The sequence below is a fragment of the Juglans regia genome, unplaced genomic scaffold (genome assembly GCF_001411555.2).
Source record: "Juglans regia cultivar Chandler unplaced genomic scaffold, Walnut 2.0 Scaffold_720, whole genome shotgun sequence".
NCBI lineage: Eukaryota > Viridiplantae > Streptophyta > Magnoliopsida > Fagales > Juglandaceae > Juglans > Juglans regia.
The window spans coordinates 1-51011 of record NW_023362091.1 but is presented as its reverse complement, the minus strand read 5'-3'; the positions used below and the strand labels follow the sequence as shown (position 1 = coordinate 51011).

At 38.4% G+C, this 51011-nt stretch overlaps 1 protein-coding gene across 1 annotated transcript; it reads left to right on the top strand.

Moving 5' to 3' along the window:
- Window positions 1–25179: 25179 nt before the first annotated feature.
- LOC118346302 lies at window positions 25180–25578 on the top strand. The gene has a single exon (XM_035687187.1). The coding sequence runs from the start codon at window positions 25180–25182 to the stop codon at window positions 25576–25578; it is 399 nt and encodes a 132-aa protein (XP_035543080.1).
- Window positions 25579–51011: the final 25433 nt, after the last annotated feature.

Below are 51011 nucleotides of genomic sequence, written 5' to 3'. Positions count from 1 at the left end.
GCAGCCCCTTTGATCATAAGGTTTAATCAACAAATTTCTTTCTTTCTCTTTGTTGTAACTATGTAACAACTTTGAATATGCTACCTTCTCTTTTCTTCATCCCCTTCTTTTTTTTTTCGTTTTTTTTTTCGAATTTTGTTTTCTTTTTTTTTTTCGAATTTTCTTTTCTTTCCTTTTCCTTTCATTTCTTTTCTTTTCTTTTCCTTTCTTTTCTTTTCTCTAATTCATCCACAAACAGCAATATTCAATTGTGAAAACCAACCAATTGAATTCAAACACACAAGCATGGACAATGAAGTAGAAGAGAATCAATGGAACGACACTCCAAGCAATTGACAAACTTAGAGATGCAGGAAACCCTAGAATTTTGAAACCCTAGTTGATGCAAATTTCAGCCAAACCCAAAACCCTAAGAATTTTGGCAGCCTACTTTTTGTTTCTATTTTTTTTTTTTTAGCAACCCTAGAACAATGAAGCCCTAGAATTAAATTTAAGGATGCTAGAATTAAAAGATAGAATCAGACCTGATTGGAAACCTTGCTCTGAATACCAAATGATATGAACCCGCGGGAAAGGAATCCCTTGAACCCACAGTCAATTTGAAAATACCCCAAGAAAGCCAAAATCAAGTCAATGGATGGAGAACCTAGACCCGATGAGAACTCGTTCCAAGAACCTAGATTATATTAAAATCTAGACCCGTTGAAGAACCCGTCTCAAGAACCCAGATTACAAAGGAGGAACGCCACAAAGGTTGTGATTTACCTTTGATAAGTTCAAAAGTTCAATTAAGAACAAGAGGAGTAAAACTCAACTCACAATGAATAAATTCATCAAATTTCATAAACTCCATAATCTGATTAGAATGAGGCTACATAGAGTATTTAAAACAAAACCTAATGAAACCCTAGATAAAATAAAACCCCATCTTCCAAAAATACCCCTGAGTGAACAGTACCGAGGCTACAGTAACCCTAACCCTAGTTCAATAAAATAATAACTTTCCCAACATACCCTTACATAGGCATAAACCCAATTATTTTAAGCAAATAAAATAGGTCCTTGAAATTAATTAAATAAGTTGAAAGCCTTCAAGTGTCCAAAGCCTATAACTCATGTTGTTGCCCTTTCCATAGCTTATGAAATGAATCAAAGCATAATCTTTATCGTTTAAGCCCTTGAACTTGTATTTGGCTCATCTGGAACTTGCAACATATCTTTAAGACTAGGCCCACCTTGGTTCCCATCATCCGGTCTCCAACCAATCTTGGCAACCTTAGCCAACTTTCCCAGGGTTTCATGAGGAACAAAAAAGTTGACTCCCTCTGACTTCCTCACATGTTTCGTGCGATCAAGCCTACCTTTTTGCACTCTTGTATTTCCCTGCACATGACTGGACCTGATGTTAAATACAAAGAGTTAGATCTCTTATTATACGCTAAGTCTAGTGCACCCTTAGTGATCTTCCAACCTCCTCTAGAGAACGCTACTATAAAACCGTTGTCATCAAGCTATCCCACAGAGATAAGGTTTTTCTTTAGATCTGGAATATGTCTGACTTGCTATAAAGTCCACACACTCCTGTTTGGAAGTGTGATGTGTACATCACCAACACCCACTACATCGAGTGCCTCTCCATCAGCTGCATACATCTTTTCAAAATCACCAACAACATAATTCTACATTATTTCTTGATGTGAGGTGCTATGGAATGAAGACTCTGAATCCAACACCCAATTATCAATCAGATTGTGCACTGCAAGAAGTAAGGCATCATGAATTTCTTTTGCCACTACGTTCACAGCATCATCCTCAACACTTTCTTGATTCCTGTAGTTTCTCTTGATGTGGCCTGGCTTGCCACAACTCTAGCAAGTGATCTGCTACCCAGATCTAGTCTTGCTCTTCCCTCTGCTCTTGGAGTTTGACCTGTCATATCCTCTACTCCAATTGTTAACAATCAGGGTTGATCTAGAACCTGAGGAGTCACCCGAGTCTCTCTTGCATACCTCTTCAGCAAGGACCATGTTACGTATGTCGTCATAGTTCAGTTTTTTCTTGCCGACTGAACTACTCACATCCATCCTCATGACCTTCCAACTATATGGCAACGATGCCAACAAAATTAATGCTCTAATCTCATCATCAAGTGTTGGGCTACAAACATATCTTTCGACATCTTCAGATTGAATAATTTCTTCATCAAGTGCACTTAATTGTTCACAGATGACTTTTCATACATACCTGAAAACGTCGGCATGAGATCCACTGTGGTTCTCTCCTTACTGACATTGTGTGTCACTGTTCTGGACAAGGTCAGCCGAACAAGCCCTAGAACCTGTCGAACTAACGGGGTCCACTTAGCATCATTCATGCTCTCCGGCTTCTTTCCCAACAGTGGAAGGTGGAGCCCCTTTCCATAGAGATAATCCTCGATCTGCATCTTCCAGTACCTAAAATCAATGTGGTCAAACTTCTTGATCCCAGATACGATCACTTTATCTCCAGCCATCATTCTCCTTTAGATCTGACCTTGGCTCTTAATACCAGTTGTTGTGAAATATTGTGCAAAACACATACCAACGATGACAAATAAAGTAAAAGAAACACAATTAAGCACATGACACACAATATATGTGATTCGACAAATTGCCTACGTCCACAGAGGTGCAGAAATCTTATTAACCAGATGAGATTACAATCACTCAATCTCAACTCATACTCTCTAGGGTTTTTGCTCTCTCACACAATATGCACTCACTAGACAATTGTTCTCTCTCAAACTATGCTTCAGGTCTTACAAAACAAGTCTAATATGATATATTTATAGCAAACGACACTAGAAACTCTAATTTGGCAAAATCTGTGTACTTCGTTCTAGCGGCATGTCGAGCGCGGCTCGAGCAAACGACCAAATTAACATTGGCTCGAGCGGGTTGTCGAGCGGGTGTCGAGTGAACACTAGAGTTTGTATCTTGCTCGAGCTCACTGTCGAGCGGGCCTCGAGCAAACTCTCGAACTTGAGCTTTGCTCGAGCCCAGTGTCAAGCGCATGTCGGGCGAACTTCACTCGAGCGTCCTGTCGAGCGAACACATTTTTCAGCTCCAAGACCAGTCTCTACATAGGCACCCTACAAGCAACTCGAGCCCTTAAAGCTGAAGCTCACTTAGCATAAACCTATACAGTGATAATGGCTTCAAAATTTTGTCAAGATCTTGGATTTAAACATATTTTGCTTTAGGCTGATGCTTTATAGGTATTGAATTCCCTTAAGAAGGATATGAGGGATTGGAACCGAACTAGACTAGTGATAGAGGAAATGATATGAACCCGCGGGAAAGGAATCCCTTGAACCCACAGTCAATTTGAAAACTTCCCAAGAAAGCCAAAATCAAGTCTATGGATGGAGAATCTAGACCCGATGAGAACTCGTTTCAAGAACCTAGATTATATTAAAATCTAGACCCATTGAAGAACCCGTCTCAAGAACCCAAATTACAAAGGAGGAACGCCACAAAGGTTGTGATTTACCTTTGATAAGTTCAAAAGTTCAATTAAGAACAAGAGGAGTAAAACTCAACTCACAATGAATAAATTCATCAAATTTCATAAACTTCATCTTCCAAAAATACCCCTGAGTGAACAGTACCGCGGCTACAGTACGGCGCTACAGTAACTCGGCTACATTAACCCTAACCCTAGTTCAATAAAATAATAATTTTCCCAACATACCCTTACATAGGCATAAACCCAATTATTCTAAGCAAATAAAATAGGTCCTTGAAATTAATTAAATAAGTTGAAAGCCTTCAAGTGTCCAAAGCCTATAAGTCATGTTGTTGCCCTTTCCATAGCTTATGAAATGAATCAAAGCATAATCTTTTTCGTTTAAGCCCTTGAACTTGTATTTGGCTCATCTGGAACTTGTAACATATCTTTAAGACTAGACCCACCTTGGTTCCCATCATTCCCCCTCTCCTCAAAAGGATTCGACCTCGAATCTCCACTTGGATCAAAGGGAAAAATGTTAGTAACATTATCATTGATTTCATATGCATTGTCATTAATTTGTTCAAGAATTTGAGAACATCCATCCAAACTACTCCTGTTGTCAACAGATAAAGACATTAAATCTAAAGGAGTAAATAGATTAAGTCTATAAACAATTTCAAAAGGAGAATATAAAGTGGTAGTATGCATGGTCCTGTTATATGCAAACTCTATAAATCCATCCATAACCATAAAAATAGAATTTCTACTCCTTTCTTTCCTAGGCAGCCCCAAAACAAAGTCCATAGATATGTCTACACATGACTCACTAGGAATAGGTAAGGGCGTATGCAACCCATGTGGCAAAAGTATAAATTTGGCCTTTCTGCATGTAATGCACCTGCCACAAATACAATTGACATCTCTCTTCATCTTAGACCAACATAAATGTTCATACAAAATGTCTAATATTTTCTTGACACCAGAATGACTACTCCAAATATATGCAAACTCAATGAAGGGCAAATGATAGTCCCACAAACGTTCATGCAACACATCAATGAATGGCAATTGATACTTCCACAAATGTTCATGCAACACGTCATTGAAAGGCAAATGATATTCCCACAAACGTTCATGCAACACAACAAAAGTCTTCCTTACACCATGGTTACCCAACAAACCACCATGTCCATCGCACACAAGCAACTTACATATAAAACTAGTAGGTACATAAAATCTATTCTTTATAAACAAGTACCAATCTAGTTTATAGAACTTACCAAACGATGCATTCTCACATGTTCCATATACAATAGCAAAGTCATCATCATTAGCATGCAATTCCTTATTATATTCAAGTTTCAACAATTTTGTATCTAAACTGAAGATAAGTACATACCTTCTTGCTAAAGCATCAACCATAAAAGTTTCCATACCTTGTGTGTATTTGAATACATTAGCAAAAGTCTCAATAGAATCCTCCCGCTTAGCACGCATTATGGTCAACAACTTACCTTCTCCCTTTAAGTGTGTCAATGACTCATGTTCTTCCAAGAAAGGTCGGTTAGGAATTGTTGCACCTGGCACAAAATCAATGTAGTGCTCTATCTCCCTAATGGGTGGCAATCCACTAAATACACCACTTGGAAACACGACCTCATATCCCTGCAACAAAGAGACAACAATACTAGGCAAACATACGTCAAGTTCGTTAGGATTAAGACTTGCCTTAGCATAAAAACTCACTTTTCTCTTTGTTTTTCTCTCACTTTCTTCACACTCTCTTTTCTTTCCACTCTCTTTTTCTTTTTCACTCTCTTTTTCCCTTTCACACTCTTTTTTCTTTTCACTCTCTTTTTTTCTATCACTCTCTTTTTCTTCATCTTTTTTTGTACTCTCGACCTCATAATTATTTTTCAACTCATTCTCTCTTTTGCTTGAGGTCTTAGTCTCACCCTCTTCTTTTTTCTCTCTCATTTTTCTCTCTTTCTCCATTTCGGTCTCACTATTTCTTTTCTTCTCAATCTCACATTCACTCTTGCTTTTCAGCTCAATCTCACTTTCACTTTCACTCTCACCTTCACTCTTGCTTTTCAGCTCATTCTCACTTTCACTCTTCCTTGTTTGCTCAATCTCCTTTTCACTTTTTCTTTTTTGATCACTCTCACTTTTACTCTTTCTTTTTTTATCACTCTCATTTTCACTCTTTCTGTTTTGAGCAACCTCACATTTCAGCTTCAATTGATCCCCATGGACCTGTTTTGGAGTTAAAGGAGCAAGTTTGATTGTTTTTCCATCTTTTTCAAAACTGTACATGTTCCTTAACCCATCATGGATCACCTTCCTATCATACTGCCATGGCTTTCCTAACAAAATATGACTAGCATGCATAGGCACTACATCACAAAGCACCATATCCTGGTATTTCCCAATTGAAAAAGAAACTAGCACTTGCTTATTTACCCTAACCTCCCCACAATCACTCAACCAGTGCAACATGTATGGTCTAGGGTGTTTCAAGGTACGTAAATTCAATTTCTCAACTAAAGTAGTGCTAGCTAAATTAATACAACTCCTCAAATCAATGATCATACTACATACCTTGTTGTTGATGTGGCATCTAGTATGAAAAATATTCTCACTCTTCTACTCTATATCATCCATCTTAATTTTTGTATTGAGTGCATGCCTAGTAACAAGAGAATCACCATACTCTTCATTCTCATACCCATTTTCAACACTAAACTCGGGACGCCTTCTATCTCTCCTGCCATGAAGATTTCTAATTACCACATCTTGATGATCCATCCTATCCCTCACTTCACCCAACACTAAGTTCAACTTCTCAAACTGTTGTTGCATGACTTGCAACACAAAGGATGTGTTATCTACCATCTCCTTTGGTGATGAGTCACTCCTATGAGACATCATAATGTGCTGCACAAAAAGAATGTTAGTGAAAAACCTCACACACTCCCTTACGTGTTTACACTCAAATAATGACACTCCACTCGTGTGTAACTCTGAATTGGCTTTTTACTCGATAATAATCTCACACTCTCTTGCCTTTTACCTCAAGAGTTTTCCCACTCAAGTTCATTAAGAACTAGTTGAACTAAATCAAGACAATACAACCTTGTATTATCCCAACTAGTAATTAGATCCAGGAAACAAGAACAAGAGAAATATGAAGGAATAAAAATGACATGAGAATCAATGAAGTTATACGAATGAAAGAGTAAGAATAAGACAAGATACCAACTTGAGTGATGTATGCAGCAGCCCCTTTGATCATAAGGTTTAAATCAACAAATTTCTTTCTTTCTCTTTGTTGTAACTATGTAGCAACTTTGAATATGCTACCTTCTCTTTTCTTCATCTTCTTCTTTGTTTTTTTTTTGGAATTTTCTTTTCTTTTCTTTTCCTTTCCTTTCTTTTCTTTTCTTTTCTTTTCTTTTCCTTTCTTTTCTTTTCTCTAATTCATCCACAAACAACAATATTCAATTGTGAAAACCAACCAATTGAATTCAAACACACAAACATGGACAATGAAATAGAAGAAGAATCAATGGAATGACACTCCAAGCAATTGACAAACTTAGAGATGCAGGAAACCCTAGAATTTTGAAACCCTAGGTGATGCAAATTTCAGCCAAACCCTAAATCCTAAGAATTTTGGCAGCCTACTTTTTGTTTCAATTTTTTTTTTTTTGGCAACCCTAGAACAATGAAGCCCTAGAATTAAATTTAAGGATGCTAAAATTAAAAGATTGAATCAGACCTGATTGGAAACCTTGCTCTGAATACCAAATGATATGAACCCGCGGGAAAGGAATCCCTTGAACCCACAGTCAATTTGAAAACTTCCCAAGAAAGCCAAAATCAAGTCTATGGATGGAGAATCTAGACCCGATGAGAACTCGTTTCAAGAACCTAGATTATATTAAAATCTAGACCCATTGAAGAACCCGTCTCAAGAACCCAAATTACAAAGGAGGAACGCCACAAAGGTTGTGATTTACCTTTGATAAGTTCAAAAGTTCAATTAAGAACAAGAGGAGTAAAACTCAACTCACAATGAATAAATTCATCAAATTTCATAAACTTCATCTTTCAAAAATACCCCTGAGTGAACAGTACCGCGGCTACAGTACGGCGCTACAGTAACTCGGCTACATTAACCCTAACCCTAGTTCAATAAAATAATAATTTTCCCAACATACCCTTACATAGGCATAAACCCAATTATTCTAAGCAAATAAAATAGGTCCTTGAAATTAATTAAATAAGTTGAAAGCCTTCAAGTGTCCAAAGCCTATAAGTCATGTTGTTGCCCTTTCCATAGCTTATGAAATGAATCAAAGCATAATCTTTTTCGTTTAAGCCCTTGAACTTGTATTTGGCTCATCTGGAACTTGCAACATATCTTTAAGACTAGGCCCACCTTGGTTCCCATCAGGAAACAAAATCAATTATGAACTCATTTTCAAGTTGGACTACGAAACATAATAAATGGAGGCAGGCCCGTTTGGATTGAGAGATTAGATGAAATGAGTTGAGATTATTTGTGAATAATAGTGAGATTTGTGAGTTGAGATGAGTTGAGGTAGTTTTTGAAAATTTTGTGTGTTTGGATTGGAAGTGAGATGAGATGGTTTTAAGTTGTTGGAGAGGAGATAGATGTGGGTCCCACAAAGGATCGTATAGTATTTGTAATGATTTTTTATTTATTTATAAATAAGTAATAATAATTTTTTAATGGGAAATGGCCAATTTGTTTTAAAATAATAGAAACCCACAAAAACAATAGAAACCATCTCAAAGTTGGATAAAAGAGTATTTGGATTAGAGAGTGTTTTACCGTATGAGATTATCTCAACTCATCTCTCAATCCAAATCGGGGCTAATTCTACTAGTCATAACTTAGCATATGATGCATTCAATTATCCTGAAGATTTTTATAGGAGCTGAAGATGTTCCTAATTGTATTCACTATTCAATGTATTATATATTTTGAATGAGTTGATGTAATCCATTTTTTGAGTGATAGAGTTTCCTTTTCTTAAAAAGAAATTAAAAAAAAGTTACGTGCTGGTCTAGAAGACACATCGTCCATGTCGTCTACATGGTAAAACTTTATTTGTAAGGTATTTGATTTTAAAATTTCTCATGCAAATCAAATTATTCCAACTTAGCCATATGGTGAGTATGTCTTTCATGCCGGCCTCAAATAGGGGTTTTGCTTTAAAAAACATATTTTAACTTCAAAAAAATGAAGGCTTTTGAGTTTAAAAAGAGTATATATACAAACGTACAAAGATTCATATTTTTATAGGACAAAATCTGTATAGACATATTTATTATATATACATATATATATATATATATCAGTTTTTAGATTTAAGAAGCAAATTTTTGGGTTTTAAAATGGCCAAGAAATCTCTTTTCATTTTTTTTTTTATGGAAACTCGGTAATTTTATATAGAATTGGAGGAGATTTTTATAGTTTTGAAGAATTTTCAAATTTTTTAGGTGATAAAAATTATTTCTTCAATTCTTATTTGGAAATAAATAGAACTGCTTATTCATTTTTGAAAGTCATGGCCATGGCTCCCTTGGCCTCCACGCAGGTTTGCTCCTGTTTGCAGCTTATAGGCTGAAGATGTAAAGGACTTGTCTCACCACCAGCTGTGACCATTCATCTGCAACTAGTAACGTCGGTGTCACTGTGTGACTGAGACACTTTCGATGCCTAAGTCAACAACAAATGGGGAATAGTAATTTAAGAATGCTCAATTAGATCTGTTAGGCAGTTACCTACTTTCTTTATATATAGGCGTAGAGAATATTGGATTACTCCTATTAGTCAATCAACTTCGCATAAGACTTAGCCACAATAAGGCTTATCCCTAATATGATGGAATTATCTGGTCACCATTCTATTTGTATCCACAGTGCAAGGTTCTATCCGCCTTAATAAACAGGAGACTATAGTCCATGATTCACAACTCTTTTGAACAGCTAATTATGTGATAACCCGGACTTAGCCAAGTCTTTGTTCATATTTTCATTATCAGGCTATGTATGGTTGTTGGGCCAAGCAAGATGATAGATGATACTTAGGAATTTTGGGCTGTATGCATTAGGCATCTAACATACAAAAAACAAAAAAAAAGGCCCAAGAGGCCTATAGGATTTTCGGCCACTAGAAAGGAATTAGGGCTTGAAACCCTATGGGGCTGAGGGTTGAGAAGGGAGGAACTACTTGGCAAGGGAAGACCTTTTAGTTTCCCTAGAAGCTCATCATTTGGAAACATAGGGAAGTGGCATCTCGAGTAGCACACACATGACAATTGGCCAGCATGCACCAAAGGTAAGAAGAAGAGAGAAGGCTCGACCACACATAGGGAACACGCCATTCTCACCAACCACATGCCACGTGTCTCACATTCATAACTCACCTCTAGGTTACGTTGAATCTGAATGTGGAAGTGGGCAAGGGAAGTGAGAGAAACTAGGGTTTCAGTAACCCCGAAGGACCCACATGCCACACATAAAAAGCCAACCACCTTTATTGACACTTGTCATGCATGGAGGGAAAGCATGAGAGTTCCAAGAAGATATGCATGGGGAAGGCACATGCACACACTCACATAAGTTTTGGAAGAATCTTTGTGAGGGGAAGTGTAAGGGGCAGACGGCTAGGGCAATACTCACACGCCACTTGCCACATGGCAAGCATGCACACATGTAGTGGTTCAAGATTGATCTAGGGTTTGGAATTTTTACCTTTTTGCCACCAATTTCAATGAACCTTGACACATGGAGGAGGGTATATGTGGAAATTAGGGTTTTGGATATAAGAGCTTCCCGCCACTTGTCCAAAGGACTTTTGGTTTCTCCACACAACTCCATCATGAGGAAGATGAAGAGGCTTTTCGGCCAAGTGGCACCCATGCACTATGAATTTTGGCTTTCCAAAGAATGAGGAGACGCCTATAAGAAGGGAGAGACCGAAAGTGAAGAGTCCTTTTGTCACTTTCTGTTGTGTCACACGGCTACACCATCCTCAACTCAAGTATCTTACTTTCCCACTACTTTCTCTCCACCCAAACACCACACATGCATGTACCTTCTTCCTTCAACCACCATTTCAAGCATATCAAGGAGTACCAATGCCATCAAAGGGGAAAGAGCACACGAGGTAAGAACCATTCACTTGTCTCTTACACACACACAGCCAAAGAGGATCAAGAATGTGGTTTCAGATTCATGGATTCTTTCACATATACACGTGCACACACACACCCTCGGGAAGGCTAGGGTTTCTCCTCAAGAGGGAGAAAAAGAGGCCCGAACCACAATTTTGCATTACTCAAGCAAATGTGAGACTTTGGAAAGGAAGAAGAGCCACGACCACCATTCTTAGTTAAGCTAGGGTTTCTTTCTTCTTGAAGCTTCTTATTTGAGAGTGAAGTCGGAATGCTAAAGAGCTCTTCTTACCTTGGGAATGGATTTCATGAACCATATACATGACACACACTCACAAATGAGATTAGGGTTTCTGTATGTTCGTGTCTAATGATTTTCAATATGCATTTTCAGCTTGCTATTTGTAATCGTTGGATTTTTGTAAGTAGAACTTCAACTTACTCTTGGATAATATGTGTATAAGACGTGTGAACTTGCATTTGCTTGATATTGGATTGGATGAAATCTCTTATCATGTTATATACTCGGTTTTACCTATATATGTGTAGACATATTGATCGTTGGTTGAATGAAACCTCTTGTAAAGCTATGCCTTGTATTTGGATCTATATGATTATGTTGCCATGTTGCTTGATGATGTTATGCCGAACATATTAGATAAGTCCATGTTACTTTTGTAAAATCATGCTTTAAAGTACTATATGTTTCGACCAAGCATAGTGAATGATGTTGTGAATCAGTTTTACCCTTTGTTAATCGTTGAATGTCATTGTCCGTATGTGTAAATCAAGTATATGCATGTTTCTAATATTTTCAAGCCATAACGCAAGATGTATATTGTTTGTATGATTGCATGAATCTCGGCATACATGATTACATGATCCATGAAAATAACAAAGCATCATAAGCCCATGTCACATGCATTGGGTTTGTGCATTGTTTTCAAGAAACGAGTCAGTAAACGTTTTGTCACAACCCCAACTGCTAGGACAGGGGAATGCCCTAGTGGAACTCCTCTGTCCAATCTGAAATGTTTAAAATAGAGTGGTAGCCCCTGAGTCGACGAAGTACAGTCAACAGACCTCAAATTGATCATTGTGGAAAAGATACTGGAGCAGAGTTGCACCTAAAGCTAGTGGGTGACATACGGTGAAGACGAAATATCCAAACTGCCGTAATAAGTATGTTAAAGAATATGACATAGTCACCACGGTCAAGTGGGCCATTGGATGATGCGGTAACTAGCGGGGAACACACGGTGCATAGGGAAGCCGTGTGGTATCCAGCCATATGGTATAAGAAATGAATAAGGTAATGAGCTCCAAGACATGATATGCGAATGACCAAGAACTCGAGCTCAAATGATACATTATATGTTTAAGAACCAAAGATGAAAAGATGGAAAATAGATTTTCTTGAAAAGGTTAAAAGGTCTCTGTTACATGTTATTTTGAAAAAGTCAATATTGCATAAGTCAAGTTTTATGTCAACATACATATCCATGCATTCATTATGGTTTGTTGTATGTTGAATAAGGCAATATGCTTATGTTATCTATTGTATGTTGTTTGTTTATTTACTGAGATTTCTCAAAATCTCACTGTGGTAGTTTCCACCACCACTCCCCACCCAAAATGGTAGAAGTTGTTACAAGACCACAAGAGAACGATCATGGGAAAACGCAAGAGGTCAGCTCCATGGATAGTTAAGGAGATCTTGAAGAGCCATGAAAGCTAATTGGAGCCATCCTTAGTAGATAGGCTGGAAGCCGCCGACCAATTTATTACTAAAGTGTTGCAGCTCTTCTAGGAGCTGAGGAGAAATTTGAATAAAGAAAAGGCTAACTAGGGATGGTCTTGGAAAATTGTATTTTTGGCAAGGGATCATGGAAATAGTGGTAGAAAAAGACATGACGTGGGTTTTTTGTGAAATCAACTTTTAATGGTCCTTTTTTTGGGAAACTCTTGAAACGATGTCTATTTTGGAAGTACTTTATTGAAGTTTAAAAACTTTGGGATGCTTACACCTCAGTACCATGTCATTACATTACCACCAGTCTTATGTAGTTAAGAAATGTTTTCCGCTGTAATTTATTGCATACTGCTAGATCATTAGGTGCACTGCATCATAATTGTCATGTACGGGGGTGTATGTAGCCTTGAGTTACATGTCCCAACGCTTTAGTCACTGTCCCATCCCAAGCGAGGGTTGAGGGTGTCGCATATCCTTTACGGAAGATGGGCCTTGGGCCCCCTACCCTGGGTTAGACCAATATTGACTCATTCAATTACCCCACTAATTCCTCTCACGTGTACGCGTGTGGAATTTCATAATAATTATAATTTTATATATATATATATATATATATATACCCCACTTTACTCAAAGAAGGTATTTGAGACTCATGGGCTACCCTGCTAGCCCATTTATCATCTCGCTTGTCGTTTCCAGTTACCAAGGGGTGGAAATTTTAAAACTAGAAAAACATGTGTATGTTACCCTGTAACCATCACCAAATTCTCTTCCCGTCACATCATTTAGTCAGGTGATGATGACTAGCAGTCCTTACCTTTCTTCGTTTCCCTGGCCCTTCTCATTCTTTCATCTTCCCTCCAATCCTTCCTTGTCTTTTACACGTTCTTGAGTTCCCACAGCTTCGACCTCCCTACTCTATGATTCTTGGCTTGCAATCTTCCTTCTTTTCCCCTTTTCATTTGTTCATTCATCGCAACAATGGCCCTGTGAAATGTATCTCAAACCCCTACTCACAACCAATCTCCCTAATATGAACCCACGGGAATGAAATCCCTTGAACCCACAATCAATTTGAAAACTCCCAAGAAAGCCAAAATCAAGCCAATAGATGGAGAACCTAGACCCGATGAGAACTCGTTTCAAGAACCTAGATTATATTAAAATCTAGACCCATTGAAGAACCCGTCCCAAGAACCCAGATTACAAAGGAGGAACGCCACAAAGGTTGTGATTGACCTTTGATAAGTTCAAAAGTTCAATTAAGAACAAGAGGAGTAAAACTCAACTCACAATGAATAAATTCATCAAATTTCATAAACTTCATTAATCTGATTAGAATGAGGTTACATAGAGTATTTAAAGCAAAACCTAATGAAACCCTAGCCAAAATAAACCCCCATCTTCCAAAAGTGCCCCTGGATGAACAGTGCCTCGGCTACAGTGCCAATGATGGGAACCAAGATGGGTCAAGTCTTAAAGATCATTTGCAACTTCCAGATGGGCCAAGAAGATCAATGAGAAAATGCAAGGATTGATGTAATCCATTTGGGACAAGTTTAGCAAGAGCCCAACATTCAAGATGGGGCTTGAAGGATGAAGATCCCATTTTAATTCATTTGATCAGCTACGGAAGAGGGCAACGACAAGACTTAAAGGCTTTGGACTCTTGAAGGGTTTCAACTTATTTAATTCATTTAAAGAACTTATTTTATTAGTTTATAATAATTGAGTTTATTATGAGAAGGACTTAGGGGAGCCTATGCAAGGGCATGTTGGGAAAGTTATTATTTTATTGAACTAGGGTTAGGGTTACTGTAGCCGAGTTACTGTAGCGCGGCACTGTAGCCGAGGCACTGTTCATCCGGGGGCACTTTTGGAAGATGGGGTTTATTTTGGCTAGGGTTTCATTAGGTTTTGCTTTAAATACTCTATGTAGCCTCATTCTAATCAGATTATGAAATTTATAAAATTTGATGAATTTATTCATTGTGAGTTGAGTTTTACTCCTCTTGTTCTTAATTGAACTTTTGAACTTATCAAAGGTAAATCACAACCTTTGTGGCGTTCCTCCTTTGTAATCTGAGTTCTTGAGACGGGTTCTTCAACGGGTCTAGATTTTAATATAATCTAGGTTCTTGAAACGAGTTCTCATCGGGTCTAGGTTCTCCATCCATTGACTTGATTTTGGCTTTCTTGGGGAGTTTTCAAATTGACTGTGGGTTCAAGGGATTCCTTTCCCGCGGGTTCATATCATTTGGTATTCAGAGCAAGGTTTCCAATCAGGTCTGATTCTATCTTTTAATTTTAGTATTCTTAAATTTAATTCTAGGGCTTCATTGTTCTAGGGTTGCCAAAAAAAAAAAAAATTTGAAATAAAAAGTAGGCTGCCAAAATTCTTAAGGTTTTGGGTTTGGCTGAAATTTGCATCACCTAGGGTTTCAAAATTCTAGGGTTTCCTGCATCTCTAAGTTTGTCAATTGCTTGGAGTGTCGTTCCATTGATTCTTTTCTATTTCATTGTCCATGTTTGTTTGTTTGAATTCAATTGGTTGGTTTTCACAATTGAATATTGCTGTTTGTGGATGAATTAGAGAAAAGAAAAGAAAGGAAAAGAAAAGAAAAGAAAAGAAAGGAAAGGAAAAGAAAAGAAAGAAAAGAAAATTCCAAAAAAAAAAAAAAAGAAGAAGTTGAAGAGAAGAGAAGGTAGCATATTCAAAGTTGCTATATAGTTACGACAATGAGAAAAAAAGAAATTTGTTGATTGAACCTTATCATCAAAGGGGCTGCTGCATACATCACTCAAGTTGGTATCTTGTCTTATTGTTACTCTTTCATTCGTATAACTTCATTGATTCTCGTGTCATTTTTATTCCTTCATGTTTCTCTTGTTCTTGTTTCCTGAATCTAATTACTAGTTGGGATAAAACAAGGTTGCCTTGTCTTGATTGAGTTCATTTAGTTCTGAAAGAACTTGAGTGAAAAAACTATTGAGGTAAAAGGCAAGAGAGTGTGAGACTATTATCGGGAAAAAGCCATTAAGAGTGAAACACGAGTAGAGTGTCATTATTCGAGTTGAAACACGTAAGGGAGTGTGTGAGGTTTTCTTTTTTACCACTAACATTCTTCTGTGCAGCACCTTGTAATGTCTCATCGGAGTAGCTCATCACCAAGGGGGCGAGTAGATAACTCATCCTTTGTGTTGCATGCCATGCAACATGAGTTTGAGCGGTTGAACTTGGTGTTAGGTGAAGTGAGGAATAGCATGGATAATCAAGAAGCAATGGTTAGAAATCTGCAAGCAGAGAAAGATAGGAGGCGACATGAGCCTAATATTAAGAATGGGTATGAGAATGGAGAGTATGGTGAGGATGAGGAAGTGCTAACATCTGAAGTTGGATTGGGTAGACATAGAAGAGTTAGGCATGGAAGAGGCCTTAGGGCAAACTCAGGGGGTCGAGATAGAGTAGATAAGAACCTTGGAAGCATCAAAATGAAAATACCATCATTCCAAGGTAGAACTGACCCTGAAGTTTATTTAGAGTGGGAGAAAAGAATAGAGTTGGTGTTTGATTGTCATAATTATTCTGAGGAGAAAAAGATGAAGTTGGCTGTAATTGAGTTCACTGATTATGCGATTATTTGGTGGGATCAATTAGTATCCAATAGGAGGAGGAATTTTGAGAGGCCTGTAGAAACATGGAGAGAGTTGAAAGCTATCATGAGGCGGAGATTTGTACCTAGCCACTACTATAGAGACCTCTACAAAAAATTACAAAATCTTATACAGGGGTCTAGGAGTGTAGAGGACTACCATAAGGAGATGGAGGTGGCTATGATTCGGGCTAATGTAGTGGAGGATCGGGAGGCCATAATGAAAAGATTTTTGAGGGGGTTGAATAGGGAGATAGCCAATGTAGTTGAGTTGCAACATTATGAGGAGGTAGAGGACATGGTGCACATGGCTATGAAGGTGGAGAGACGGCTAAAAGGAAAGGGTACATCAAGGTATACTTCGGTTTCTAGTACTTCTTGGAAACCAAAGTGGGACAAAAATGATCAAGTTGTAGCAAAGGAGAAGACCGAACCACCAAAGGGAAAAGATTTGGGTGAGGCTGAAACCTCAAGAAAAATTGAGAATGAGCTTAATAGTAAGAGTGAAGGTGACTGTGAAAGTGAGAATGTGCTTAAAAAAAAGAGTGAAGGTGAGATTGAGAAGAAAAGAAACAGTGAGACCGAAATGGAGAAAGACAGAAAAATGAGAGAGAAAAAAGAAGAGGGTGAGACTAAAACCTTAAGCAAAAGAGAGAATGAGTTGAAATGTAATTGTGAAAAAGAGAGTGAAAAAGAAAAACAGAGTGGAAAGAAAAGAGAGTGTGAAGAAAGTGAGAGAAAAACAAAGAGAAAAGTGAGTTTTTGTGCTAAGGCGAGTCTTAATCCTAACGGACTTGACGTATGTTTGCCTAGTATTGTTGTCTCTTTGTTGCAGGGATATGAGGTCATGTTTCCTAGTGGTGTCTTTTGTGGATTGCCACCTATTAGGGAGATAGAGCACTACATTAATTTTATGCCAGGTGCGACAATTCTTAATCGACCTTTCTTGGAAAAACAAGAGTCATTGACACACTTAAAGGGACAAGGTAAGTTGTTGACTAGAATGTATACTAAGCGGAAGGATTGTATTGAGACTTTTCCTCGTGTATTCAAATACACACAAGGTATGAAAAATTTTTGTGGTTGATACTTTAGCAAGAAGGTATGTCCTTGTCTTCATTTTAGACGCGAAATTGTTGAGATTTGAATATGATAAGGAATTGCATGCAAATAATGATGACTTTGCTAGTGTGTATGGAACATGTGAGAATGCATCTTTTGGTAAGTTCTATAAACTAGATTGGTACTTGTTTAGAATGAATAGATTTTGTGTGCCTACTAGTTTTATGCGTAAGTTGCTTGTGTGTGATGGACATGCTGGTTTGTTGGGTAACCATGGTGTAAGGAAGACTTTTGTTGTGTTGCATGAACGTTTATGGAAATATCATTTGCCTTTCAAAGACGTGTTACACGAACGTTTGCGGGAGTATCATTTGTATTTCATTGATTTTGCATATAATTGGAGTGGTCATTCTGGTGAAAATAAGATTTCAGAAATGTTGCATGAACATTTATGGGAGTATCATTTGCCATTCATTGACTTGTTGCATGAATATTTGCGGGAGTATTATTTGCCATTCATTGAGTTTGTATATTGGAGTGGTCATTTTGGTTCGAGGAAGACTTTAGATGTGCTTCATGAACATTTGTGGGAGTATTCTTTGCCATTCATTGAGTTTACATATGATTGGAATGTTCATGCCACTACTAAATTTTCATCAATTGAAATTGTTTATAGACTTAATCAATTTCCTCCTTTAGATTTAAAATCTTCACCAGTTGATGATATGGGTAGCTTGGATGGACTAGTCCAAATTTTTGAACAAATTAATGAAAATGCATATCTAATGGATCTTCCAGGTAAGTATCATGTTTCTACTATTTTCAATGGTACTAACCACTTTCCCTTTGATCCAGGTGGAGATTCGAGGTCGAATCATTTTGAGGAGAGGGGGAATGATGGGAACCAAGATGAGCCTAGTCTTAAAGATCATTTGCAACTTCCAGATGGGCCAAGAAGATCAAAGAGACAATGCAAGGATTGATGCAATCCACCTGAGATAAGTTTAGCAAGAGGCCAACATTCAAGATGGAGCTTGAAGGATGAGGATCCTGTTTTAATTCATTTGATCAGCTACGGAAGAAGGCAACGACAAGACTTAAAGGCTTTGGGCTCTTGAAGGGTTTCAACTTATTTAATTCATTTAAAGAACTTATTTTATTAGTTTAGAATAATTGAGTTTATTATGGGAAGCACTTAAGGGGGCCTATGCAAGGGCATGTTGGGAAAGTTATTATTTTATTGAACTAGGGTTAGGGTTACTGTAGCCGAGTACTGTAGCACGGCACTGTAGCCGCGGCACTGTTCATCCAGGGGCACTTTTGGAAGATGGGGGTTTATTTTGGCTAGGGTTTCATTAGGTTTTCCTTTAAATATTCTATGTAGCCTCATTCTAATCAGATTATGAAGTTTATGAAATTTGATGAATTTATTCATTGTGAGTTGAGTTTTACTCCTCTTGTTCTTAATTGAACTTTTGAACTTATCAAAGGTAAATCACAACCTTTGTGGCGTTCCTCCTTTGTAATCTGGGTTCTTGAGACGGGTTCTTCAACGGGTCTAGATTTTAATATAATCTAGGTTCTTGAAACGAGTTCTCATCGGGTCTAGATTCTCCATCCTTGACTTGATTTTGGCTTTCTTGGGGAGTTTTCAAATTGTCTGTGGGTTCAAGGGAATTCATTCCCGCGGGTTCATATCACGTTTGTTCAACCTTTGCTGTCCTTTCAAATGCTTCAAAGACTCATGATCTGTGTGAATCACAAACTCCTTTGGCCATAGATAGTGTTGCCAATTTTTCAAAGCCCTCACCAAGGCATACATCTCCTTATCATAAGTAGGGTAATTTAGGGCTGCCCCACTCAACTTTTCACTGAAATAAGCAATTGGACGGCCTTCTTGCATCAAAACAGCTCCAATATCTATGCCTGAAGCATCACACTCAATTTCAAAAATTTTAGCAAAGTTAGGTAAAACAAGCAAAGGTGCATTAGTTAACTTTTCTTTGATCAGACTAAATGCGTTTTCTTGTTCTTTTCCCCACTTAAACGGCACATTTTTCTTGATGACTTCAGTAAGTGGGGCGGCTAAGCTACTAAAATCACGCACAAACCGTCTATAGAAGCTAGCTAAGCCGTGGAAACTCCTCACTTGGCTGATTGTTGTAGGCGTTGACCACTCTTGGATTGCCTTCACCTTTTCCTCATCCACCTCAATTCCTCTCTTACTAACAACAAAACCAAGAAACACAAGCTTATCCGTGCAAAAGGTGCACTTTTTGAGGTTAGCAAACAACCTTTCTTTCCTTAGAATTTCCAAAACAGATTTCAAATGCATTACATGTTCTTCCAAATTTTTGCTATAGATCAAGATATCATCAAAATACACAACTACAAATCTGCCAATAAATGCTCGCAAAACATGGTTCATCAAGCATAAATGTGCTCGGAGCATTAGTTAAACCGAAAGGCATCACTAACCACTCATACAAACCATATTTAGTCTTAAAAGCAGTTTTCCATTCATCACCTTCTTTCATCCTAATCTGATGATATCCACTCTTAAGATCAATTTTTGTAAAGACACAAGAACCATGCAATTCATCCAGCATATCATCTAGTCTAGGAATGGGATGACGATACTTTACCGTTATGTTGTTGATGGCTCGGCAGTCAACACACATCCTCCATGTTCCATCCTTCTTGGGAACTAACAGCACCGGAACCGCACAAGGACTCATACTTTCACGCACAAACCCCTTCTCCAATAATTCACTTACTTGCCTCTGAAGTTCCTTGGTCTCCTCGGGATTACTCCTATAAGCAGGTCGGTTTGGAATTGATGCACCAGGTATGAAATCAATTTGATGTTCAATCCCTCGGATTGGAGGTAAACCATAAGGTACCTCTTCAGGAAGGACATCTTCAAACTCCTGCAAAAGAGAAACAATAGCTCGGCAAAGCACCGACGAGATCATTAGTACATAAAAGAGCCTCCTTGTACATGAGTACAATAAGGGGCTGGTGTGAAAATAATGCTCTCTTGATCTCACTTTTTTTTGCAATGTAATTGAATTTCTCCTCTCTTGCTCTCACTATAGCCGAAATCCTCTCTCTTTCTTTTTCACTCTGATCAATGTTTTTCTCTCCTTTTTTTTTTTAAGTCTTTTTTTTTCAGTTTCGGCCTTCCTTTCCTTTTCTTTTTTTTTTTTTCATTCGAACTTTGTAACTTTAATTGGTCCTCCCTGACCTGTTTTGGAGTTAATGGCACAAGAGTAATAGGTTGCCTATTAAGAGTGAAGGAATACTTATTTGTGAATCCATCATGCGTAACCCTCAGATCATACTGCCATGGTCTTCCCAACAGTAAATGGCATGCGTGCATAGGAACCACATCACAAAGCACCTCATCCTCATATTTGCCAATGGATAATGCCACCAACACTTGTCTTGTCACCTTGATTTCCCCACATTCATTCAACCACTGAAGCCGGTAAGGTTGAGGATGTTTCAAGGTAGTTAAAGCCAATTTCTCCACCAAATAAGTGCTGGCTACATTTGTGCAACTCCCACCATCGATAATGACACTGCAAACTTTGTTATTTACAAAGCACCGAGTATGAAACAAGTTCTCCCTTTGGTTACTTTCTTCCTCCTTAACCTGCACATTGAGAACTCGCCTTGCAACCAATAAATCTCCAACCACAGCATTTTGCTCATCGTCAGCATCCTCCATAGATGGCATATCATCATTATCTACTTCTTCCTCATTTTCTGACTCAAGCTCTCCTTGGGCATTTATCACCATCACCCTCTTGTTTACACACTGGCTGGCTATATGTCCGCGCCCCTGACATTTAAAACATTTAATATCACGTGTTTTAGAACTTGAAGTCTCGATTGTACTTGAAGTAGTGGCGGTCTTTAAGTTGGCAATCTTAGAGGATTCAAATTTTGGCTTATTTTGTTGCTACTCATCCCTTTTTGGAGTTGTCTTCCACGAGCTGGTTGTAGCCATAGGCAGTCCCCTCCTAGCCAATCCCTTTCGTTTGAATTGTTCCTCCACCTTTATGGCTTGATGCACCATATATGTCAACTCAACATAGTGCTGCATCTCGACTATATCCGCAATCTCACGATTTAAACCGTGCAAAAACCTAGCCATGGTGGCTTCCCGGATCATAGCTACCTCCATCTCTTTGTAATACTCATCCACACTTTTAGATCCTTGAATTAACCTCTGTAATTTTTGATACAATCCCCTATAATAGTGGCTGGGTACAAAACGCTTCCTCATAAGCATTTTCATTTCCTCCCAAGTGTCCACGGGTGGCTCTCTATTCCTCCTATTAATCAGTAATTGATCCCACCACACAATGGCATAATCGGTAAATTCAATTGCAGCCAACTTAACCTTCTTTATCTCTGAGTAGTTGTGACAATCAAAAACCATCTCCATTTTAGTTTCCCACACCAAATAAACTTCAGGATCATTTTTACCTTGAAAAGATGGGATTTTAATCTTTATATTTCCTAAATCGTTATCCCTCCTAGCCCTACCCATCCTAGCTTCTCTATTTCTATACCCACGCTCAATCCTGCCTCGGTTCAAATATTGCTCATCAAACTCCTCCAACTCCGCCTCTCCATCAACATTCCGCCACGGACCACGCCCACCATGCTGCTTATTGTGGATGTCATGTTGCTGGCCCATAGGAGTTTCTGCTTCTGCCCTGTCCAACCTTTCGTGAATAGGTTCTAATTCAGCCCTCAACATACGCCTCATCTCCCCTAACATCGCTTGCATTTGGAGGTTTGGAACTGGAGGTTGTCGAAATTCTTCGGTTGTGTCTTCTTCTTGATTATTAGACATGTTTTAAAATCTGCAAACAAAGTTAGAATCCTCACAAGCACCCTCATATGGTCTCGCACTCTTGCCTTTTTCCACTCTTCTGTGTCTTCTTTAGTTCTTAATCGAACTTTAAGAAACTCATTCAAAATAATCCAGCACCAATTCAGAAAATAAACAACCAAAACTCATCAAAAGTTCAAGTACTTGAATAAGGTGAGATACAAGATTGAAAGGAAGAAGTTTTCTTACTGGAATCGTGTACCTTTTTTTTTTTCCACAATATCTTTTTTCGTTTTTTTTTTTTTTTACAGGAAATAGAACGAAAATAAAAGATAGACAAACTTATCTTAGAACCAAAGCTCTGATACCAAAATGATATGAACTCCACCAACAATTGTGATGAAACCCGATAACAATGATGGCTTGGAACCCCAAGATCGTATTGACAAGATTTGTTGAGCCTTGACCAGTCACCCAACTAGATGAAGAACCAAGACTACGAAGGATTGAAAACGCCACACCAAGAAATCAGAATCAAGGTGATAAGTTTGGAGCTTGAACGCCACAAGATTAACTTGATAAGTTCAAAGAGTTCTTTGAAGAACCAAGAGGAACACAAGACCTCACAAAGACAAATAAGCTTCTGAAATTTCAAATCTGATATTAAAACTCGAAATAACCCCTTTATATACTTGGAACAACCCTCCAAGAATAGGAAAAGTCATAACTACAGCTTTAAAAGCAACACAAATATTAACATAACAAGTCCCACGAATTTTAGGCCTCTTGGACTTCTAGAGGCAGCCAGTAATGACAAAATGACTAAATTCAATGTATTTCACGTACCCAGGCAAGACCAAGTTCATTCACCTATTTAATATTCTTGAAACTTAACAAATTCACGTCCTTTAATGGTCAGACCATTCATCATATTTCTATGTGCTAATTAGCCTCTTCAATTGCCTTGATGACATGGACTAAGTCTTGAATATTATTTGAGCCCATCTTGGTCTTTTTAGAATCAGCCCAATTCTCTTGGATTAGCCCATTTAGTGCTTCCTTGAATCGTTTGGCTCTAAGTCTTGTAATTGGGCCACTAGGAAGTGACAAAGGGTCTTTTACAAATTCAGCTCCATTCCCACTTGTATGATCAGCATGTCCAGCTCCTTGGTTTGCATCACAAGGTGATTGTCAAGAATAAATATCCCTTGCCAAGGATAGACGATCTGTTAGATAAATTACAAGGAGCTGCAGTTTTCTCAAAGATTGATCTACGATTCGGATATCACCAACTCAGAATCAGGGAGCAAGATGGCTCTAAGACTGCTTTTTGAACTTGCTATGGACACTTGGAGCTCCTAGTCATGCCTTTTGGGCTGACAAATGCCCCTGCCGCATTTATGGAACTGATGAATCATATTTTCCGATAGTACTTAGATAGTTTTGTAGTGGTGTTCATAGACGACATATTGATCTACTCCCATGATGAGGAAGAGCATAAGAGGCACTTGAGGATTGTACTGGAGATATTATTGGAACATCAATTGTATGCCAAACTTAGTAAGTGTGAGTTTTGGCTCTACGAAGTGAAATTTCTAGGACATGTGGCTTCTAGTAAAGGAGTGGCAGTGGACCCTGTCAAGATTGATGCTGTAACAGAATGGCAAAGGCCAACTAATGCCCATGAAGTACATAGTTTTCTCGGTTTGGCAGGATACTACCGAAGGTTTGTAGAAGGGCTTTCTAGACTTTCTAGCCTTTTAAGGGCTCTGAGAAGAAAGAATGCTAGATATGTATGGACTGAGCAATGTGAGAAAAGTTTTCAGGAGTTGAAGAAGAGATTGTCTTTGGCCCCAATATTAGCACTACCAGAACCTCACAAGCCCTATGTAATCTGCAGCAACGCCTCTAAGATGGGTTTGGGATGAATTCTAATGCAAGAAGGAAGAGTCATCGCTTATGCTTCGCGATAGCTCAAGGATCATGAACGGAATTATCCTACCCACGATTTGGAACTGGTAGCGGTAGTTTTTGCACTAAAGATTTGGAGGCACTATTTGTACGGAGAGAAATGCAAAGTGTACACGGACCACAAAAGTCTTAGGTACCTGTTCAGTCAAAAAAATTTGAATATGAGGCAACGGAGATGGGTGGAGACCATTAGTGATTATCAGCATGAAATTAAATATCACCCCGGCAAGGCTAACATTGTAGTAGATGCACTTAGCCTCAAGGCTCAGATAGACATACCATCGGTCTTAGCAAAAGGAACCTAATGATTGGACATCCGCCGTGAGATACCATTTTTGCAGAAATAAAAGAGTTCATATATGTGACTCAAGGAGAAATTCTGGAGGGACAACGTAAAAGATGAAAAACTGGAGAAGCTTCGACAGAAGATTCTGGAATCAGAAGCACCAACACATTTCTCTATTGGAAGGAATGAGATGCTCTTTTATAAGAAGAGGAAAGTGATTCCTAACATTGTTGAACTTAAGGAAAAAATACTAAGGGAGGCTCATTTCACCCTTTACATAGCGCACCCTAGCAGTACAAAGATGTACCAAGATTTGAAAGGTTAGTTTTGATGGGATGGAATTAAGAAGGAAGTAGTAGAATTTGTGGCAAAATGCTCCATCTGCCATATGGTAAAAGCTGAATATCAGATGCTGATAGGTGAACTACAATGATTACCTATCCTAGAGTGGAAATGGGACGATGGACTTTGTAATCGATCTGCCAAGGACATCTTCAGGAAAGAATTCGATATGGGTTATATAGCTGACCGATTGACTAAGAGCGCACATTTTCTACCCATAGCTAACATGGACTTTATGGAAAACTCTCTCAAATTTATGTTAAGGAAATCGTTTGATTGCATGGAGTACCTAAAAGCATAGTATCGGACCGAGATACCTGTTTTACTTCACAATTTTGGCAGAGTTTGCAAAAGATGTTAGGCACTCGTCTGAATTTTAGTAGCACTTAGCATGTGAGTCACCTACCTTTGGTGGAATTTGCCTACAATAATATGGAAGAAAATGCACCCTACGGGCTTTATATGGAAGAAAATGCAGATCTTTGTTGTATTGGGATGAAATGGGTGAAAGGAAGATGCTAGGACCCGAATATTTACAAGAAGTTTAGAAACAAGTAACCATGATTCAAGAAACAATGAAAGTAGCCCAGAACAGACAAAAGAGCTATGCCGATAACCGACGTAAGAGTCTGGAGTTTGCAGTAGGAGATTGGGTATACTTCAAAGTATCACCCATGAAAGGAGTCGTACATTTCGGTAAAAAGGAAAAGTTAAGTCCCCGATACGTAGGACGCTATGAGATAATCGAAAGAGTCGGTCCAGTAGCTTATAGATTGGATCTGCCAATGGAGATGCCGGGAATACATAATGTATTTCATGTGTCAACCATGAAGATGTGCTTCGGAGAAAGACGACTAGTAGTTTTGGAGCCCGACGAGATTCAGCTTCAACCTAACTTGTCTTATACAGAATGGCCAGTGCAGATCGTGGATCGCAAGGAACAAGAGTTGAGGAATTGAAAGATACCTCTTGTGAAAGTACTCTGGAATAACCCAGAATTTGAAGTAGCAACTTGGGAACAGAAGGATACAATAAGAAGTGGATATCCTCATTTGTCTGTATCTTAGAACTCTTGATGTATGCATGAATTGTGTGATATAAATATATATGTTGTGAATGTTTTGTTCTATGTCAAATTTGTTTGTTCCATGTTTGTTAGTTTAAGCATGGTAACCTTGTGTATACCTACCAAACCCTTGAAACAAGGGATGGCACGAACTAGAAGGACCCCACGTATGTCTATTTCTTCAATGGCAGAGTTGAGAGAATGGAGAGAACATCACATCAGAGATCGCCTTAGAAGAAAACAAGAAGCAATAGCAGCACGATCAAGACAGATGGAGATGTTTGAGCATCATCGCACTCATGTGATGGATGCAGATGCTCAAGGAAGGCTTCAGTTTCAACCAGCATTACCCCATGAGGAACGGCAACCGTGGAGAAGCTCGAAGGAAGTAGAAAGAAGAAATCTGTGCAATTTCGATCCAGAAGAAGAAAGAAGGAATCGAGTTGCACATTGGAAGAACGTGCAAGTCAGTTTATACCTTTCGAGACCTTAGATACGTCTTCGGATCGTATTCACTTCAATGAAGAAGGTCAACCAATCAAGGACACAGAGCTTGAGATAGAGCATAGGTTGAATGAAATGCAATTCAATATGTATTTTGGTTACGGCTTGGAAGCTATATTTTACTTTTCATTGGATTCCTTGACCGTCGAGGCAGATGAAATGCCCTCATCCTCAACATCGTCTGAGAAGTCTACGGCCACTTATGGAAGAGGTAGTAGCCTGGTATTTCTTCTTATGAGTGTTTTGATTAATGGATGCAGTGCCGATTTCGAGGATGAAATCTTTTTCTAAGGATGGGACGATGTGATTGCCCAAGTTTGTCTAGGCTTGGCCCTTAGAATTTGTTCTAGGTTGCCATTGGCATTTTAGGAGCCTTAGTTACTTTGGAAGACCTTAGAATCTTTGATTTGGTAACTTGAGCACAAGAGGATAGTGGCCCTAGTATACTTTGTAATTTTGGCCCTATTTAGAAACCTAGGTCCAATGGTTTAGGCCTATGACTCAATTGTATATCACTAGTGCCAGGTGTCATGAGGATGTTACACCTTGAATCTAGTCTTGATAGTGGGTTAAGAGGGAGAGAGAAGTGTAGGAAAACACCAAGAATGGCTTGCACACCTAGCCCTTTGTTTTGCCCAGAATTCGAGTTCCAAGGTAGATTTCTTGGAAAGGGAAGCCTAGGAAAGTGAAATGGTGCTTTTCTAGAAGCTTTGCATAGGAAACAAAGGGAGGCACATAGGAATTCAAATTTAGTCAGCTTTTACCAAGTGTCAAGCATGCACTGAGTTTCTAGAAGATTATATGAAGGGACTTTTGTATCAAGGACAAGTATACCCTTAGGGTTTTGGCTAACACACTCCCAAGCATCCCATTCACTTGCCCTTGTCACTTAGTTTATTTTGGACCAATGGTACATGAAAGGTCTCCTAGGGAAGGAACATGATATGAACCCGTGGGAATGAAATCCCATGAACCCACAATCAATTTGAAAACTCCCCAAGAAAGTCAAAATCAAGTCAACGGATGGAGAACCTAGACCCGATGAGAACTTGTTTCAAGAACCTAGATTATATTAAAATCTAGACCAATTTAAGAACCCGTCTCAAGAACCCAGATTACAAAGGAGGAACGCTACAAAGGTTGTGATTTACCTTTGATAAGTTCAAGAGTTCAACTAAGAACAAGAGAAGAAAACTCAACTCACAAATAAAATTCAATATTGTCTAACCCTTCAAATGAGGCTACAAAGAGTTTTTAAACCCAAACCTAGTTAAAACCCTAGCCAAAATAAAGCCCCTTTCACCCAAAATGACCCTTGATGAACAGTATCGGGTACAGTACGCGCAGCTACAGTAACCCTACAGTAAATTGATGAAACCCTAGTTCTTAAAAAGTAACTTTCCAAATAAGCCCTTGGCCAAACTAGAAGGCCTTCCCAACAAACTTAGTTCATAAGAAATAAGATATGTGGGCCAAGCATCTTCAAACCCACTTATTCTAAACTAATAAAATAAATCATTTAACCAAATTGGAATCCTCCAATAACAATAGGCCATATCTCTAAGTCATGTCTTCTACAGCTTGAATCAAGTGTATCAAAACTAGTTCTCCTTCTTTCAGACCCATCTTGAGTGTTGGGCTCTTGCTGGCTTCATCCCAAGTGGATTGCACCAATCATTGCATTGCTTCCTTGATCTTCTTGGTCCTTGATCTTGTAATTGGCCCATTTGGAACTTGCAAAGGATCTTTAAGAGTAGGCCCACCTTGGTTCCCATCATTCCCCCTCTCTTCAAGACGAGAAATATCAAAAACATTGAAAGTAGCAAAAACATTATACTCACCTAGAAGATCCACTTTATTTGCATTGTCATTAATTTTCTCAAGAATTTGGAAAGGTCCATCTCCTCGAGGATGCAACTTAGGCCTTCTATAGGCTGGGAATCTTTCTTTGCGCATGTGAACCCAAACCCAATCTCCTGGTTCAAAGATGACACGCCTTTGCCCTTTATTGGCTTGGGAAGCAACCATTTCATTCTTTTGGGAAATTTGAAGCCGTACCCTCTCATGAAGTGACTTCACCAACTCCGCCTTGTTTTGTCCGTCCAAACTACTTCTGCCATTAACAGGTAAAGACATCAAATCCAAAGGAGTAAGTGTCCTATTAATCCCCCACCATATGCCTTACGCACCAATAACTCACGCATAGAACAATTTGGCACACAAAGTATGCTTTCTTTAAACAAATAACCATCATGCTTGTAAACTTACCAAATGTCACCTTATCACATGCCACATACACATTAGAAAAATCAGCATCATCGGTATACATGTCTTTCACATATTCAAACCCAAGTATTTTAGCACTCATAGAAGTAAGAAGTACATACCTTCAGCATAGAGCATCAGCAACAATGTATTACATCCATCTAGCATGCCTTTTATATAACTTACCTTGACCCTTAAGATGCTTCAATGATTCATAATCGGTGTGAATCACAAATTCCCTTGGCCATAGGTAGTGCTGCCAAGTCTCTAATGCACGAACAAGAGCATAAAGCTCTTTGTCATAAGTAGGGTACTTCAGGGATGCCGCACTTAACTTTTCACTGAAGAAGGCTATGGGCCGCCTATCCTGCATCAAAACGGCTCCAATCCCTATTCCTGAGGCGTCACATTTAATCTCAAAAGCTCTGTTAAAATCAGGTAATGCTAACACAGGTGCATAGCACAACCTTTCTTTAATAGTGGCAAAAGCATTCTCTTGGTTAGCCCCCCAATGAAACCCAACATTCTTTTTAATTACCTCAGTGAGTGGTGCAGCAATGGTACTAAAGTATTTAACAAAATGTCAATAAAAGCTAGTTAAGCCATGAAAGCTTCTTACCTCAGTGATGCTTTTTGGCGTTGGCCACTCCTTGATGGCCTTGACTTTCTCTTCATCCACCTCAATACCTTTTGTACTAACAACATAACCAATAAAAACAACTTTCTCCGTGCAAAAGGCACATTTCTTGAAATTAGCATACAACATTTCACATCTCAACACATCAAACACATATCTCAAATGCTTAATATGTTCATTTAAGTACTTGTTGTACTCTAAGTGATATGAACCCGCGGGAATGAAATCCCTTGAACCCACAGTCAATTTGAAAACTTCCCAAGAAAGCCAAAATCAAGTCAATGGATGGAGAACCTAGACCCGATGAGAACTTGTTTCAAGAACCTAGATTATATTAAAATCTAAACCCGTTGAAGAACCCGTCTCAAGAACCCAGATTATAAAGGAGGAACGCCACAAAGGTTGTGATTTACCTTTGATAAGTTCAAAAGTTCAATTAAGAACAAGAGGAGTAAAACTCAACTCACAATGAATAAATTCATCAAATTTCATAAACTTCATAATCTGATTAGAATGAGGCTACATAGAATATTTAAAGGAAAACCTAATGAAACCCTAGCCAAAATAAACCCCCCATCTTCCAAAAGTGCCCCTGGATGAACAGTGCCGCGGCTACAGTGCCGTGCTACAGTACTCGGCTACAGTAACCCTAACCCTAGTTCAATAAAATAATAACTTTCCCAACATGCCCTTGCATAGGCCTCCTTAAGTGCTTCCCATAATAAACTCAATTATTCTAAACTAATAAAATAAGTTCTTTAAATGAATTAAATAAGTTGAAACCCTTCAAAAGCCCAAAGCCTTTAAGTCTTGTCGTTGCCTTCTTCCGTAGCTGATCAAATGAATTAAAACAGGATCCTCATCCTTCAAGCCCCATCTTGAATGTTGGCCTCTTGCTAAACTTATCCCAGGTGGATTGCATCAATCCTTGCATTGTCTCTTTGATCTTCTTGGCCCATCTGGAAGTTGCAAATGATCTTTAAGACTAGGCTCATCTTGGTTCCCATCATTCCCCCTCTCCTCAAAAGGATTCGACCTCGAATCTCCACCTGGATCAAAGGGAAAGTGGTTAGTCCCATTGAAAATAGTAGAAACATGATACTTACCTGGAAGATCCATTAGATATGCATTTTCATTAATTTGTTCAAAAATTTGGACTAGTCCATCCAAGCTACCCATATCATCAACTGGTGAAGATTTTAAATCTAAAGGAGGAAATTGATTAAGTCTATAAACAATTTCAATTGGTGAAAATTTAGTAGTGGCATGAACATTCCAATCATATGTAAACTCAATGAATGGCAAAGAATACTCCCACAAATGTTCATGAAGCACATCTAAAGTCTTCCTCGAACCAAAATGACCACTCCAATATGCAAACTCAATGAATGCAAATAATACTCCCGCAAACGTTCATGCAACAAGTCAATGAATGGCAAATGATACTCCCATAAACGTTCATGCAACATTTCTGAAATCTTATTTTCACCAGAATGACCACTCCAATTATATGCAAAATCAATGAAATACAAATGATACTCCCGCAAACGTTCGTGTAACACATCTTTGAAAAGCAAATGATATTTCCATAAACGTTCATGCAACACAACAAAAGTCTTCCTTACACCATGGTTACCCAACAAACCAGCATGTCCGTCACACACAAGCAACTTACGCATAAAACTAGTAGGCACACAAAATCTATTCATTCTAAACAAGTACCAATCTAGTTTATAGAACTTACCAAAAGATGCATTCTCACATGTTCCATACACACTAGCAAAGTCATCATTATTAGCATGCAATTCCTTATCATATTCAAATCTCAACAATTTCGCGTCTAAAATGAAGACAAGGACATACCTTCTTGCTAAAGCATCAACCACAAAATTTTTCATACCTTGTGTGTATTTGAATACATGAGGAAAAGTCTCAATACAATCCTCCCGCTTAGGATGCATTCTAGTCAACAACTTACCTTGTCCCTGTAAGTGTGTCAATGATTCTTGTTTTTCCAAGAAAGGTCGATTAAGAATTGCCGCACCTGGCATAAAATTAATGTAGTGCTCTATCTCCCTAATAGGTGGCAATCCACTAAACACACCACTTGGAAACACGACCTCATATCCCTGCAACAAAGAGACAACAATACTAGGCAAACATATGTCAAGTTCGTTAGGATTAAGACTTGCCTTAGCATAAAAACTCACTTTTCTCTTTGTTTTTCTCTCACTTTCTTCACACTCTCTTTTCTTTCCACTCTCTTTTTCTTTTTCACTCTCTTTTTTCCTTTCACACTCTTTTTTCTTTTTACTCTCTTGTTTTCTGTCACTCTCTTTTTCTTCATTTTTTTTTGTACTCTCGACCTCACAATTATTTTTCAACTCATTCTCTCTTGTGCTTGAGGTCTTATTCTCACCCTCTTCTTTTTTCTCTCTCATTTTTCTCTCTTTCTCCATTTCGGTCTCACTATTTCTTTTCTTCTCAATCTCATCTTCACTCTTGCTTTTCAGCTCAATCTCATCTTCACTCTTGCTTTTCAGCTCAATCTCACTTTCACTTTCACTCTCACCTTCACTCTTGCTTTTCAGCTCATTCTCACTTTCACTCTTGCTTGTATGCTCAATCTCCTTTTCACTTTTTCTTTTTTGATCACTCTCAGTTTTACTCATTCTTTTTTTATCACTCTCATTTTCACTCTTTCTGTTTTGAGCAACCTCACATTTCAGCTTCAATTGATCCCCATGGACCTGTGTTGGAGTTAAAGGAGCAAGTTTGATTGTTTTTCCATCTTTTTCAAAACTGTACATGTTCCTTAACCCATGGATCACCTTCCTATCATACTGCCATGGCTTCCCCAACAAAATATGACTAGCATGCATAGGCACTACATCACAAAGCACCATATCCTGGTATTTCCCAATTGAAAAAGAAACTAGCACTTGCTTATTTACCCTAACCTCCCCACAATCACTCAACCACTGCAACATGTACGGTCTAGGGTGTTTCAAGGTACGTAAATTCAATTTCTCAACTAAAGTAGTGCTAGCCAAATTAATACAACTCCTCAAATCAATGATCATACTACATACCTTGTTGTTGATGTGGCATCTAGTATGAAAAATATTCTCACTCTGCTGCTCTATATCATCCATCTTAATTTGTGTACTGAGCGCACGCCTAGTAGCTAGAGCATCACCAATCTCTTCTTTCTCATGCCAATTTTTAACACTAGACTCACGTCGCCTCCTATTTCTTCCACCTTGCAGATTTCTAATCACAGCTTCTTGATTATCCATACTATCCCTCACTTCACCCAACACCAAGTTCAACCGCTCAAACTGTTGTTGCATGGCTTGCAACATAAAGGATGAGTTCTCTTCCACACCTTTTGATGAGTCACTTCTATGAGACATCATAATATGCTGCACAAAAAGAATGTTAGTGAAAAACCTCACACACTCCCTTACGTGTTTACACTCGAATAATGGCACTCCACTCGTGTTTCACTCTTAATGGCTTTTTCCCGATAATAGTCTCACATCCTCTTGCCTTTTACCTCAATAGTTTTCCCGCTCAAGTTCTTTAAGAACTAGTTGAACTAAATCAAGACAATACAACCTTGTATTATTCCAACCAGTAATATAGATCAAAGAAACAAGGAATGAAACAAATGACACGAGACTCAAGGAATTTATACGAGGGAAACAGTAATTATAAAACAAGATACCAACTAGAAAGATGTATTCAGCTCCTATGATGATAAAAACTCAATCAACAAATACTTTCTTTCTCTTTGTTGTAACTATGTAGCAACGATGAATACGCCACCTTCTCTTTTCCTCTTCTTCTTCTCTCTGTTTTTTTTTTTTTTTTTTTTTCGAATTTTCTTTTCTTTTCTTTTCTTTTCCTTTCCTTTCTTTTCTTTTCTTTTCACCAACTGATTTGATCACAACCAAGAATAAGCAGTAGAGAAAACCCTAACAATAATTGAAAAACCCAAGGGCAAGTGATATACGACAACCCCTAGAACAAGAGATTTCAGCCAACACAAACCCTAGAACAATGAATTTCAGCAACCCCAACAATAGTAAAGAAATCTGACAGCCACCACTTTTTTTTTTTTTTTGTAATCAATCCTAGAACAATGAAGTCCTAGAATTAAATATGCTAGAAATAAAAGATAGAATCAGACCTGATTGGAAACCTTGCTCTGAATACCAAATGATATGAACCCGCGGGAATGAAATCCCTTGAACCCACAGTCAATTTGAAAACTTCCCAAGAAAGCCAAAATCAAGTCAATGGATGGAGAACCTAGACCCGATGAGAACTTGTTTCAAGAACCTAGATTATATTAAAATCTAGACCCGTTGAAGAACCCGTCTCAAGAACCCAGATTACAAAGGAGGAACGCCACAAAGGTTGTGATTTACCTTTGATAAGTTCAAAAGTTCAATTAAGAACAAGAGGAGTAAAACTCAACTCACAATGAATAAATTCATCAAATTTCATAAACTTCATAATCTGATTAGAATGAGGCTACATAGAATATTTAAAGGAAAACCTAATGAAACCCTAGCCAAAATAAACCCCCCATCTTCCAAAAGTGCCCCTGGATGAACAGTGCCGCGGCTACAGTGCCGTGCTACAGTACTCGGCTACAGTAACCCTAACCCTAGTTCAATAAAATAATAACTTTCCCAACATGCCCTTGCATAGGCCTCCTTAAGTGCTTCCCATAATAAACTCAATTATTCTAAACTAATAAAATAAGTTCTTTAAATGAATTAAATAAGTTGAAACCCTTCAAAAGCCCAAAGCCTTTAAGTCTTGTCGTTGCCTTCTTCCGTAGCTGATCAAATGAATTAAAACAGGATCCTCATCCTTCAAGCCCCATCTTGAATGTTGGCCTCTTGCTAAACTTATCCCAGGTGGATTGCATCAATCCTTGCATTGTCTCTTTGATCTTCTTGGCCCATCTGGAAGTTGCAAATGATCTTTAAGACTAGGCTCATCTTGGTTCCCATCACTAAGATATTATCAAAGTACACAACCACAAACTTGCCTATGAATGCACATAGGACATGGTTCATTGATCTCATGAAAGTACTGGGCGCATTTGTAAGTCCAAATGGCATAACCAACCATTCATAAAGCCCATACTTATTAGTCTTAAAAGCAGTTTTCCATTCATCACCCTCTTTCATTCTAATTTGATGGTACTCACTTTTAAGATCAATTTTACTGAAAATACATGAGCCATGCAATTCATCAAGCATATCATCCAATCTAGGAATGGGATGACGATACTTTACCGTGATATTGTTGACCGCCCTGCAATCAACGCACATCCTTCTTTGGCACTAGTAGCACTGGTACTGCACATGGGCTCATGCTCTCCCTCACGTACTCCTTGCTCATCAAATCCTCGACTTGCCTCTAAAGCTCATTTGTCTCCTTTGGATTACTCCTATAGGCTGGCCGGTTTGGAATAGCAGCCCCGGGCACAAAATCAATCTGGTACTCAATGCCTCTAATGGGTGGCAACTCATTTGGCATCTCCTCCGGGAATACATCCTCAAACTCCTGCAACAAAGAAACAGCCAAGCTAGGAAGAGACTGGTTAGTTTCATCAAGAGTAAGATAAGACTCTTTATAGACAAGAAAAATCATCGGGTGATCTGCGAAGAAAGCCCTCTTAACCTCACTCTCTCTTGCATAGAAACTCACTTTTGCCTTTCCTTTTCTCTCGGTAGACTCTCTTTCTTTTTTCTCTCGTGGCTCCACTCTTTCTTCTTTACTCTCAGCCACCCCTCTACTTTCTTTTTCACTCTTTCTTTTATGCTCATTTTCATTTTCACTCTCACTCTTTCTTTTTTGGTCAATCACTTTTTCACTCTTTCTTTTTTGATCACTCACATTTTCACTCTCTCTTTTGATCACTCTCATTTTCACTCTTTCTTTTATGCTCATTTTCATTTTCACCCTCACTCTTTCTTTTTTGGTCAATCACTTTTTCACTCTTTCTTTTTTTATTACTCACATTTTCACTCTTTCTCTTTCGATCACTCTCATTTTCACTCTTTCTTTTTTGAGCAACCTCACTTTTCAATTCCAGTTGGTCCTCATAGACCTGGCTTGGAGTTAAAGTAGCAAGCTTAATTGTTTTGCCCTCCTTTTCAAAGCTGTACATGTTCTTGAACCTATCATGTGTCTCTCTTCTATCATACTGCAACGGCCTCCCCAACAAAATATGGCCCTCATGTATAGACACAACATTACAAAGCACCTCATCCTGATACTTTCCAATAAAAAAAGTAACTAATACTTGTTTATCCACCCTAACCTCTCCACAATCATTCAACCACTGCAATTTGTATGGTCAAGAGTGTTTTAAGGTTGGTAAATTCAATTTCTCAACCAAAGTAGTGCTAGCCACATTAGTACAACTCCCCCCATCAATGATCATACTACATACCTTATTGTTGACATGGTATCTAGTATGGAAAATGTTCTCTCTCTGTTGTTCTGCATCATCCACCTTAATGTGTGCAATGAGAGCACTCCTGGCAACAAGAGACTCACCTGTCACAGGGTATACCTGTGACGCCGCCAGATTCTGCATGGGATCGGACGGATATCTGAAGCGTCGGGACATGCAACACAAAGTTGCTTGCCCCGTTCATGACATATAAGATGCAATATTTCTAACATGCAAGAGCATTATGCAATATTCGCAGCGGATAATTTTTTTCTTTAGCAATACTATGCACCAACTAAAATATCCCAAATACTTAAAACATACTTGATATGAACCCGTGGGAATGAATTCCCTTGAACCCACAATCAATTTGAAAACTCCCCAAGAAAGCCAAAATCAAGTCAATGGATGGAGAACCTAGACCCAATGAGAACTCGTTTCAAGAACCTAGATTATATTAAAATCTAGACCCGTTGAAGAACCCGTCTCAAGAACCCAGATTACAAAGGAGGAACGCCACAAAGGTTGTGATTTACCTTTGATAAGTTCAAAAGTTCAATTAAGAACAAGAGGAGTAAAACTCAACTCACAATGAATAAATTCATCAAATTTCATAAACTTCATAATCTGATTAGAATGAGGCTACATAGAGTATTTAAAGCAAAACCTAATTAAAACCCTAGATAAAATAAAACCCCATCTTCCAAAAATACCCCTGAGTGAACAGTGCCGCGGCTACAGTATGGTGCTACAGTAACTCGGCTACAGTAACCCTAACCCTAGTTCAATAAAATAATAACTTTCCCAACATGCCCTTACATAGACATAAACCCAATTATTCTAAGCAAATAAAATAGGTCATTGAAATTAATGAAATAAGTTGAAACCCTTCAAGAGCCCAAAGCCTTTAAGTCACGTCGTTGCCTTCTTCCGTAGCTGATCAAATGAATTAAAACAGGATCCTCATCCTTCAAACCCCATCTTGAATGTTGGCCTCTTGCTAAACTTATCCCAGGTGGATTGCATCAATCCTTGTATTGTCTCTTTGATCTTCTTGGCCCATCTGGAAGTTGCAAATGATCTTTAAGACTAGGCTCATCTTGGTTCCCATCATTTTGTTAACTTGCTGAGATTTGTAATACAACCATTTCTCCTTATGGTAGTCCTCTACACTCCTAGACCCCTGTATAAGATTTTGTAATTTTTTGTAGAGGTCTCTATAGTAGTGGCTAGGTACAAATCTCCGCCTCATGATAGCTTTCAACTCTCTCCATGTTTCTACAGGCCTCTCAAAATTCCTCCTCCTATTGGATACTAATTGATCCCACCAAATAATCGCATAATCAGTGAACTCAATTACAGCCAACTTCATCTTTTTCTGCTCAGAGTAATTATGACAATCAAACACCAACTCTATTCTTTTCTCCCACTCTAAATAAACTTCAGGGTCAGTTCTACCTTGGAATGATGGTATTTTCATTTTGATGCTTCCAAGGTTCTTATCTACTCTATCTCGACCCCCTGAGTTTGCCCTAAGGCCTCTTCCATGCCTAACTCTTCTATGTCTACCCAATCCAACTTCAGATGTTAGCACTTCCTCATCCTCACCATACTCTCCATTCTCATACCCATTCTTAATATTAGGCTCATGTCGCCTCCTATCTTTCTCTGCTTGCAGATTTCTAACCATTGCTTCTTGATTATCCATGCTATTCCTCACTTCACCTAACACCAAGTTCAACCGCTCAAACTCATGTTGCATGGCATGCAACACAAAGGATGAGTTATCTACTCGCCCCCTTGGTGATGAGCTACTCCGATGAGACATGACAAGGTGCTGCACAGAAGAATGTTAGTGGTGAAAAAGAAAACCTCACACACTCCCTTACGTGTTTCAACTCGAATAATGACACTCTACTCGTGTTTCACTCTTAATGGCTTTTTCCCGATAATAGTCTCACACTCTCTTGCCTTTTACCTCAATAGTTTTTCCACTCAAGTTCTTTCAGAGCTAAATGAACTCAATCAAGACAAGGCAACCTTGTTTTATCCCAACTAGTAATTAGATTCAGGAAACAAGAACAAGAGAAACATGAAGGAATAAAAATGACACGAGAATCAATGAAGTTATACGAATGAAAGAGTAGAAATAAGACAAGATACCAACTTGAGTGATGTATGCAGCAGCCCCTTTGATGATAAGGTTCAATCAACAAATTTCTTTCTTTCTCATTGTTGTAACTATGTAGCAACTTTGAATATGCTACCTTCTCTTCTTTTCAACTTCTTTTTTTTTTTTTTTGGAATTTTCTTTTCTTTTCTTTTCTTTTCCTTTCGTTTCTTTTCTTTTCTTTTCTTTTCTTTTCCTTTCGTTTCTTTTCTTTTCTTTTCTTTTCCTTTCCTTTCTTTTCTTTTCTTTTCCTTTCTTTTCTTTTCTCTAATTCATCCACAAACAGCAATATTCAATTGTGAAAACCAACCAATTGAATTCAAACACACAAACATGGACAATGAAATAGAAAAGAATCAATGGAACGACACTCCAAGCAATTGACAAACTTAGAGATGTAGGAAACCCTAGAATTTTGAAACCCTAGGTGATGCAAATTTCAGCCAAACCCAAAACCTTAAGAATTTCGGCAGCCTACTTTTTATTTCAAATTTTTTTTTTTTGGCAACCCTAGAACAATGAAGCCCTAGAATTAAATTTAAGGATACTAAAATTAAAAGATAGAATCAGACCTGATTGGAAACCTTGCTCTGAATACCAAATGATATGAACCCGTGGGAATGAATTCCCTTGAACCCACAATCAATTTGAAAACTCCCCAAGAAAGCCAAAATCAAGTCAATGGATGGAGAACCTAGACCCAATGAGAACTCGTTTCAAGAACCTAGATTATATTAAAATCTAGACCCGTTGAAGAACCCGTCTCAAGAACCCAGATTACAAAGGAGGAATGCCACAAAGGTTGTGATTTACCTTTGATAAGTTCAAAATTTCAATTAAGAACAAGAGGAGTAAAACTCAACTCACAATGAATAAATTCATCAAATTTCATAAACTTCATAATCTGATTAGAATGAGGCTACATAGAGTATTTAAAGCAAAACCTAATTAAAACCCTAGATAAAATAAAACCCCATCTTCCGAAAATACCCCTGAGTGAAGAGTGCCGCGGCTACAGTTGGGTGCTACAGTAACTCGGCTACAGTAACCCTAACCCTAGTTCAATAAAATAATAACTTTCGCAACATGACATACTTGCAATGTATAGGAATACGTGACAGAATATCTTGTGTAACAAATGAATAATTCATGACAGAATAAATTCTGTGTAACAGATAAATATGTAATGACTTGGCATGACACATATGATAACATGCATACATACAATTTAGTTCTCTTACTTATCACTCATACACATTAAACCGATAGTAAGTTAAAAGCTAACTTACCTCGATCGTCGCGTTCTACTAGAATAAAGCGCGAAACACGAGGAACTGTAAAAGGGTATTCTAAAAGTTAGAAATTAATTACTAACAATTAGAAATGTGAAAAGAGACAACTTAGAGTAATATTACCATTTTACCCTCTACATGTGTGCAAATGATTATTTTACCTCTAACTTAGGGATTTGATATCCTAATTCCAAAAATTACCAAAATTTACATTCCTCATGTAAATTTTGTCCCAAACTCAAATATCAACTCAGAAAAAATTAAGACCAATCACAACTATGAAAAACTCACTATGGCCGAAACCTACATAGGCCATTTGTCTTGATTTTGGTTGCAATTCTTTCAAGTTCCAAAACTCATGAATAAACTAAAATCTTGTAACAAATCTCTTCCTATCCTAAGTTTAAAAACACCCTTAAAATATCCATTAAGAAAAAGCTAATTATCAACACCAAACTTTTTGTAAAAAGACCCAAACTTTTTAATAAAAAGTAAACCTTCAATCACAAATTTTGACCTTAATAAAAACATCTCCAAGAATTCCAAAAAATCAAATCTTACTTCTAACATATTCATAATATCATCCTAAGATCAAACACGCTTTAAATCATCAAACAAAACTCACCAAAAATCGCAAAACAACACTTGGTATTTTTGGTTTTAAACTTTAGTCCAAAACAAAAACTATTTTTCCCAACTAACTATGATCAATCTCTTGATCCAAGGCTTAAAGACATGTGATTTTCAAACTAACACATCACATGGTTTAAAACTGTGTCCTAAAGAAGGTCCAACCATCAAACTTAAAATCACATGGCTAAAATTTAATAAAACATGGATCTAACTCAAAAACATCAAAGTTTAGGCCTAACCGAATCCTCTTGCATAGAAGATCATATCTTTAAAACTAATACTAAATATCTTCGAAATAACATCCTAACATGTATATAAGAGGCTTAGGATCATCATATAAAAATATCAAAGCCTTTGGAATAAGATTAAACCATGAAATATTCAAACTTTCACAAAACAGAAATTGTTTTTCCACTTCCTCCAGTTTTCAAGTTTCTAACTCTAAGAAAATCTATTATCAAAAGCTTTATTCAAGCAACAAAACCTCAATGAACATTCATAAACACATGTTAAAAACACTCCATAAAATTTTCGGACCAAGATATGTCCATTAGCTTGGTCAAAACTTCCAAAACAAAACATACTCTCCAGTTTCACGCCCTAAATGACCTTTCCAAGGTTAAAAATACTTTTGACCAATCAAATGAGCATGAAATGAGACTAATAAGATATCCACGAAAACTAGACTCAAAGACTAAAAACTCATGTGAAGGAATCATCTTGGGAAAATACCTACAAAGGATCGAAAATGGCCACGGAAAATGTCCCAGAAATCTGCCCGCGGGAGCTCTTTTGGGTTTCTCTTTAAGAACGGGTGTAAAGAAGTGACATACAGTGGAGAATAGTGAGGGGCAGAGACTGCCTACAGCAGCTATGAAAGATGGAGGTTGATGGAGTGGATTTCTCCTTCACATCAAGGCAATATTGGGTGCAGCCAATGGCAGTGGATGGTCTGCCATGTGGGGGAGGGAACTTCTCCAAGAAGCTTTGCCAAGGTGGCCAATTTTGTGGGCCTTGGTGGGCCCCACCAAGTGGACTTCAATTTGGGGTTTAAAGGGGGTTTGGTTAGGGTTTGAGATGCTATCAAGCCCAAAATCAAATTTTCTTGGCCCAATCAAATTCCCAAGGTTTTAAAGGTTGAATAATAATATCATAACAAGGATTTGATTAATTAATAGCATGTGGAAGTGATTTAATCAAGTGATTAAACACAATGCTAGAAATCGGATTAAAAAGGGTTTAGAGGCCCACTTTAGGGTTTGGGAAAACCATTTAGGGTTTTGGTTTCAACCAAACTTTTGGGGTTTCAATTGGATTCCAACTATTTATGGTTTTGCTAGGGTTGAAACCCTTTTGGTCTGGCACAATTTGGTTGAACAGATGAAACACAGCTTTGCTTAGGTGGCATGATCTCACACCTTGATTCCTTCACAAATCTATCTAATGGTTCTTCTTTGTGCCAAGTGTCTAACACCATTTACTATGTGTGGCTAAGATCTTGCCAAGTGTCCAAATAAAACTTCTCTAACCTAATTCGGACATTCCACACTGTGATTTTGAAAACACTACAATGGGTGCGCTTATCGAAGTTACTATTTACTCCAAAAAAATACATAATAAACTTAGTACTAAAAATTTCTAAATATTCATATTAACCTATAGTGAAAATCGTTTAACGAAATTCAACCCCGAAGTACCCCTAAAAATAATTTCACAATTTTTAACAGACGTTTCGTCCGGAATTATGAAAATAAGCTATTATGCCATAAAATCCTAAATAATCCACTTAGTCTAATGGCGTAGACCATAACGCATTCTAACACTTCTAACTACCTCAAATAATTAAACTCATAAATCTAGCACTATAGTGAGTGATAACACTGATCATGATGACAGACTAAAACCTAAGCGATTAGTAAAAACTTATGGGTTTTCACGAGATTCTTAAAGTCAATAGAAATTCCACCAATGAATTTCTAGTGGGCTGTTACAATACCACTCCATCATCATCACTAGCATCAACTAACTCGGGCACCTCATCACTATCATCCTCACTCTCATTCATCACCTCCCCATTGTCATGTATAATCATCACCCTCCTATTTGGACATAGAGAAGCAATGTGCCCTGAACCCAAACACTTAAAACATTTAATATCTCTATTCCATGAAGGTTGGGATTCTACCTTGGGTTTGTTGTTAGTTCCCTCATCTTTTCCCTTAGGTGGTTCGGTCTTTCTCTTTACATCAGCTGGATCATTCCTATCCCATTTTGATTTCCAAGTAGTGCTAGAAACCGAAGTGTACCTTGCTATCCCTTTTCTCTTTAACTGCCTCTCCACCTTCATAGCCATGTGCACCATGTCCTATATCTGCACATAATGCTGCAATTCAATTACATTGGCTATGTCCCTATTCAAACCATTAAAAAATGTAGCCATGGTGGCCTCTTGGTCTTCCTCTACATTGGCAATCCTACACACTCCTCGACCCCTGTGTAAAATTTTGTAATTTCTGGTAAAGGTCTGTATAGTAATGGCTAGGAACAAATCTCTGCCTCATGGGAGTTTTCAACTCTCCCCATGTCTCTATAGGCTTCTCATAATTCCTCCTCCTATTGGTCACTAATTGATTTCACCAAAAAATAGCATAATCAGTGAACTCAATTACCGTCAACTTCACTTTCTTCTCCTCAGAGTAATGATGGCAATCAAACACCAACTCTATATTTTTCTCCCACTCTAAATAAACATCTGGATTAGTTCTACTTTGGAAAGATAGTATTTTCATTTTGATGCTACCAAGGTCTCTATCTATACCATCCCGACCCCTTAGATTCCCCTCAAGTCCTCTTTCATGCCTAACTCTTCTAGTTTTACTCGACCCAACTTCAGATGCTAAGTCTTCCTCATCCTCACCATCTCCTTCATTCTTATACTCATTTTCAACTATATGCTCACGTTGCCTCCTATCCTTCCCACCTTGTAGATTTCTAATCGCTGCTTCTTGATGATCCATCCTATCCCTCACTTCACCCAACATAAAGTTCAACCGCTCAAACTGTTGTTGCATGGCTTGCAATACAAATGATGAGTTGATATGAACCCGCGGGAATGAATTCCCTTGAACCCACAATCAATTTGAAAACTCCCCAAGAAAGCCAAAAATCAAGTCAAGGATGAAGAATCTAGACCCGATGAGAACTCATTTCAAGAACCTAGATTATATTAAAATTTAGACCCGTTGAAGAACCCGTCTCAAGAACCCAGATTATAAAGTAGGAACGCCACAAAGGTTGTGATTTACCTTTGATAAGTTCAAGAGTTCAATCAAGAACAAGAGGAGAAAACTCAACTCACAAATAAAATTCAATATTGTCTAATCTCTCAAATGAGGCTACAAAGAGTTTTTAAAGCCAAACCTAATCAAAACCCTAGCCAAAATAAAGCCCCTTTTACCCGAAATCACTCTTGATTAACACAGGTGCAGAGCACAATCTTTCTTTAATAGTGGCAAAAGCATTCTCTTGATTAGCCCCCCAAGGAAACCCAACATTCTTTTTAATTACCTCAGTGAGTGGTGCAGCAATGGTGCTGAAGTCTTTAACAAAACGCCGATAAAAGCTAGCTAACCCATGAAAGCTTTTTACCTCAGTGATGCTTTTTGGCGTTGCCACTCCTTGATGGCCTTCACTTCCTCTTCATCCACCTCAATACCCTTTGTACTAACAATGTAACCAAGAAAAACAACTTTTTCTATGCAAAATGTACATTTCTTGAAATTGGCATACAACTTTTCACATCTCAACACATCAAACACATATCTCAAATGCTCAATATGTTCATTTAAGTTCTTGCTGTACACTAAGATATCATCAAAGTACACAACCACAAACTTGCCTATGAATGCACGAAGGACATGGTTCATTAATCTCATGAAAGTACTGGGCGCATTTGTAAGTCCAAATGGCATAACCAACCATTCATAAAGCCCATACTTAGTCTTAAAAGCAGTTTTCCATTCATCACCCTCTTTCATTCTAATTTGACGGTACCCACTTTTAAGATCAATTTTACTGAAAATACATGAGCCATGCAATTCATCAAGTATATCATCCAATCTAGGAATGGGATGGCGATACTTTACCGTGACATTGTTGACCGCTCTGCAATCATTGCACATTCTCCACGTCCCATCCTTCTTTGGCACAAGTAGCACTGGTACTGCACAAGGGCTCATGCTCTCCCTCATATACCCCTTGCTCATCAAATCCTCAACTTGCCTCTGAAGCTCCTTTGTCTCCTCTGGATTACTCCTATAGGCTAGTCGGTTTGGAATAGCAGCCCGGACACAAAATCAATCTGGTGCTCAATGCCTCTAATGGGTGGCAACTAATTTGGCATATCCTCCAGGAATACATCCTCAAACTCCTGCAACAAAAAAACAGCCAAACTAGGAAGAGACTGGTTAGTTTCATCAAGAGTAAAATAAGACTCTTTATAGACAAGAAAAATCATAGGGCGATCTGCGAAGAAAGCCCTCTTAACCTCACTCTCTCTTGCATAGAAACTCACTTTTGCCTTTCATTTTCTCTCAGAAGACACACTTTCTTTTTTCTCAATCCTAGAACAATGACACCCTAGAATTAAATATGCAAGAAATAAAAGATAGAATAAGACCTGATTGGAAACCTTGCTCTGAATACCAAATGATATGAACCCGTGAGAAAGAATTCCCTTGAACCCACAATCAATTTGAAAACTCCCCAAGAAAGCCAAAATCAAGTCAAGGATGGAGAATCTAGACCCGATGAGAACTCGTTTCAAGAACCTAGATTATATTAAAATCTAGACCCGTTGAAGAACCCGTCTCAAGAACCCAGATTACAAAGGAGGAACGCCACAAAGGTTGTGATTTACCTTTGATAAGTTCAAGAGTTCAATCAAGAACAAGAGGAGAAAACTCAACTCACAAATAAAATTCAATATTGTCTAACTCTCAAATGAGGCTACAAAGAGTTTTTAAAGCCAAACCTAATCAAAACCCTAGCCAAAATAATGCCCCTTTTACCCAAAATTACCCTTGATGAACAGTACCGGCTACAGTACGCGCGGCTACAGTAACCCCAACAGTAAATTGATGAAACCCTAGTTCCTAAAATGTAATTTTCCAAATAAGCCCTTGGCCAAAATACAAGGCCTTCCCAAAAACATAGTTCAAAAGAAATAAGACATGTGAGCCAAGCATCTTCAAGCCCACTTATTCTAAACTAATAAAATAAATCATTTAACCAAATTGGAAGCCTCCAATAACGATAGGCCGTATGTTTAAGTCATGTCTTCCACAGCTTGAATAAAGTGGATCAAAACTGGTTCTTCTTCTTTCAGACCCATCTTCAGTGTTGGGCTCTTGCTGGCTTCATCCCAGGTGGATTGCACCAATCCTTGCATTGCTTCCTTGATCTTCTTGGCCCTTGATCTTGTAATTGGCCCATCTGGAACTTGCAAAGGATCTTTAAGAGTAGGCCCACCTTGGTTCCTATCATTCCCCCTCTCCTCAAAAGGATTCGACCTCGAATCTTCACCTACATCAAAAGGAGAAAGATCAGAAACATTGAAAGTTGCAGAAGCTTTATACTCACCTGGAAGATCGACTTTATATGCATTGTCATTAATTTTCTCAAGAATTTGGAAAGGTCCATCTCCTCGAGGATGCAACTTAGTCCTTCTATGGGCTGGGAATCTTTCTTTGCGCATGTGAACCCAAACCCAATCTCCTGGTTCAAAGATGACACGCCTTCGTCCTTTATTGGCTTGGGAAGCAACCCCTTCATTCTTTTGGGCAATTTGAAGCCGTACCCTCTCATGAAGTGATTTCACCAACTCCGCCTTCTTTTGTCCATCCAAACTACTCCTCCGGGATAGAGCATCAGCAACAATGTTGATGGGAACCATGATGGGCCTAGTCTTAAAGATCACGGAGACAAAACAAGGATTGATGCAATCCACTTGGGACGAGTTTAGCAAGAGCTCAACATTCAAGATGAGGCTTGAAGGATGAAGATCCAATTTTGATTCATTTGATCAGCTATGGAAGATGGCAACAACAAGACTTAAAGGCTTTGGGCTCTTGAAGGGTTTCAACTTATTTAATTCATTTAAAGTACTTATTTTATTTGTTTAGAATAATTGAGTTTATTATGAGAAGCACTTAAGGGAGCTTATGCAAGGGCATGTTGGGAAAGTTATTATTTTATTGAACTAGGGTTAGGGTTACTGTAGCCGAGTTACTGTAGCTCGGCACTGTAGCCGCGGCACTGTTCATCCAGGGGTACTTTTGGAAGATGGGGGTTTATTTTGGCTAGGGTTTCATTAGGTTTTCCTTTAAATACTCTATGTAGCCTCATTTTAATCAGATTATGAATTTTATGAAATTTGATGAATTTATTCATTGTGAGTTGAGTTTTACTCCTCTTGTTCTTAATTGAACTTTTGAACTTATCAAAGGTAAATCACAACCTCTGTGGCGTTCCTCCTTTGTAATCTGGGTTCTTGAGACGGGTTCTTCAACGGGTCTAGATTTTAATATAATCTAGGTTCTTGAAACGAGTTCTCATCGGGTCTAGATTTTCCATCCTTGACTTGATTTTTGGCTTTCTTGGGGAGTTTTCAAATTGTCTGTGGGTTCAAGGGATTTCATTCCCGCGGGTTCATATCAAATGTTCTCCTTACCTTGCTTGTAACGGATGACATAGGGAAAGGTCTCAATGTATTCCATCCATCTAGCATGCCTTTTATTCAACTTACCTTGACCCTTGAGATGCTTCAATGATTCATGATCGGTGTGGATCACAAATTCCCTTGGCCATAGGTAGTGCTGCCAAGTCTCTAATGCACGAACAAGAGCATAAAGCTCTTTGTCATAAGTAGGGTACTTCAGGGATGCCCCACTTAACTTTTCACTGAAGAAGGCTATGGGCCGCCTATCCTGCATCAAAACGGCTCCAATCCCTATTCCTGAGGCATCACATTCAATCTCAAAAGCTTTGTTAAAATCAGGTAATGCTAACACAGGTGCAGAGCACAACCTTTCTTTAATAGTGGCAAAAGCATTCTCTTGATTAGCCCCCCAATGAAACCCAACATTCTTTTTAATTACCTCAGTGAGTGGTGCAGCAATGGTGCTGAAGTCTTTAACAAAACGCCGATAAAAGCTAGCTAAGCCCATGAAAGCTTCTTACCTCAGTGATGCTTTTTGGCGTTGGCCACTCCTTGATGGCCTTGACTTTCTCTTCATCCACCTCAATACCCTTTGTACTAACAACATAACCAAGAAAAACAACTTTTTCCATGCAAAAGGCACATTTCTTGAAATTAGCATACAACTTTTCACATCTCAACACATCAAACACATATCTCAAATGCTCAATATGTTCATTTAAGTTCTTGCTGTACACTAAGATATCATCAAAGTACACAACCACAAACTTGCCTATGAATGCACGTAGGACATGGTTCATTAATCTCATGAAAGTACTGGGCGCATTTGTAAGTCCAAATGGCATAACCAACCATTCATAAAGCCCATACTTAGTCTTAAAAGCAGTTTTCCATTCATCACCCTCTTTCATTCTAATTTGATGGTACCCACTTTTAAGATCAATTTTACTGAAAATACATGAACCATGCAATTCATCAAGCATATCATCCAATCTAGGAATGGGATGGCGATACTTTACCGTGATATTGTTGACCGCCCTGCAATCAATGCACATCCTCCACGTCCCATCCTTCTTTGGCACTAGTAGCACTGGTACTGCACAAGGGCTCATGCTCTCCCTCACGTACCCCTTGCTCATCAAATCCTCAACTTGCCTCTGAAGCTCCTTTGTCTCCTCTAGATTACTCCTATAGGCTGGTCGGTTTGGAATAGCAGCCCCGGGCACAAAATCAATCTGGTGCTCAATGCCTCTAATGGGTGGCAACTCATTCGGCATCTCCTCCGGGAATACATCCTCAAACTCCTGCAACAAAGAAACAGCCAAACTAGGAAGAGACTGGTTAGTTTCATCAAGAGTAAGATAAGACTCTTTATAGACAAGAAAAATCATAGGGCGATCTGCGAAGAAAGCCCTCTTAACCTCACTCTCTCTTGCATAGAAACTCACTTTTGCCTTTCCTTTTCTCTTAGAAGACTCTCTTTCTTTTTTCTCTCGTGGCTCCACTATTTTTTCTTTACTCTCAGCCACCTCTCTACTTTCTTTCTCACTCTTTCTTTTATGCTCATATTCACTCTCACTCTTTCTTTTTTTCTCAATCTCTTTTTCACTCTTCCTTTTTTGATCACTCTCATTTTCACTCTTTCTCTTCTGATCACTCTCATTTTCACTCTTTCTTTTTTGAGCAACCTCACTTTTCAATTTCAATTGGTCCTCATAGACCTGGCTTGGAGTTAAAGGAGCAAGTTTAATTGTTTTGCCCTCCTTTTCAAAGCTGTACATGTTCTTGAACCCATCATGTGTCACTCTCCTATCATACTGCCACGGCCTCCCCAACAAAATATGGCCTGCATGCATAGGCACAACATCACAAAGCACCTCATCTTGATACTTCCAAATAGAAAAAGTAACTAACACTTGTTTATCCACTCTAACCTCTCCACAATCATTCAACCACTGCAATTTGTATGATCTAGAGTGTTTTAAGGTTGGTAAATTCAATTTCTCAACCAAAGTAGTGCTAGCCACATTAGTACAACTCCCTCCATCAATGATCATACTACATACCTTATTGTTGACATGGCATCTAGTATGGAAAATGTTCTCTCTCTGTTGCTCTGCATCATCCACCTTAATGTGTGCATTAAGAGCACGCCTGGCAACAAGAGACTCACCTGTCACAGGGTATACCACTCCATCATCATCACTAGCATCATCCAACTCGGGCACCTCATCACTATCATCTTCACTCTCAGTCATCACCTCCCCATTGTCACGCATAATCATCACCCTCCTATTTGGACATTGAGAAGCAATGTGCCCTGAACCCAAACACTTAAAACATTTGATATCTCTATTCCGTGAAGGTTGGGATTCTACCTTGGGTTTGTTGCTAGTTCCCTCATCTTTTCCCTTAGGTGGTTCGGTCTTTCTCTTTGCTTCAGCTGGATCATTCCTATCCCATTTTGATTTCCAAGTAGTGCTAGAAACCGAAGTGTACCTTGCTGTCCATTTTCTCTTTAATTGCCTCTCCACCTTCATAGCCATGTGCACCATGTCCTCTATCTCCACATAATGCTGCAATTCAATTACATTGGCTATGTCCCTATTCAACCCACTCAAAAATCTAGCCATGGTGGCCTCTCGGTCCTCCTCTACATTAGCCCGAATCATCGCCACCTCCATCTCCTTATGGTAATCCTCCACACTCCTAGACCCCTGTGTAAGATTTTGTAATTTCTGGAAAAGGTCTCTATAGTAATGGCTAGGAACAAATCTCCGCCTCATGAGAGCTTTCAACTCTCCCCATGTCTCTATAGGCCTCTCATAATTCCTTCTCCTATTGGTCACTAATTGATCCCACCAAATAATAGCATAATCAGTGAACTCAATTACCGCCAACTTCACTTTCTTCTCCTCAGAGTAATTATGGCAATCAAACACCAACTCTATTTTTTTCTCCCACTCTAGATAAACCTCAGGGTCAGTTCTACCTTGGAAAGATGGTATTTTCATTTTGATGCTACCAAGGTCTCTATCTACACCATCCCGACCCCTTAGATTCCCCTCAAGTCCTCTTTCATGCCTAACTCCTCTATTTCTACCCGACCCAACGTCAGATGCTAAATCTTCCTCTTCCCCACCATCTCCTTCATTCTCATACTGATTTTCGACTCTATGCTCACATCGCCTCCTATCCCTCCTACCTTGTAGATTTCTAATCGCTGCTTCTTGATGATCCATCCTATCCCTCACTTCACCCAACACCAAGTTTAACCGCTCAAACTGTTGTTGCATGGCTTGCAACACAAAGGATGAGTTATCTGCTCTCCCCCTTGGTGATGCGCTACTCCGATGAGACATTATTAGGCGCTACACAAGAGAAAGTTAGTGGCAAAAAAAAAGTAAACCTCACACACTCCCTCACGTGTTTACACTCGAATAATGACACTCCACTCGTGTTTCACTCTTAATTGGCTTTTTTCGATAATAGTCTCACACTCTCTTTGCCTTTTACCTCAAGAGTTTTCCCACTCAAGTTCTTTAAGAACTAATTGACTCAATCAAGACAAAGCAACCTTGTTTTATCCCAACTAGTAATTAAGTCCAAGAAACAAGAACAAGAGAAACACGGAAGGAATGAAAAAAAATGGCACGTGAATCAAGAAAATTATACGAATGAAACAGTAGCAATAAGACAAGATATCAACTAGAATCACCCCCTTTGATGATAAGGATCAAGGAAAAAAAAAATCTCGAATTTTTTTTTTTTTTTTCACGATTTTTTTTTTTCTTTTCCTTTCTTTTCTTTTCTTTTCTTTTCTTTTCTTTTCCTTTCACCAACTGATTTGATCACAATCAAGAATAAGCAGTTGAGAAAAACCCTAACAATAACTCAAAAACCCTTGGGCAAATGATATACGGCAGCCCCTAGAACAAGAGATTTCAGCCAACACAAACCCTAGAACAATGAATTTCAGCAACCCTACTAACCACCACTATTTTTTTTTTGTAATCAATCCTAGAACAATGACACCCTAGAATTAAATATGCAAGAAATAAAAGATAGAATAAGACCTGATTGGAAACCTTGCTCTGAATACCAAATGATATGAACCCGTGGGAATGAATTCCCTTGAACCCACAATCAATTTGAAAACTCCCCAAGAAAGCCAAAATCAAGTCAAGGATGGAGAATCTAGACCCGATGAGAACTCTTTTCAAGAACCTAGATTATATTAAAATCTAGACCCGTTGAAGAACCCGTCTCAAGAACCCAGATTACAAAGGAGGAACGCCACAAAGGTTGTGATTTACCTTTAATAAGTTCAAGAGTTCAATCAAGAACAAGAGGAGAAAACTCAACTCACAAATAAAATTCAATATTGTCTAAATCTCAAATGAGGCTACAAAGAGTTTTAAAGCCAAACCTAATCAAAACCCTAGCCAAAATAATGCCCATTTTACCCAAAATTACCCTTGATGAACAGTAGCAGCTACAGTACGCGCGGCTACAGTAACCCCAACAGTAAATTGATGAAACCCTAGTTCCTAAAATGTAATTTTCCAAATAAGCCATTGGCCAAAATACAAGGCCTTCCCAAAAACATAGTTCAAAAGAAAT

Bases quoted from the DNA above. Each gene is read 5' to 3' on its own strand.
- LOC118346302 (XM_035687187.1), top strand. From the start codon at position 25,180: ATGATTCAAGAAACAATGAAAGTAGCCCAGAACAGACAAAAGAGCTAT.